The 72,089-nt window shown below is 40.9% G+C and overlaps 2 protein-coding genes and 1 pseudogene across 2 annotated transcripts; all 3 read right to left on the bottom strand.

Annotated features, from left to right (window-relative positions):
• Window positions 1–21,019: 21,019 nt before the first annotated feature.
• Window positions 21,020–29,304, bottom strand: LOC128520395 (uncharacterized). The gene is made up of 5 exons (XM_053494624.1): window positions 29,241–29,304; window positions 26,635–26,955; window positions 24,610–24,867; window positions 21,160–21,261; window positions 21,020–21,063 (listed from the first exon to the last, which is right to left on the bottom strand). The coding sequence occupies exons 1-5, from the start codon at window positions 29,302–29,304 to the stop codon at window positions 21,020–21,022; spliced, it is 789 nt and encodes a 262-aa protein (XP_053350599.1).
• A 24,044-nt stretch (window positions 29,305–53,348) lies between these two features.
• LOC128522492 (uncharacterized) lies at window positions 53,349–55,619 on the bottom strand. The gene is made up of 5 exons (XM_053495611.1): window positions 55,497–55,619; window positions 54,602–54,916; window positions 54,210–54,476; window positions 53,886–53,987; window positions 53,349–53,788 (listed from the first exon to the last, which is right to left on the bottom strand). Exons 1-5 carry the CDS (start codon window positions 55,570–55,572, stop codon window positions 53,745–53,747), a joined length of 804 nt encoding a protein of 267 aa, XP_053351586.1. The 5' UTR covers window positions 55,573–55,619; the 3' UTR covers window positions 53,349–53,744.
• Window positions 55,620–65,579: 9,960 nt separating this feature from the next.
• Window positions 65,580–68,001, bottom strand: LOC128522460 (CD48 antigen-like; annotated as a pseudogene).
• Between the last annotated feature and the right edge of the window lie 4,088 nt (window positions 68,002–72,089).

The following is a 72,089-nucleotide window of genomic DNA, read 5'->3' on the forward strand; positions in this document are numbered from 1 at the left end:
GAATAAATACAGCTTACTCCATGAAAGGGTTAACTCATATGGAGATAGCTAAGAAAAAGGGAGAGAGCGTTGTTGAGGCTCCGCCCCCCGGCCACCCGACAGAACCTGCCATTTAATGTTGTTGTTTTTTTTTTTGTTTTTTTTAGTGCTTGGGTGGTATTTCCATCTCCGCGGAGCGAGAGAGAATGTTTATCCTTGCCCATTCACAAGGAGCGCAGCGCGCGCTTGCGAGCGGACAGAGGGATTTCCCGATCCAACAAGGAAGTGAGAGATAGGAGTTTTAAATCCGTCTCTCACAGTTCTGCTGGATACACGCGTTTTAAGCCCCAGAAATGCGCCGCGGCCTGGTGCTTCTCAAGGAATGCACGCGAGCACTTTATTCGAAGCAGTAAAGTGTAGAGATAAAGTGCCCTCCGATATGTATTTAGCAGACACGGAGGGATATCTCAATTAAACCTCTGCCATATCGGTGAGTTAAACACTTTCTTATTTTGCTGGTTTAAACACAGAAGCATACACAACAAGGTCAGTGAAGACAAAAGATCTGGGGAATGTTTCCGGTTCACTCCTATTTATAACCTAAATTTGGCGTGTTTGGTACACACATGCTTCACAACCGGCAACATGACAAGATGTTTCCCATAGTGTTTTCACGCAGCATCGAGTGTAGCCTTTAAAAGGGAACTGTTACTACTAGCTCAACAGTAAAAGACCTGGGCATAATATTAGACAGTAACTTGTCCTTTGAAAATCATATTTCCAATATCACAAAAACAGCCTTTTTCCATCTTAGAAATATCGCCAAACTTAGGAGCATCTTATCCGTATCTAATGCAGAAAAGCTAGTTCATGCATTCATGACCTCCAGACTGGACTATTGTAATGCATTACTAGGTGGTTGTCCTGCATCCTCAATAAACAAGCTTCAGTTAGTCCAAAATGCAGCAGCCAGGGTTCTCACTAGATCCAGAAAATATGATCATATAACCCCAATATTATCATCCCTGCACTGGCTACCTGTTCAGTTTAGAATTAATTACAAAATAGTATTACTTACATACAAGGCTTTAAATGGTTTAGCTCCCACATACCTAACCAGTCTTCTGATACGCTATAATCTACCACGCTTCTTAAGATCACAAAACTCTGGACTTCTTGTAATTCCCAGAATTTCAAAATCTACAAAAGGTGGTAGGGCTTTTTCATATTTAGCTCCAAAACTTTGGAATAGCCTTCCAGACAGTGTTCGGGGCTCAGACACAGTTTCCCAGTTTAAAAGTAGACTCAAGACACATCTCTTTAATCTGGCATGCGCGTAACTCATCCCATAACTTCATACTTCAGTACATCTATCCTGAATGGCAACTACGCTAATTCTCTCCATCTGTTCTGTACTTTTCTACCCATCCCGAGGAATCTGGAGATTGTACCAGCTTCAGTAGACAAAGGCCAACCCTGCGAGGATCCTGAGGCATCCAGAGAAGGACCAGCACCAGCTGAATTCTGCCTTATTATGGTTGGAGCTACACATCCTGCTCCTGTGCTACCAGTAATCCAGATCCCATCTGCCCTCTGCACCTACTGACTTATCCCAATGTTGAACTGGATTTCATGTTAATTTAAAGAATTTCTGTTATATTGTACTTATATTGTACTGTACAGCTGCATAACACACATGGTGTTATATCATCTCTATCTGTTATCACCCAAATAAGGATGGGTTCCCTGTTGAGTCTGGTTCCTCTCAAGGTTTCTTCCTATTGCCATCTCAGGGAGTTTTTCCTTGCCACTGTCAGAGAAATTTCAGAGAAATTTCATTCATTCATCTCATTATTATGTAGACACATTTTTCTCACACATACACAATTTACTTTTTTTATTATTATTATTATTATTTTATTATATATATATATATATATATATATATATATATATATATATATTTTTTTTTATTAATTATTATTTTTAATGAATTTTTTTTTTCATTTTTGTAAAGCTGCTTTGAGATAATGACCATTGTTATAAGCGCTATATAAATAAAATTGAATTGAATTGAATTGAATGCAAGTATGGAGCGATATCCCAGACAATATTCAAAAGGAATTGCAAATTACAAAGTGTGCCATAATTCAAATGCAATTGCAAACGTTGCATTACCGTTTGCTGTTTCGCCTTCGTGAATGCACAATGACTGCCAAATTTAAAATGAAAAAGGAAAGTCCATTTGCATTTGTATTTCCCATGTCCTACAAGTCATGAACCTGCCATATTTAAATAGCAAAATCAATGACCACGTTTGCTTTTTCACTTTCTCTGCGTCGCGTGTCAAGCTGGACAAAATTCAAATGCCACCGCTAATACATTTGCAATTGCATTTCCAACACGTTACACAGAAACCTGTCAATCAGCGTCAGGGGCGGGTCTATACTGTGGGGCGGGAGTGTGTGGGGAGTGACGTCACTCGCAGTCGCCGACCAAGAGGGGGAATTCGAGCAATGGAGGTAAACCGAGATTATCTCATTTGTTTATCAAGAAATAACCACACAAAAATAACAAATCGCATATTTTCTTACTCTGAAGTGGACATAGAAGCTATTACAAATATTTTTTTAGATCTTCTCCTGTTACAGCCTGCTGGAGCTAGATCTGTAAGAAACGCTGCTTCGGTGCTTTATAGCGATGGAGTCACTAAGGGACCGTCTAACAAGTGCATAACCAAGACTCAACCGTTTGTTTACAGAAGAATACACAAGATTACAGAGAAATACCTCACAGGACATTAAACATATTACACTGTTAGGCTACAGTATGGATTATTTGTTTATTAATTTGTTTGTTTAATTGATTCATAATTATTTCAATGTACATTTAAAAAAAAAATAATTACACAGACAATTATTGTGGCAATAAAACAGATAATTAGTTAAATAAGAGTAAGGGTGTTTTTTTAAATTAAAATAATAATTGTAAAGATATGTATGAAAATAAATGCACTTCGGTACAGTCTATTATAAGTTGCAAAAATGACAATTAAATCAACAAAATTCAATAACTTTTTTGCTATAGAAATTCAGCATTTAGAAAATGTAAAACCAACTGTACTATAATGCACTCTATCCTTGCTAATAACTACAACCCTTCTCTTTGCAATGTTCAGTTTGATATTAATTCAGTTAATCTTTTTATTCATTTTTTGAAAAAAAAAAAAAATGAAATCAAACTGAAACTTATAGAGTGGATTATAGTACAACTGGTTTTACATGTGTAATCCACATAACGGAAAAGCTATTGAACTTTATTTTTGTAATGTTATGCGCTAAAATGCCTCCACGGATTGCCCCTCCCATACATAACCTCTATTAAATATTATATTAGAACATAAATTAATACGTTTATGATTTACAAATTGCCTCAAACGAATTTGATTATAAAATAAGCAATATAAAAAAAGACGTGTTGTATTGGGAAAAATTATATAAATTATATACTTTTTTCATATATGTATATTTTAATATTGCTTATTTATAATAAAAATCACGTCGTGATAAATGAACAATATTTATTTAGTGTAAACATTTTTGTATTACATGACAAACCCCTGCAAAATAAATGTTCCACAAAATAAACATTATATGAGAATTTGTATTACGTGTCCTAATTTTCGTGTATTAATTTGTCACGTGCCTATAATATAATAGTAATAGTATAGTAGATTAGTAATACTATATTTGATAATAATAATAATATGAATTTTTGATTATGATGTCCTAATATATTTGATAGAGATTTTGTGGGAGGTGCAATCCGTGACAGGGGGCATTTTAGCGCATAACACAACTTTACTGCTGTTCACCTCCATTGCTCGAATTCCCCCCTCTTGGTCGGCGACTGCGAGTGACATCAATCCCGCCCCACAGTATAGACCCGCCCCTGATGCTGATTGACAGGTTTCTGTGTAACCTGCTGATTGACAGGTTTCTGTGTTTTTCACTGCTACGAAGGAACTTGGAGAGACGAGTGAGCTTCCTTGCTGCCCAATGCAAATGGCTGGGAGTATTTTATTTAACACGGCACGAAAGTCACACAAACAGCACATTCGACGTATTACACACAATCAACAAGACACACTTCTAACACACACACACAACCTGGCCAAAGCCACTAACCCAAACACCTTTCCCCAACAGGGTGAACACCTAACAACCCCTCGCAACCGCCCTGTCAACCTCACCCGGTAGACTACATCGGAGAGCTGGGCAATTACCGTACAGGGGCCCACCCAGTGAGACATAAGCTTAGGCGAGAGCCCCCTTTTCCTTCCGGGGAAATACACCCAAACCTGCTCCCCAGTAGCAAAGTCCCAACGCGACAACTCGTGGACACGGAACAGTTGGCCTTTTAGGGAACAAAAATAATCCAACCAAGGCTTCGTGGGTAAATCAGATTAAGGAGGTGGCCCGAACACAATGTCCACAGGCATCAGCTGGCGTCAGCTGTGATGACTCCTGCACTGCTGTACGATAGGCCTAAAGCACGAGAGGCAAATGTTCGTCCCAATCCTTCTGCCGGTCGCTGGTCAGCACGGTGAGTTGGGTGGTGAGCTTCCGATTAGAACATAAATTAATACGTTTATGATTTACAAATTGCCTCAAACGAATTTGATTATAAAATAAGCAATATAAAAAAAGACGCGTTGTATTGGGAAAAATTATATAAATTATATACTTTTTTTATATATGTATATTTTAATATTGCTTATTTATAATAAAAATCACGTCGTGATAAATGAACAATATTTATTTAGTGTAAACATTTTTGTATTACATGACAAACCCCTGCAAAATAAATGTTCCACAAAATAAACATTATATGAGAATTTGTATTACGTGTCCTAATTTTCGTGTATTAATTTGTCACGTGCCTATAATATAATAGTAATAGTATAGTATATTAGTAATCATATATTTGATAATAATAATAATATGAATTTTTGATTATGATGTCCTAATATATTTGATAGAGATTTTGTGGGGGGTGCAATCCGTGACAGGGGGCATTTTAGCGCATAACACAACTTTACTGCTGTTCACCTCCAATGCTCGAATTCCCCCCTCTTGGTCGGCGACTGCGAGTGACATCAATCCCGCCCCACAGTATAGACCCACCCCTGATGCTGATTGACAGGTTTCTGTGTAACGTGTTGGAAATGCAATTGCAAATGAATTAGCGATTGCATTTGAATTCTGGCCGGCTTGACGTGCGACGCAGAGAAAGTGAAAAAGCAAACGTGGTCATTGATTTTGCTATTTAAATATGGCAGGTTCATGACTTGTAAGACATGGGAAATACAAATGCAAATGGACTTTTCTTTTTCATTTGAAATTTGGCAGTCACTGTGCATTCACAACGGTAAAACAGCAAACAGTAATGCAAAGTTTGCAATTGCATTTGAATTATGGCACACTTTGTGCGTCCACATATGGGAAATGTAATTGTAAATGTAATTTGCAATTTCTTTTGAATATTGTCCGGGATATCGCTCCATATGCAAGTCCTGCATGCTGTGTTAGTAAATGACTGTTGACTCAATACTAGTTGAAGTCCAGGCCCCTAAAACACTTCCTCACTCACTAAGGGTCTGAGATATTTTCATCTATAAATGTTCTATAAATGAGTCGAGTTAAAGATGCTAGTGCTCTAGCCTATGAGGCGCGTGGCATACTTCGCCTCTAGTGATTAGGGCCGTTCGACCAGGAAGCTTGCCTCATCTATTGGTCCGGCAAGAGGGGCTTCCAAATATGGCATGCGGCAGGCTGCCTTTCCGCAAGACATCGGTCAGGCGTCATGGTTGGATGCCAGGCTCGCGGGGTCTAGGGCTCCTTGGGGGTACTGTGCGCACATGACACAACCCTGGGGGTCCAGACACTTGCAGTGCGGCGGAGTGGGTATTCTCGTTTCCATAGCGCTTTCGCGCAGCATCGAGTGTAGCTTTTGAAAGGGAACGTCTCGGGTTACTTTGCTGTAACCCTGTTTCCTGAAAAAGCGGGAACGAGATGCTGCGCTCCAATGCCGTACTGCATGCGTGACTGGACATCCTTCAGACAAAATTGACCTGAGGGTGTTTCCGGTTCATGCCTATTTATAACCTCCAGGTGCACCTCATCGGTTGACGTCACCTGCCTGAGGTTATACATGCCAAAATATTTGGCGTGTTTGACATACACGTGCTTCACAACTGGTCACAAGGAATTGTTTCCCATAGCGCTTTCGCGCAGCATCTCGTTCCCGCTTTTTCAGGGAACAGGGTTACAGCAAAGTAACCTGAGACGTTTTGTATTCCTAATACTCTTTAGTAGCAATCTCTATAAACTGAAATAAGTCCAGTGTTCAGTGTTTAAACCTTAAGTTAATTTTAGGACTCATCTTTTGTTAAGTAATTCATATTGATATACTGTGCAATTTTTTTTTTTATTACAAATCTAGTATTTTAACCTGCAAACCGTGAGGAACATTGACTTAAAACACTGCACTGCTAAGTATCTGGTGCAAAGAGAGATACGTCACTTTCTTGTAATGCCTGAAACTCATCTTTGAACATATAAAAATATAAACAACAGATCCACAAGAAATGTGTTGAACAGCACTAGTGTTCTCTTAATGTAGTGCTAAAAGTCGAATGCCAGCACATTTCTCATAGATGTCTAGGAGAGTTTTAAAATTTATATTAAAACCTATATTTCACAGTCCTGCATTGCTACACACACACATGCACACACACTCTCACGCACACACACACTCAGGCACATACACAGACAGTTCAAATATATTTTGCAGATTAATATATTTCATTTTTACTTGTTTGCTATAAGAAGCTGTAATGGTGAAAAAAGTGTATGAATTAAATTTTCTTTTCATGTATAATGTATTTTCTGAAAGTGGTTTATCTGCCTTTTCTGACAGACACACAATGTGTTTCTGCTAAAACAGCACCTGCGTAATAAAGTAGAGAGACATGCACTAAACCACATGTACATTATTTTTACTTGTGGGAAGTTGCTAAAAGGCCAGAGGAGAAAATAACTGACACAGACTGTGCTTAAAAAAAAAATGGTCATGTTTAGAAAAGAGATTAACATACAGAACAAAAAAAAATGCTTGTGCGCATTAAGTAATGCAATGCTGAACCATATAACTTTATCTACATTCACATCTTCAGTTGAAAGAAATACAAGGCCAGTAAAATAACTGCTTTACATTGACAGTCAATCAATAATTTTCCATGAATAAGCAAATGCACATTAGAGCAAGAAATCTTGGGAGGAACGTGAGTTACAAAGAGAGCCCATCCCAATCTGCACAAAAATTAGCCTTTATGCAGCTAAAGTGTGTTTTAAAAGCATAACAGATTTTCAGAATGTGTTCAAATGTAGGACATGTTTGTGTGTGGTCGTGAAGACTGCAGGGCAAAGGGAAATGACACACAGACACATACGCTAGCATGTGTGCCTGCACGCATGCATCTACAAAAATACAGCTCTTTAGTTATTAGTCGTTTCCTCTATCTAGTTTCTTTCTCACAAATTTTGCCTACTAAGCTTGTTTAGTTGGGCTTGGGGCAGTGGTGGCTCAAGGTTTGGGTTACTGATCAGAGGGAAAGGGGTTCAAGTCCAAGGGGTTCAAGTTCAAGTCTCATCAACACTGGATCACTCCTGTTGGATCCATGCAACCATACAACTACACAACCGAGCCACTGCATGCAGTGCTGATCCCAAGCCCAGTTATAATATAGGAAGGCTGTGACAGGAAGGGCATCAAAAATAAAACCTGTGACAGATCTTGGGGATCGAAGGTTAAAAAGGAAAAAGTTTATACTAGAAAAGATCACTACAAGGAACAGTGTAATTAATAGGTTTTGGTGCTAGAGCTCAGTGTCTCTGCAGAGTTTAAGTTGATGTCACTGGTACAGTGCAGTAAATGCAGTAGTAAAAGTGGAAGATACACTTAGATATTATGGCATTCTCTTCTCTACCAGAATGTTGCAATACATGATGCTCAATATAGGTTCCCTGGTGGAATATAAAACTGTTAATAGGAGGAAATTAACACTGATTATAGTGCCTGCAGGATGTTTTTATTATCATTATTATCATTATTATTATTATTATTATTATTTATTTATTTATTTTTTTAATGACATGAGGTCAAGGGTGTGGGCCTCTGCAATGTGGTGTGGTTTTCTAAGACTGCTGTGTAGCTATTCAGAGCCACAACTATCCTGTATATTCAAACTGTAATACTATTAGAAAACAATATTAAACCTATGTAACATGTCATGTAAGCAATGTCACTGGATACTTTTTTCTAAAAATGCTTAATTAACATCACTTCACAGACACTTTACCACATTAACAACAACACATGCTTTTAAATTAATTTATATGTAGTTTCAAGTATTGTAAGGCCTTGTTCACACGGGCGTTAAAATCGAGCATTTTATTATTATTTTTTGCATTCGTAGCATCAGGTGAGCATGGATCAAACGGTGAGTGTTTTCTATGCATAGGAGTCAATCAGAGTGTTCACACGGGCTTTGGTGACGTGCGTTTGTCCGGCTGTGCATTTATACGGCATTAAAAAAACGTTGCATGCAGCTTTTTCTTGCCATTTAAAACCCAACGAACGCTAGAAAACCGGTTCTATTTCGTTTTCTGCACGTTCATTTTACGCTTAGGAGGACCAGATATATCCCATGATCCTACACGCTATACATATGGAAATGCAGAAAAGGGCAAAATAAAAAAAATTAATTGTTGAAAAACTTACGCAGGAATTTTCATTTCTTCATAAACCACAAAAAAAGACTTCCTTTAATCCGACGTTGTGCAGTCAGAGAGTAAACCTGGTAGTGGCAGGCTTTCATATTGTAGTGTTTTTCACTGCTACGAAGGAACTTGGAGAGACGAGTGAGCTTCCTTGCTGCCCAATGCAAATGGCTGGGAGTATTTTATTTAACACGGCACGAAAGTCACACAAACAGCACATTCGACGTATCACACACAATCAACAAGACACACTTCTAACACACACACACAACCTGGCCAAAGCCACTAACCCAAACACCTTTCCCCAACAGGGTGAACACCTAACAACCCCTCGCGACCGCCCTGTCAACCTCACCCGGTAGACTACATCGGAGAGCTGGGCAATTACCGTACAGGGGCCCACCCAGTGAGACATAAGCTTAGGCGAGAGCCCCCTTTTCCTTCCGGGGAAATACACCCAAACCTGCTCCCCAGTAGCAAAGTCCCAACGCGACAACTCGTGGACACGGAACAGTTGGCCTTTTAGGGAACAAAAATAATCCAACCAAGGCTTCGTGGGTAAATCAGATTAAGGAGGTGGCCCGAACACAATGTCCACAGGCATGCGCAATTCGCGCCCGAACATTAACGCAGCTGGCGTCAGCTGTGATGACTCCTGCACTGCTGTATGATAGGCCTAAAGCACGAGAGGCAAATGTTCGTCCCAATCCTTCTGCCGGTCGCTGGTCAGCACGGTGAGTTGGGTGGTGAGCTTCCGATTAAAACGCTCCATGAGACCGTCGCTTTTTCCCAAAAATGGGAAACGGCCCGAGAATGTCCACGCCCATACGCTCCATAGGTGCCCGGCCAGTAGAAGCGAGCGTGCAACCGCTGCTGAAAAGATTTGCCAGCGGCGCACGGCCATTCCCAGTTGCGGTAGAGTAACCCCCCCGCCGCAACGCTAGTCGGTTAAACTGCAAGTGGAGAGCTTTTTCCTCTGGTCCCAGGTGAGCAACCCGCGGCATAATTTGGTCTCTGGCCCGCGTTAACCCAACCTCGTACCCGCTGCAGCGCCGGATCCTTTTCCTGCTTGACAATTAGCTGATCACAGTCCAGCTGTGGCACCGGCGAAACGACCACAGGCAATTGTTTAGGCGACGCAGTAACTCGGCTGCACGCCGGCTCGGACGGCTGATTACCGGAGGACTGCGCAGGGAGAATTTTCTGATTCACGGGGGTCGGAGAGCGCTCGATGTCGCAACCACGAACGCGCTCTTCAACCCGTTCGCAGAGCTGACAACGCTCTTTGCTGCATGGCCGGCAGAATAAAGCATCGGCGTTAGCATGCAGTTTTCCCGCTCGGTGCTAAACGGTAAAATTATAATCCTGCAACCGCTCGAGCCAGCGCGCTAAACTGCCCCTCGGGCTCTTTAAAACTAAGCAGCCACACCAGCGAAGCGTGATCGGTCCGCAGCAAGAAGGATTGCCTGTATAAATACGGCCTAAAATGTTTAAGGGCCGTGACGCAGTAATTCTTCTCCGGTCCAGACAACGCGCGGCTGAAGTAAGCAATAGCACGCTCTTTGCCCTCGGAAACCTGAGACAGGACGGCCCCCAGCCCTACATCGCTTGCGTCCATGTCGAGGATAAACATACGAGATGTATCAGGATATTCGAGAACGGGCGATGTGACCAGAGCTTCCCGTAACCGAGTGAAAGCACACGCGTGCACCCTGTCCCAGCATAATGGCTGATTCTTCCTCGTGAGCCCGTGCAGCGGACTGGCGATCGTGGCAAAATCCTTTACAAACTGGCGATAGTAAGAGACTAACCCGAGAAAGGTGCGTAGCTTTAACAAATTTAGCGGTTCAGGCCAATTCTGTACCGCCGCAATTTTGGCTGGATCGGTGGCAATCCCTCGAGCACTAATTACGTGTCCTAGAAAACCGGTCTCTCGCCGCAACAGCTGGCACTTTCTAGGACTTTCTCCATCAACCGTTCGAACGTAGCTGGAGCGTTACATAGGCCAAACGGCATGCGCCGGAATTGCTATAGCCCTTGCCCAATCGAGAACACGGTTTTAGGTTGTGCTTCCGGGGAAGCTCTACTTGCCAGTACCCACTACGCAGATCTAACGAGCTAAACCACGCCGAGCCCGCAACGTGTTCCAGCGCATCATCTATTCGCAACGTATAGGAATCTTTGCGCGTCACCTTGTTTAACCGCCGGTAATCAACACAAAACTGCCACGATTCGTGGATGAGAAAGACTGATTGCACCTACTTGTATTCGCACTGTGCGACAGGCCCGTATCTCCAAATAGCTCCCCGACACGGTGCGAATGTTTAAGGCTGGGGCCGGCAGCATACAACCGCGCTCGCCTTGTTCTAATAATCCCCAGCGCAGCAGCAAAACTGTAGAGCCAGTGTCCACGAGCGCCCGTAGCGAAACGTTGTCTAGGCCACAGGTCACATAGACCCTGCGCGATTACCTACACGTCCTGACCGGAAGTTGAACCCGGCCGTCGGGGAAACAAAAACGGCTGTGGGAGGCGGCTTCCCCTCGGCGCCCCCTGAAACAAGTTTAACAGCTGCTGGGGTATGTTGTCCTCAGGCCTGAGAAGGTTGCAGCGGTAGTCCGGCGGTCCCTGGCCTCGGGTTCGTCACAGAGTCTCGGAGGCTGAGTCGAGGCCTAGCCACGACAGGTAGCCCTGTCCCCGGCTAGGTTCACCTACCGAGCGGCCCCGTGATCCAAGACACAAAGAACACTTCCTCATTCGCTGTGTGTCTGAGATCTCCTAATCTATAAATGTTCACTGTTGGTGTTAGTAAAGGCAAAAAGTGCGCCTACAATGTACAACATAACCATTTTACAAAGAGTCTATTGGATGTGGTTAAGGAGCTTTTTCACTACTTATGGACTGTGTCCCAGGCCTTCCATGTTGTTCTGCTAAAACCAAGGGAGGCTGACAAAAAGAAACTCTCCCTCTAAATTTTCTGTTATGGGCACGTCATCACCTTTACTGCATAGGACTGATGAGTTGGATGAAATCTTCTTAAAGACTTTTAAAAGACTTCCACATCTACTTCTTCTTCCTCTCTAAATGCCTGTAACTCACTTCATCTCCAGATAATAAACAAGCATATGAAAAGAAATTTTGTAAAATTTAAAAACATAAGAATGTGGGCTGAATTGGTCCTGATCTTACACAAGTCCTGTTGTTTTCTTTGACAATTCTGTTGAACAGGACATCAAGCTTATGAAAATGACCAGAAGTTAATGAATTGACCACCAGCAGATGTCCTGTCTGATTTTCTGTTAATAGAAGTAGACAAGAGTCCCAGTGCCGGAGCAAGCTACAGCTCCATGCGCTGTCAGCCGGCGAGGCGAGTTGTGCCTTTCCTCCTATAACGGCGTCATAGAACCCTACGCATTCTTCCCGCAGGTAGAGCTAGCCGCCGACTTTGCGGGCTGGTTCCCGGTGGAAACCGCGGTCAGAGTAGCACTTTCGCTAGAAGGTGGAGCGTTGCGGGTGCTGGAAGACCTCAGGGCCGGTGAGCGGAAGGACTGGTCAAAGTTATGAGAGTCGCTCCACCTCCGGTTTGGCGCTGGTGACTGTAAAGAGGCAGCGCGCTCGAGGACTCCGACCGCTGCGGCTCCGCGAGCACATCAGGTTAGCCATAATAGTGAAACATCACGGCGAAAGAGCCAAGAGACCTCCCGCAGCTCGTGGGCGCTTGGTAAGTGAATCTAGCCGGAGACAGGGCTACTGTTCACGGTTAGACAACGAACAAGTCTCCGAGGTTTTGCTGCGATGCCGAGGCACGGGGTCTCGGGACTACCGTTGACATGATGCATCAAAATCTTTTATAATTAGGAATCATATCTACATTTAAAAATCTTTAACAAAGTTATAGGGAGGAAAAAGCTTTAAATGAACGATAAACATACTGAATTACAGACAGAATTCTATTACAAACCTGCTTGTAAAAAGTTTCATAAATTTCATGCAGTCTACACCTCGCGCTGCAACAGCTGTCTACAATGCAGGATTGTACTACAGACACATATTATTTAAATGTAGATATAATCACTAATTATAAAAGATTTTGATGCATCATGTCGCATACGACCGTTATGGATATAAAAGCCAATGGCAGTTGTTTTAGCCTTCAATAGTTAATTAAAATGCAACTGTGGTTTGTTATATTCACGTATAGATGTGCTTCTCGAGCTCCCGGAACAAAGCCTCTTGATAGCACACCAGATACAAGAGACATCGCTTTTTCAACGCTGAAAATGCGAGGAAAGTATTGCGTAACTGAACTGTTGTACATCAGAGACAGTTCGATTATTTCTTTTCCACCAGGACTAAAATCTGAACTCGGGAGACAGCGCCTCCTGAGAACATCGAAGTGGCGTAGCAGAGCGCGGGAGACAGCGGGCAATAGGAAATGTTGTGCTTGCAGACAGAAGAGAGGAAAGCGGGCGGGAGCGTCTGTACAGTTAAAGGCTAGCCGACCTCCGATTCCTACTCTCTTTTTGGCCAACGTCCACTCCCTGGATAATAAAATGGACCTGCTACATTTAAGGATTAATGCTCACTTTAAGATGAGGTATTGCGCTGTTCTCTGCCTAACGGAATCCTGGCTAAACCAAAACATCCCGGACTCAGTCTTTCAAATTGATGGCTTTCGGCTTTTCCGTGCGGACCGCGATTACCGGTCGGGGAAAAAAAGAGGAGGTGGACTCTGTGTGTATGTGAATGAAGTTTGGTGTACAAGCAGTAATTTAGTTAAAAGTCACTGCTCCGAGTCGATAGAGTTCATGACAACAAAGTGTCGGGCATTCTATCTGCCGCGGGAGTTTAATGTTGTGTACGTCACCATTGTTTACATCCCGCTGGGTGCTAATGCTAGCGTAGCGTTGCAGGAGCTTCATGATACCATCAGCTCGCTGCAGACTAAACACCCGGAGGCATTTTATGTGGTTGCGGGGGACTTTAATCACGTGAAACTGACGGACACTCTTCCCAAATTCCACCAGCATGTGGAAATTCCAAGACGGGGAGAAAATATTCTGGACTGTGTGTATACGAACATCCGCGGTGCATACAAAGCTCTCCCCCGCCCCCATCTTGGTGCTTCCGATCACATAGCCGTACTGCTGGCGCCAGCCTATCGCCCCCTGCTGAGGAGGACAATACACACAAAGAAAACGATCACTGTATGGCCCAGTGATGCAGACATTGTTCTCCAGGACTGCTTTCAGTGCACTGACTGGCAGATCTTTAAATAAGCAGCCACTTACGGGGATAAGCTGGACCTAGATGAATACACTTCTGATGATGTAACCACCACCAAGACAATTACCTGTTTTCCTAATCAGAAGCCCTGGCTGAATGCTGAAGTAAAGGCTCTGCTGAAAGCTAGGGATGCTGCATTTAGGGCAGGCATTGGGAGGGCTAAATCCACATACGCCCAAAAAATCCAGGGTCACCTTACGTCCAACGATCCGCAAAGTATGTGGAAGGGCATTAAATGCATCACAGACTACAACACCAAAGATGCACAATGCCCTAGGGACTCCTCCCTGCCTGATATACTAAACTCATTCTATGCCCGCTTCGAGGAACATGACAACCCTCCTCCCTGTACCAAGCTCCCATCACTTCCTAATGACATGCCCCTTAAAGTAACAACAGCCGATGTGGAGAGGATTCTAAAAAGAATTAACCCCCGCAAAGCTGCAGGCCCTGATAACATACCAGGAAGGGTACTTAAGGACTGTGCTCACGAGCTGTCAGAAGTGTTAACTGACATATTTAACACCTCTTTGTAAACTGCGACTGTTCCTACCTGCCTGAAGACTGCCACCATTGTTCCAGTCCCAAAGTGTTCAACAGTGACTTGTCTGAACGATTACCGCCCCATAGCTCTAACCCCGGTAGTCATGAAGTGCTTTGAGAGGCTGGTCATGACTCACATCAAAGCCTCCATTGATGCCACTGTAGACCCCCAACAGTATGCATACAAGACAAATGGCTCTGCAGATGACGCCATCTCATCAGTGATCCACACAGCCCTTACACACCTGGAGAATAAGAATTCCTACGTCCGCCTGCTTTTCCTAGACTTTTCCTCTGTCTTCAACACAATCTCTCCACAGACATTAATTCTAAAGCTTTCCTCTCTTGGCTTAAGCCCTTCAGTGGGGAACTGGGTCCTAGACTTCCTGACCAACAGATCTCAAACTGTCAGGATCCATGACACCATCTCCTCCACCATCACCATCAGCACAGGCTCCCCTCAAGGTTGTGTGCTGAGCCCCCTCCTGTTCACTCTGTTGACGTATGACTGCATAGTGAGACACTCCAGCTGTCATATAGTCAAATTCGCAGATGACACAGCAGTAGTGGGACGCATCACTGACAACGATGAATCCTATTACAGAGAGGAGGTAGAACAACTGGTACAGTGGTGTAGGGGAGTACAGTTCAGTGATAGCAGGCTCCCCTCTATCACTGAACTGTACACTGCAAGATGCAGAGGAAGAGCCCTCCGCATTATTAAAGACTCCACCCACCCTGCACATGCTCTATTTCAACCTCTTCCCTCAGGCAGAAGGCTGAGGAGCCTTCAGTGCAAGACCACCAGGCTCAAAAACAGCTTTTACCCTGAAGCAATGAGACTGCTGAACTCTAGCCATGCTCTGTGGGTCCTCTCCCATTAAACACAATCAAACTTTTAGTGTAATATATAACGCTATGGTGCAATACATATATATAACCCTATAAGTCGAATATACAATGTGTGCAATACAGCCTCTGAAAATGTGCAATACGCTATGTATAGTTTATGTCTAATTTCCTGCATAATATATCTCTCTTATTATATTGCTCTTATTATATTCATGTATATACATATTTACACCCTCATATGGGACATGAGGGTAAACCATATAAACACATTGTTTGAGGTCTCGGGAGAATATAGTAAATTGACTGATAGCGCCATCTGCTGTTTTGGAAGAAGAAGTTGCTCCATTGCATTTGTCAGAAAATACGTTGGGCGCATTTGTGAGAAAGTCGACTTTTTCTTTGCAAAGCAGATTGTGTTTGTTTGCAAAACGCTGCATGTGTGAGAAAGTCGAATTTCTTTCGAGATTGTGTTTGTTCGTTAAATTTTGGCACATAATTAACTCACAATGAGCGCGTTTGCAGACTGCCTGGTCCAGCCTTTAATGTTTGCACCGTTTTTGGGAGCTACGTGCAGATACAGGCGTGTCGCACGGTTCAAGTCAAAATAGGAGAGCGGACTCATTCTCATGAATTCTTTGTGGGAAACATCGAGGAGGATTGCATTTTGGGGTTGGACATTTTAGAAAGATGGGGTGCGGTGCTGGACTTAAATGATGGAATTCTGCGTGGTAACTTTGGGTTAGCCAGGTTGCTAATACCCAAACCACAGCCGGACATGTTAGTAGCACACACCCGGGGGACGGAACTTCCGGTAGTCGCGCCATGTAAACATCCGGTAGCAGACCGAGATGACCGAAAACTACACGCTAACGCCGGCGCTTTTCTGCCGACGGCCAGGCAGCGAAGCACGTGGTCGGTACTGCGAGTGAGTTGAAGAGCACGTGTGTGGTTGCGACATAGAACCCTCGACTCAGAACATTCTTCCCGTGCATTCCTCCGGGCGCTCCGGTGGTGATCAGTTGTCCAAGCCAGCGTGCAGCCAAGTTACTGCGTCGCCCTAGAGCACCAACCATAGTCGTTTTGCCTGAGGCCACAGCTAGACCATGATCAACTCATTGCCGAGCAGGAGGAGGATCCGGTCCTGCATAAGGTACTGGGTTGGGTTAAAGCGGGCCTGAGACGGGATTACACCGCAGTCGCTCATCTAGGGCGAGAGGTAAAAGCTCTTCGCTTCCAGTTTACTCACCTAGTGTTGCACGAAGGGTTACTCTACCGCCGCTGGGAACGGCCGTGCGGCGCGGGGGAATGCTTTCAGCTGCTGGTACCAAGGGCTTTGCGGACATGTGTACTGGGTTTGGTGCATGAACATTCCGGTTCGGGACACTTCAGGCCGACTAAAACTCTGCGGCATTTGCGCGCTCGTTTCTACTGGCCGAACTGTCATACTGACAGTGAACTCTTCTTCAAAGAAGGGCCCCACCCAGCGCTTGCGAGCACCGCTGCATGACTTTCGGGTGGGGGCACCTATGGAGTGTATGGGCGTGGACACTCACTGCCGGGGGCAGGTAAGGGTATATTTCCCCGGAAAGAAGAGGGGGCTCTGGCCCAGGCTTATGTCCCACTGGGTGGGCCCCTGTACAGTAATTGCTCAGCTCTCCGATGTCGTCTACCGGGTGCGGTTGGCGGGGCAGGCGCGAGTGGTTATTCTCCACCGAGACCGTCTTGCTCCCTACCAGCCGCACGCCGGCGAAACATCGAACTCTGCGGAGGCCGGACCGCCTCAGGAGAATGTTTGCGCTCCTCCCTTCCCCACAAAAGGACCCCGGCGGTCATGGTGACCAGGGACGGTGACACAGTGTGGCGTCGGTGGGGCGGCGGCTTGTGCCTATCAACTATTGCTAATTATCCCTGAGCTAATTCTTAGCTGCTCCTGTTATGGGTTAAATGTTACAGATGGTTAATGAATTGTTGTATGCAGTTTGTTGGAGCTCCTGGGTGCCTTACTGTATAATGTACACCGCTGTATAATGTAGTGGTTTTATCATACCTAGAGATCTTCTGAGTAGTTAGCTATGTGCTTACACAATGTATGTAACAGTCAAGAAAAGGGGCTTTTGTTCAGGTTCTATCTATTCTATTATAAAGTCATTAAATATGTGTTTATACTCCTTATAATATGTATGATTGTGTGTTCTCTTTTTTACAGTGAATTGTATGTAAATCATCAACTGCCTGTGTATTAGCTGATTTCTACACAAGCTTTACATCCTGAGCAGAAGGTGAGTGCTCAGAAGTATTTACCTCTCTTTTCAGAAACACCACTGAGCACATCTTAATCAGGGGACAGGGACACATTTCTCTTCGTGGACATGATGTGTGTGTTAATGAATGGTGTAGATAGGGCTAAATTTTGCTGCAATCCTTAATAGCAAAACCAAATAATTGTACACAGCATTACTAAAAGCTTGCATTCTATTAAATTTTGTGTGCGTGCCTGCCTGTGTGTGTGCGTGTGAGATGACATCATGCAGGACCTGACATGGTCCTGCCACATCAACAACGTGGTGAAAAAGGCCCGGCAGAGTCTCTACCACTTCAGATGCCTGAAAGACTTTAGACTGCCCTCCAAGGTGCTCAGGAACTTTTACTCCTGCACAATAGAAAGCATCCTGACAGGAAACATCTTAACCTAGTTCGGCAACAGCACCATGCAGGACAGACGAGCTCTACAGAGGATCGTGTGTTCAGCTGAGCGCACCATCCGCACGAGCTCCCTGATCTGAACATTCGATCTACAGCAAGCGGCGCTGGATCAGAGCCAGGAAGATCGTGAAGGACCTCAGCCATTCCAACAATGAACTGTTCTCTCTGTTGCGGTCAGGAAAGCGCTTCCCCTCCCTGAAGGCCAACACAGACAGACTGAGGAGGAGCTTTTTCCCGCAGGCAATACAGTCTCTCAACCAGATTAACACACAGGACTAATCATCTCCGCGTTTTTGCAGCATTCCACACAAATGGACACTCATGGACATTACATTTGTGCACACACGCCTACGCACTGTGGACCGGACAATCATGACATAGCACATTTGCACACACAATGCACATTTGCACACCCTTGCACACATATTGCACATTTGCACAAACAATGCTCAATTGCACACCTCAGGACAATTGCACACTTCATTCATTTTACATATTATCTGCATTTAAATTAATTTTGTCTGTACAGATAGGTTTATATTTCTTATATCTTGAAAAATTGTATATTCTGTTCAACTTTCTTATAGTTAAAATCTTTATTTATTTCTTGCCTCTTTTCTATTTTTATATTTCTCGTTATTATTTCTTGTAAATTATAATTATTATTTTTTTTAAGTCACGGGCGGTCATATAAGCATTTCACTGCATATCGTACTGTGTATGACACAAATATGTGTATGTGACATGTATGTGACAAATAAAATTTGAATTTTCTATTGAACTGAGATTGTGGGAAAGCATATTCAGCAAATGTTTTGTCATTGACCTTCCACTCAGTGAATGATACTGTCTCAATATTCTATCTAAAAATCCAAAAGCTCTCAGTAGCTCTGAGCAATGTCAGAGTCTTCTGGTCAGCCAAAACACATGCCTGCCATGAGATAAAAAAATAACACATTGCAGACTCTGTTCTATATGTTCTATACTCTGTTAATATCTATTGATATTAAGTTGAAATGAGGTGTGAAACTCCATAGGTTCCCAGGTCAAAGCCCTTAACAAAATTACTTTTACACTGACAATCCAAATTGCAATATTAAGTAATAGATTGAGTTATGTTATGGGTTATGGATGCTCACTGTGTTTCTGCTAAAACATACACAGCTTTGAGGCACAACATGTAAGATTAGAAGACTTCCACAGAAATATCTTTCATAAATAGGCAAGACCTCACAGTAAATGTCTGGATTATGGTGAGAATTAGTTTGAAATATGTTTATCCCAAGATATTTATTGGAAATTTAGTTGAGTTTTTTTCTCTCTCATGCAATGCAAATTTTGAATACTGACTTCTGAAATGTGAATAATGAATAAAGATTGTAAGTGATTGAAAGATTTTAGTTTGGACATTGAAATAATACACAGACACCAATTTTGACCTATATAAAATACTTTAAATTACTTTTATTTTAAGCATCCAATAAATGACAGAGCATTAATTTGACCATGTGGTCACAGGCAAGTGGCAAACAAAAAAATGCAGTTCCTTGAATTTCCACTCAGTTCTCACTCACTCACTTACTCACTCATTGTATATACTGCTTTATGCTGTATTTGAGGGTCACGGAGGTCCTGAAGCCTATCCTACTGTAGGAGACTTAGGGCACAAGGCGGGGTACATCCTAGACAGTTTGTTATATGCATTATCACACTGAATGTTATTTAGTATATTGTGAATATATTTGGATTAGAACACTTAATTTAATATATTGACAGTTAATATATAGAGAAATATATTTTCTTTTTGTAAGGGAGGTGCACGCTCCAAGTTTTTGACACAAAAATAATGCCATACTACTTTAAATCCACCAAGTAAACTGATTTAACTTGTTTAGGTCTTGCTATTGTTATATTTCACGTGAGGGACAGCGGAACACCGTAAATAAGAAAGCTGAAAATGAGTAAATGAGTAAATGAGATGAGAGAAATGATTTAGTTGTATGACTGAATAATTTGCTAATTACTGGCCTGATTGGTAAATTAATAGTGTTTTGTTTTACACTGTGTGTGTGTGTGTGTCTATGTGTGTGTGTGACTGATATAACATCTAGTATTGTAAATAAGTAAATAAGTGGACACAGAAATTGCAGCGTAATCTAAATGCAGGGAAATACATCCAAGTGAATCACCGTAATTCAAACATATGTATGAATCGCGATAGTGATTTTTTAAAATTAGATTAATTGTGTAGCTTTAGTGGTGACCTTGGTTGGTACAGTTGAAAGACCAGCACCAACAAGAACAAAAGCAGTAACAATTGCTGTGGGTGTAAAGGTAAAACATCGACCCACATTGTTGTCTACTTTTACATTGCAGAAAATTTCATTTAAAAATCGAGAAAATTGAATAATGCTGGATGGGTTGATATATTCTTGTTTTTGTTTTTTTCATACTGCATGTTTGTTCTGTGTTCATTTGTTCTTGATGTTTGATTCTGTTAAGCTTTACCATCACTGTGTGACAATGTTTAGTTTAATGTGTCACAGTTTTAATGTTTTTATTTTTTTTAAAGTAAACATAAAATAAATAAAAGTTGCAACCTTGATTAAAATTAATCGAGTACAAACATATACAATACAAACATACTGTTCAGCAGAAAAGATATTACAAAATCTAAAAAAAATTGAAGATATTTTGTAGCAGAATCATTACTTTCAGCTTCAACTGTGATTATTACGATTATAACTCGGGATTCTTCTTCTTCTTCAGCTTATAATTATTATTATTATTATTACTAACAAAGCAAGCAAATCACTCATTCCTCTATGACTGCCAGGGCATCTTGCCTGTTATTGTGACCTGTGGAAAAACAAAACCAACAAACAAAAGAAACTTAAACATACAACAAAAATGTAAACAGTATTTTATTGTGTATATATTTTTTGTAGGTCTTACCGTGAGCTCTCTTACATTTTACACCTAGAATGATGGTTACCAGCAAATATGGAAAAGCTGCCACAAGACTGCTGACCAGTTTGAGTTCTGACATTGTAGTTTCTACATGAGTGACAAACGCACGCACGCACGCACGCACACACACACACACACACACACACACACAAATTTAAATGCTATGTCCTTGTTGGCAAAAATCACAAATCACTATTTATAAAGTTAATATGTTTATATATTTGTTATTCTGGTAATGGGTTCTTATAGATAAGAGGTTCTCAAATGTAATATTTAAAGGTCAGAAACTGGTTTCTATTCAACATTAAACATCTGGAATGATTGGTGATAAGCAAATGCCTTTTATTAATCTTGCTTATAACTTACAAGCATTTTACATCTACGTTTAAAGCAGTCAGAAACAAAAGACATTAAAGCCTCGTGAAAAATGCCACTGTTTGCCTGCAGTCAGATACTTACACCAAAGCAACTTACTTGCATTTAAGTGCAATTAAGTGTCAGATTCCAAATATGTTCCATGTTATTGCAAAAGAAATTATACTGTTTGCCTTAAAATTGTTGGTTGTGAACCTTAACAACTTCATGTTTTAACATTACAAAGTTTACAGGTGTTTTAGCGAAATTTGAGCTACAAGAGAAAAATATTTATAGAATGATTTTCATGCTGAAACAAAGTAAATAGGCAAAGTGCATTTACTTTGATGCCTGAATAAACTGATTAATCAAACTGACCTTAAAGGACAATACAACAAGACACTGTATTACCAAAATGATTTTGAAGTTACATGGTACCCTAAGGGGCCATTGATGTCATGTCTAAACACGCATAGAACAAATGCTTTTTTTTTTTTTTTCAAGCAATGTGGTGTCTTTTATAGCTAAGCAATTATGAGCAACATGCTCTATAATAAAACAAGTGGCGGGATACAGTATAAATTGATTTCCACCCCTGAAAATCCCTTGCATTAACATGTGCTACTAAATTCATTTGTAGACAAGGGGGAAAAACAAAATATTGAAGGTGATTGGTTGGTTCTTGTTAAATAACCTGAGGTGCACTTGCAGTTGAGATTTGTTTATTTCACTCTGGCATAGACATACATGAAAAATGCATGAGCATTGTAACGATGCTGCTCTCTATTGTGAGCGCACTTATTGCGTGTTTCCATTTACAGTAAGATAACACAATTATCCTAGTCTGAGAAATGGCACTGTTTGACTTCAATTAGCTGCCTAAAAAGGTGTAGTCAGCAGAGATACTGACCTTTTCTTTGCATATATGAATCAGGATCCTCATGAAACAGAGGACGTAATGTATTATTTCGTTTCTCTATTATTCTCATTGGCAATGATTTTCTTCTCACATTTCTTCCTGAAAGAAGATGGTTCACCACTATCCTTCTACGTTGTAGTTTTAATTTTATTAGTTTTAGTTTCAGCAATCTCCTCAGTTGTTTTCTTTTCTGAATGCAGGCCAATAACTGAAACAGTTATCACTTTTTCCACAGACATAGGATACAGTATGTCTTCTTACAAGGTTGTTTAAGAAATGAGAAGCTACTCATTGTATCAGTTAGTGTTCAATGGTTCAGCTGGCAACAAGTTATCTTTGCAGTAATTATCCAATGGAATGCACTTAAACATTTGCTTTGTTAAATGGAGGTAGTTACTTTTTGGCCGGGCAATGTATTTATTGTAAACAGGTCTGTGAAAAAGTCTGAAACAGTGGATAAGGCAAAATGTGCTATAAAGCAAAGCTAAATTTAAATAATGAAGTTAGACATTTATAAAAAAAAAATTTAGAGAAATTACAGTATTAAACTATACATATTATTAAATTATATGTAACAAAAATGCATCACTGGTCTTTCAGCAGTTGTATGATTAAATTAGGTTGTAGGTACTGTAGTGGTCAAATTGTAAACAATTAATAAATAAATAAAATTCAAGGGAGATAGTGTGATCAAGTATTTTATTTATTTATCTATTTATTTATTAGTTTATTTGTGTAACGGATTCAATCCTATTTGCACGGGCAGCACCACGAAGCATGGACACGAGGCGAGGTCTTACGGGAAAAAGGGTCATTTATTTGGGTAAAATAGGGAAGGAAAGAAAGGGGAAGGGCTGAAGTGCACGTGCAGTTCCAGGGGCAGTGCCACGCAGGCATGCAGGCACACAGCTGGCGATGAGTGGCAGGACGGAGCATGCGGAGGCAGCGCTCCTGCACACACCCTCATGATGGCACACTCTCCTGCTCCACCGCATCATGTACTTCCCGGACCTTGCTTTTATAATGTGGAGCAAGCCCCAAATCCTATTAAGGTTAATTATCGCCAGCCGGCCTGAATAGGCGGCTCTGTTCCTTTGCATATCTGCAGAAGGATGTGCTGCCTATCTAGGGAGCCTACAGAGTGAGCAAGGAGCGATAATATATTTGGGCACACGCCCATCACAGGTGCACACTGTAACAGATTGTTTGCTTGTTTAGGATTGTTTGTTAATGATTGCAAAATGTTTCATTTGATCCTTTCTATGGCCATCATCTGGGAAAGACTATAAGCATAGAATAAAAATCTACACAAACATAAGTAATAAAATAATTTGATTTAATAGCACTCTAGTTTTGCATGACTACGTACCAGTCTCTCTATTTCTCTCTCTCTCTCTCTCTCTCTCTCTGTCTCACACACACACAATCATCGAATTACTATTATGTAATAAAAAATTAATTTTTTTACCCTTTTGCACCCAGGCATGTAGGCGAGGCCACAAAGTTTAAAAAAAATTAAAAAATCCTTTTCTTTAAATTGAGAATGAAATTAAACCAAAGGTTTTCATTGTGTCTCTGCTGAGTGGATTTATGCGTATGTTCATACCTTCAGTTTTCATGACAAATTTTACATAATACACAGCATTATTAATCTGCAGGGGATGGTGGTTTTACAGAGGAGATAGTTTTTGTAATTTTTTTCAACAGTGGGAATCCCATCCCCCCACATCCCTTCTCAAATCAAGCCTCAAATAGGTGTAAGTTTTCCTGAGAATTTTGGAGAATCTGTTACAGTATTTCTTCAGGAGACTCTGACTATCATAGTTGTTTGTTTGTGCAGATAAAACTAAATAGACTTTATTATTACTTTTTTTCAGTTTCAGTTGATGCTTTTATTGGAAAAGCCATGTTTTGAAACTATTTTTAACAGCCATATTAATGTAGAATTAATAAAATGAACATTTAAGACCAATTTTGTTTAAAAATACTAATTGCTGAAGTTAACTGTGGTTCTTCACTGGTTTCTTCAACAAATTTATACTTACTTTGAAAATGAACTTTAATATTCTGTCTATTATGTTGTCCATCAAGTCCAACTGCAACAATTGAGATTGTAACTGGGAGGATTGTAACTGAGATGAATTGGAAAACTTTAGTATTACCTGCATTTGTGCTACAGGTCAGTGTCACTGTAGCAGAACTGGAACTGATGTTGTTGGCTGCAGTGCAGTTCAGTATAATGGCTCTGTCAGCTGGTGGGAGACTGAACTGTAGCTGAGCTCCACTTGCATTTATATAGCCACCCCACAGGTAGGAAACACTCTCAGCTCCATGCACTGCACACTTCACATTTACAACACAGCTGTTTGTGGATACTTTCCATATTTGAGGCTGATCAATCTGCACAGCAGTTATGGGCCCTGACCATACGATAAAAAGCAGTTAAAAAAAGACAGATATCCATCTGCTCGCCACAAGAGAATTGGTCAGGATGTGGTTGTAGATGAGGTCTCTGTGCCTGATATTTAAGTTCTTCTACTAGAATCTTGGCACACAATATTACTTTGTGTGAGTAAACTCAATTTCATTGTCATGCTAGAACTGATTTGGGCCTTTTAGTTCCAGGGTTGGGAAATCTTAATGCTACAATCTACAAAGACACTCTATACATTCTATGTTTCTAACTCTGCAGCAACAGTTTCGGAAGACACATGTGGGTGTGATGGTTCATAATCTATGAACATTTGGTCATACAGTGTATCTACAAGTAAAATACTTGTCCTTGCTGGTGGAAATCACAGACCACTATTGACAAAGTTAATATGTTTATATTTTAGTTATTATATTTTAATGGGTTTTTATAGGTCAGGGGATCTCAATGTAATATTGAAAGGTCAGAAACTGATTTCCATTTGATGTCAAAGGTCTGGAATGATTGGTGTTAAGCAAATGCCTTTTTACATTACAAAGTTTACGGATGTTTTATAAGAAATTTTAACTACAAGAGAAAAATCTTTATAGATTTTTTTTTTTTTTTTGCTAAAACAAACTAAATAAGCAAAGTGCATTTGCTTTGATGCCTTAATAAACCGATTAAACAAACTGACCTTAAAGAACAAAACAAGACACTGTACTACCAAAATGATTTTATTATGAATTAAGTTATTAGTACCCTAAGGGGCTGTTCATGTCACATCTAAACATTAGTAAACATTAGTAATGAAACAATTTAATTTAATAGTATTGTAGTTTTGTATGACTATGCACCAGTATCTCTCTCTTTCTATCTCTCACACACACGCACATACACAAACAAATCATCTAATTACCAATATGGCATTTAAAAATCTATTTTTGACCCTTTCGTACCCAAGCATGTGAGTGAAGCCACAAAGTGAAAAAAACAAAACCTCTTCTTTAAAATGAGAATGAAATTACACAAATTGGGTAAAGAACTCATCTTTTATAGTCATTAAAGCTGTCAGTCATTTTGAAAACTCCAGTATAAAACTGCATATTAAATTCATCTCGTCTCCGCTGAGAGGATTTGTGTGTACCTCTAGTTCTCTTTTTTAAAATATGTCGACAGCTGTGCTTGAACTATGCTCTTGTGCATTGCAAAAATGCGAACAGACTCCCATGAGCTTGTGAGTAGCGCGTTACAATATTATATTCTGATCGGCTGATCGCCGTTATTTATAGTTTGTAGATTATCATACATATAAAGTTTTAATATTTCGTTTTCATGACAAATTTTACATAATACACAGCATTATTAATCTGAAGGGGATGGTTTTACAGAGGGGATGGTTTTGTCATTTTTTTAAATCAAGCCTCAAATGGGTGTAGGTTTTTCTGAGAATTTTGGATAATCGGTTACAGCTCTTCAGGAGACTCTATCATAGTTGTTTGTATCATTATGTTTGTGCAGATAAAACTGAATAGACTTCATTACAACTTTTGACATTTATTTTCAATTTCAGTTTTTTTTTTTTTTGAAAACGCAACATTGGAACAGCCACATTAATGTAGAATTCATAAAAAAACATTTAGGACCAATTTTGTTTAAAAATACAAAATGCTAAACCTAACTGTGATAACTCAATAGGTTTATATATATATATATATATATATATATATATATATATATATATATATATATATATATATATAAAATGTATACTCACTTTGAATATGAACTTTAATATTCTGTGTAGTAGACTGTCCATGAGGTCCAACTTCAATTATTGAAAATGTTCCAGCATCTTGGGGTTGGAGATCTTGTATAGTTATTCCAATAATACCATGGAGAGCTTTTAATCTTCCACTAAACTGAGATTCCTCAAATGTGTAGGTATGGTCTGGAAAGTAATCAGCAAACCTTATCTTATTAAAGTTCCATTCAACTAATGACACTGATTCATTTTGAGATTTCACTGTTAGACTCAGGGAGCTCCCAACTTTAAACACCATCGCTTCATTTGTATCAGCTAAAACAGCACACACACCTGTAGGATAGGAAACATATTCAGGTGACAATAACAATGACAACTACACAACTCTTTTATTTTAGCTATAGTACATTACCCAAGACCCAAGCAAACAGTTGTAGTACTCAAATGGTCATGAACAGTTTTGTACCTGAGCCTCTATCAGTAATAGTGGACTTCACATTAACTTAAATACCTTTTCTGTAATGTAATTGACCATTCAGCCTCATAGCATGCATATACAGCAAGAATTGATTTATGGTCACACATTTCATCACCCTTATGAGGATAAGTTCACTTTTAAGTCAGGTTCCTCTAAAGGTTTGTGCTTTAGGGTATTTGAAGGCCATGTCAGTTAAACAAAAGAGTTAAAATGCTAGTGCTAAAATGATAACTCTTAATTAAATTGTCTCTGTTGCCCACAACTACATTACAACTACACATTTATATTTGTACATTCTTATTTGCAGTAACAAAATAGCTGTAAACATGTACTTCACAGACACCCACAATGTTTAACAGATAAGGCCTGAGGTTTCCTGAACCTGTCCTAATCTTTTTCTGTAGATATAAAATGATAAAACTAGACGGTTTAATGTAATATAAGCTGAACAGCAGTGGTGAGCAGTTAGTGTAGTGAAGCACTTTATAGTTTTATGACTTAGGTTTCCAGTTTCTAAAAATGAACAGCTGTTAAATTTAACAAAGTGGACTTCATGTTAACTAAAATGCATTTTCTGCTGTACAGTGGCACTTTAACCGTATACAGGAGTTACAGTTACATTATTTTTTTATGCTCTCACTGTAGCACATAGTAGGCAGAAAGCACAAAAAGGAGAGGGGCTGAAAGAAAAGGCTTTTGTTTTCTGATGTGAATGAAAATGAAGGAGGTGGTGGTTGACTTTAGGAAAAGTGGATCCCTTGTGACTCCTATATCTGTACCAGTACCATTTGTGCAATTTCTTCCTTCATTTACATTCCAAGTGCAATATCTGTATATGAATTATGTTTAGTGCAATATGTAACTTATACTGGAACTTACTATGTGCTATATTAAATTCTATTTTCTATTTATTTTATTATTTTTTAAAATTATTTTATTTCTTTAGTTTGTATTTTTTCCTTGTCTAATCTAATTTTTTCCCTTTCTTCCCGATAAATTAATTAAAGCAACTATAACTTGAATCTTTTTACTTCCTGAAAGCTTGTGCAAATTATGTTACATTTGGTTGATAGTTGAAGTAAACGGATGTTTGTTACATAAAGATTGTTCTAGAAATGCACCCTATCATGTGATGGTGCTTAGTGCAATATGTGCAGTGTGAAACATATCTAAATTTTAATTGTCAGTTGTTTTGTGTTTACAGTTTGACCGCGCAAATAGATGTACATTAATTTTAATTACAAGTAAACTGCAAAAACTACTAAATGGTGTGAGTTCTGCACTAGTGGAATAAACACAAAATCAAGTTCCAAATTAATGTTATCATTTCACGGTAACAATAATTTTCATGGACAAATGTAAAGTTTCAAATACAGTACTCAATGTTAATGTCTCTGTACAGTATGTAACAGGAGGAGTAACAGTACACCATATACTGGACTAGTTATACGTTTCAAATGACAGTTTCAAAATACTTCACTTTCTCATGTTCAGAACCATATTAGCAGAATATAAATGATATAAAAAAGAAAAGACAGTGTGGTTTAATGTGATGGGAAGTGAAGGCTAGCCTATCTGGTCTGATCACACAGAAGAGCAAATTACAAAAAAAAAAAAAAAAGAGTTAGAACTGGCTATGAGAGAATAGTGTCAGAACATAGAACGTCTCAGTTAGCTGGATATAAGGCTGCAACATCATTTCAGACTGGTCAGATTACCCATGCATCAATAAGTAAAGGCTGGGGACCTACACATTATTTGTATGGTGGTACAGTATAAAATACAGTCAATTTCCGTCAGAAAATGCAAGCATCTGAGTCAAAATGTTGCAGACTTGGAAATATGTGTGTTGGTCTTATCTAGAGCTTGCCTCCCTGACATACTCACCCTTGACTCGGACTTTAATGAGTATGATCTTGATATTATTTCTGCTTGGCTAAAGTGGTCTTGAACAAAGCACTAAATAAACATTATACAGTAATCTAAGCCATGTTTTCTTTACATATTTAGAACCAAAGATCATGTAAAATTATTTGTCCCTGACAACTTTACTGAAAAGGAAGCTGTTTTAATTGAATCACACATTGAATACAGTTTATCTCTATGTGCATTACAAATAACTCTTTATCTCTGTACATACCCTGAAGAATCAAAACCTTTAGTGCTCCATAAATAGAAAACGAGCATCCATGATAGTTTTGCATTGCTGTATTAGTGAAAAACTGTTTCCTCTTGCTGCAACTTGACGGAGACTGTTGACTCAACACTAGATGAAGACTGAAATGAGGATACACTTCCTCATTCATTGTGTGTCTGACTTCTCTTAATCTATAAATGTTGGGAGGCAAGGAAAAAATGTGCACCTACACAGCTAAATAAACAAACAAATAAATAAAATGTATAATGCTACATTACATTGACTCAAAGAAAAGCCCTTTGTACTGTGTTGTTGTTACTCTTATGAATAATTTTCATGGGCATGCCATCACTTTTACTGAACAGGCTTAAATTCAGTGTCTTCTGATGGGTAGAGTAAAATTCCATGCAAGTCCTCCACATCTTCCTCTCTGAATGCCAGTAACTCATTTCATCTTTAGATAAGCAAGCAGATAAAGGGAAATGTTGCCAAATTTATAAATACAGAAGTGTTGCTATTTTGTGTGGGCGGAGGGGTCCTGATCTGACCAATCGTGTTGTGTTCTATGAAAATGCCCAAAACAGCAAAGTTCAAAGCGGATGTGCTCCATTTCTTTATGACCACAGAATAACTCATGTCACAAAGCTAAAATCATCCCAAACTGGCTTCTTAACCATGACAGTGACTTCACCTTACTCAAATAGTCTATACAGTCACCAGATCTCAATCCAATAAAGCATCTTTGGGATGTGGTATAAGGGAAAAGTCTGATCATGGATGTGTAGGAGACAAATCTGCAGCATTTGTGTGTTGCTATCATGTCAATATGGAACAAAATCTCTATGGAATGTTTCCAACAACTTGTTAAATATATGCCATCAATGCCTTCTATGCCTTCATTTTTGAAGGAGGAAGGGGGGGGGGGGGTGTTCTAACCTAGCAGGAGCAAGGTGTACCAAATGAAGTGGCCAGTGAGTGTATATTATTAGCCAAGAGACCAACACAAAATGTAGGATATGAAACACTCAATAATACACATGTTAAATGGCTTTAAATACAATAAATGTATATTAATGTTACTACTCATGTAACATGATTAGATTTTAATTATATGGCATTTATCTTTTTAAAATTTAAATGATATTTTTCTGTTCTTTTATTTGCCAGCTGCTAATAGGGAATAAAAATTTCAGAAAACATTTTAGTATATTTTTTAGAGGACAATTCCAAATGAAACTTGGATATATTTTAGAGTAGTCAATGTGGGGCTTGTATAACAGTTTAGATTTACTGTCCTCTGAAAATAACTCAACATACAACCATTATTGTTAAAATAACTGGCAACAAAAGTGAGTGTACTCTGTGATAACAGCTGTACATCTTTAACCATGCAAATGTCACATGTCCTATTTGTCATGCCCATATGTTTGTCACTGGCCAATGTCTCCAGACCTGGACCCTCAAACGGAAGGTGGCGAGGCACCATGTGTCTAACATCCAGCACCTCTGTGATATCATTATGGAGAAGTGGAAGAGGATCCCAGCAACAACATGTGTAGCTCTGGGGAATTCCAGGCTCAGGGGGATTAAGGCCGATAACAATGTAACACACAAAATATTGACACTTTGGACACAGTTTTGACATGTTCACTTAGGGTGTACTCTATTGCTGCCAGTTAATTGGAATTTAAAGTCTGCACGTTGAGTTATTTTTAGATGACAGTAACTGTAAGGGCCATGTTTCATTCTTGTGATTTGTTGTTATGTTTATCTTATTTCAGTTTATTAGTTAAGCATTTAGCATTAAGTATCATATTCATAATTTGTATTGTGACATCATTTCATGAGTTGTTCTGTGACATCATCCCATAGTTATGTAGTTTCATGTCTATCACGCACGTTAGTTGCTAGTTGTTGTTGTAGAGACACGGAAGGATACAGAAAGGTGTGGAGCACACAAGCTTTTGACCGTGAGACAGTAAGCTAGAAGGAATAAAGTAAAATATGTTGTTGTAACTGTAATCTATCGAAGCTACAGAACACAGCAAGCGACTTGTCGTGACTACAGTGGATTTATGCGAGAAACTGTAACAACCGTTGTACTTTGATGTTGAAAATAAACAAGAGACAAAGAAATCAACGAAACGTCTGAAGTCGTGAGTGACACTGTGTAACAAAAGACACGCGTCAGAACTTGTGAATAACATGCACGTACAGTAACTCTACTGTATACTGCTATACATGCGGCACATTGACTTCTCTAAGTATATCCAATTTTCTTTTCTATAGTATTGTCCCTTGAGAACATATAATAAAGTAGTTGCTAAAATGTGAGGGGTGTAATAACTTTTGTGATAGATTTTGTGAAAATACTGTATATGCTCTCGTGAACACACACACACACCCCTTATTCAGCCCAAAATGCTTTGCACAATAAACTCACAATTTTAATTACATTAAGTTGAAATACTAATTACTGTACCTACCTAAATACCTACAATAATGTTAATCCACATTCTTAAAAAAAATACATACAATAAAAATAATGAACTGCAATATTTACTCCTAATGGTTTTCTTTCAGATTATGTTCATAGTTTGAAACGGAAAGGTCTTCTCCCAAACAGAAACAGTACCAAGATGCTAGAAACAGAGGCACACCCCGTGTTTTATTCAAAGGAAAAACATCTGATCAAGTGTTTAAATCGATGCATCTTTTTGTACCTTACTAATGCCGCAGCATTGCCCTTTTTTTTTTTTTTTTTAAAAAACTGTGTTGCATTACTGTAGCTTTTCTGAGGGATCAGACCTGATGGGCTAGCCTTTGCTCCCCATAGGCATATGAGCCTTGGATGCTTATGACGCTGTTACCACATTACAGTAATGTTCAAAAGTTAGTATTTACTGTTTCTATTCTATGTTTTTTGTGTAAAAACATAATAAAAGTCTGATCTTAGCAAGTCCTAATACGTGCCTCATATTAGGTTTTGTACCACATTAAATGAAGAACAATATTTAACTTTTTTCACCATGCCAATATTTATGAGGGCAAAAAGAAAAAAGTTAACAATATTAAGTACCTCCTCATGCTTCCACAGGATTTAAGAGGGTAAATTTCTGGCAGGTACTGCTAATCTTAATCAGTCCTTGATTAACTGATCATCAGCACAGTATATACTGTAAAATGCAGAAGTTTTGGCAGTTTGCTGGTCTGGAGCATTCAGGTGTATTAAAGCAATGGCAGAAGGAAAAGTCTTAAGCAATGGTTTTAAAGAAGCAATTTTTGCTGCACATCAATTTGGAAAGGGCTATAAAACTATTTCCTTAAAAGTTGGAGTTCATAATTTTAAAGTGAGAGATTATTCAGTGAAAAGCATTCAAGACAGTTGCCAGTCTTACCAAGAATGGTGTAAAATTATTCAAATAAATATTCTCCCTGAGACCGTTAAATTTTATACGAATAAATAAATAAAATACGAATAAATGAATAAAATTATGCAAAATATTTTAATCAAAATAGATTTTTTTTTGTTGCTTTAATGAATTTCTAAAATGCCAACTACAGAAAGTCGAGCACTTATTCCTCAATAACAGTTACAGCGTACTGGCTCTTGTGATGACCTGTAAAATAATTAATTAATTGATTAAGTCAATAAATAAATTACTAACAAATATTCAGTACAATAATTCAGCACAGAACTAGTTATATTTAAACCTAGAAATCTAGATGACTCAAGTCATGGGCCAATCACTTGTGCATCTCGCAGCATAAAGGTTGTAGATTAGATTGAGATTGTGGTGTTAACTTACAACAACATACACTTAGGCGTGTTGTGGGCAGTTTATCCCTAGAGCACAATGTCTCTGTAGCAGAACCAGAGATGATGTTGTTTGTCTCACACTTTATGTCAAAATCAGATCAGTTTGCAGATCCTCTCCATGTCTGGGTCTTTTTAATCTACACAGCTGCTACAGGATATGAATGTGTGTTTAAAAAAAAGAGTAAAAAATAACAAAAACACAAACAAAAATAATTTGTTGAGTCTAGTGTGATTTGTTCTAACATTTATTGTTGGGTTCCTATGACTGGTGGTCATATGGACTTCTGACTGATTGACTAATCCTGCAGCAACTCCAAATTAAATAATATACAGTAAAGTCTTTGTTATGTTAGTGAACAGTTCAGGAATAAAAGGCTATACTGTATTCTTATTCAATAAGTCCAAGATCCAATAAGTATTCAAAATATTCATAGACGTTAAAATAACAAGTCAGTAAATTATGACTTGAGTTAATTATATTCAGAAAGGTAGGCTGGCCTAATTAATCAGTCAAATCGATTAATCAATCAATCTGTTTTCTAACTTTCTTTTCCTAAAAACATATAACAAAAACACAAAGCCTTTCATCACCTGCACAAGCAAAGTCTTCCTGTGGTTGTAGTAGAAAGAAAACGTCTCTAGGGTTACGTCTGTAACCCCAGTTCCCTGAAGGGGAACGAGACGCCGCGTCACGAAGTGACAGCTATGTGACAGCTATGGGGATTGCTTCCAGAAATCGCGTCTTTAAGACATATCTAATCAACTTCATATATACGACGTCATCGCCTTAGCGACGCAACCGCGTCTGACGTCGGCACGCAGAAAAGTATAAATAGGTGTCAGACAAACCTACTACAGCTTCCGAAAGCTCACAAGCGCCCAGGCGCATATAAGTATGGCAACGTGACGCGGCGTCTCGTTCCCCTTCAGGGAACTGGGGTTACGGACGTAACCCTAGAGACGTTCCCTTTCAGGGGAACTTCGAGCCGCGTCACGAAGTGACAGCTATGGGGACGAGAATGCCCACTCCGCCATGCTTATAGGTGCCTGGCCTGAGCCGAGAGCACCTGAGAGGACGGAGTTGGGTCGAGGTCGACAGCGTAAAATTTAACAAATGTGTGCGGGGTGGACCACCCGGCGGCGTCGCAGACCTCTTGAGGTGTCGCCCCCGCAGCCAGAGCCTTGGAGGCCGCCATACCTCTGGTGGAGTGCTTCTGGACTGAGAGCGGAGAGGCTTCACCAACTGCACCATAAGCCATGGAGATGGCCTCCACAATCCACCTACTGAGCGTATGCTTGGTCCCTGGTAAACCCCTCTTTTGGGGGCCGAAGCACACGAATAGCTGGTCAGACCGTCTCCACGCTGAGGAGACGTGGACATAGTGACGGAGAGCCCTAACCGGGCAGATAAGGTTTAGCCTCTCTTGTTCCGGCGTCAGGAAGGGTGGAGGACTGAAGGCCTTGAGCACCACTGGCCTGGTCACTCTAGTAGGGACCTTTATCCTGGGAATATATCCAGGTCTTGGATGTAGAAATGCCTTGACTAGCCCAGGGGCAAAGTCAAGACAGGATGGTGCTACTGAGAGCGCCTCCAGATCACCTACCCTCCGGAGAGACGAGATGGCCAGGAGGAGGAGGGTCTTCAGTGTTGCACACTTCTCATTACTGTCTGTGAGTGGTTCAAACGGAGCCCGAGACAGACCCTCCAACACCATGATGAGGTCCCACGAGGGTACCCTGGAGTGAACTGAAGGTCTTAACCTCCACGCGCCACGGAGAAAACGGTACACTAGTGGGTCACGGCCCAGAGATCTTTTCCCCGCAGGGGAGCGGAATGCGGAAATGGCGGCCACATAAACCTTTAAAGTGGATGGGGCTGACCCAGCAGAGAACCGCCTCTGCAGGAAGTCCAGTACGGTCCCAACAGGGCACTGAGCGGGATCCAACAGCCGGTTCCTGCACCATGAGGTGAAAACCCCCCATTTGGCAGTGTACAATTTTCTCGTGGACGGGGCTCTAGAGCTAAGTATGGTGCTGACTACTTCCTGGGAAAAGCCAGCGTCTATGAGGTGCGTCCCTTCAGAGGCCACGCCCATAGATTCCACAGCTCGTGTCTTGGATGGAGAATCGATCCGTGAGCTTGGGACAATAGATCCCTCCTGATCGGCAACTGGAGAGGCTGTCCGTCCAGGAGAGACACTATGTCTGAGAACCATATCCGGGTGGGCCAGCGAGGGGCCACTAGAAGGAGCCGAACTTTCCGCTGGCGGACCCGCTCTAGAACCGCCGGGAGCAGTGCGACAGGGGGAAAAGAATACAGGCATCTGCGTGGCCACTGATGCACTAGGGCATCCAGGCCTAGAGGCGCTGGGTGTATAAGGGAGAACCAGAGTGGACAATGGGTCGTGTCGCGAGACGCGAACAGATCGACCTCTGCTCGCCCGAATTCCCTCCAGATCATCTCGACCACCTCTGGATGCAGACGCCACTCCGTTGCTGACAACCTCTGTCTGGACAGAAGGTCTGCCCCCTGATTGAGGCACCCTGGGACGAACATTGCCCGTAACGAGAGGAGCTTGCCCTGGCCCCACAGGAGGATCTGGGACGCCAATTTGCACAGTGAGCGTGAACGCAGACCCCCCTGATGATTGATGTAGGCGACCACCGCTGTGTTGTCGGTGCGAACCAACACATGCTGGCCCCTGACATCTGGAAGGAAGTACTTCAACGCTAACCAGACTGCCATCACTTCGAGAGCATTTATGTGCCAGTCGCGCTGATGTTCCTTCCATAGGTCCTGTGCGGAGCGGCCCCTGTAGATCGCTCCCCATCCTGTTCGTAAGGCATCTGTTGTCAGGGTCACACGGTGGCACGTGGCGCCCAGAACAGGGCCTTGGGACAGAAACCCAGGCTTCTTCCATACCCTTAGCGCCCGAATACAACGGGATGAAGCCCGAATTACGCGGAACGGACTTTCTTTGGAGGAGAAACCCTTGGTTTTGAGCCACCATGTGCAGCAGGCCGAGCGGTATTATGCTTGATGCTGCTGCCATAAGGCCCAGCAGCCGCTGGAAGCTCCTCACAGTGACAGCACGGCCTAGTCTGATGTCCTTGACGGCTAGAAGGAGTGACTGAATGCGAGCCGGCGTGAGGCGGGCTGACATCCGAGTGGAGTCCCATATGACGCCCAGATAAGAGGTGACGCATGACGGGGTAAGCACACTCTTCTTGACGTTTAGCCGTAACCCCAGCACGCTGATGTGACCGAGAACTAAGTCTCGATGATGGGCCACCATTTCTGCAGAGTGGGCAAGAATCAGCCAATCATCGATGTAATTCGGGACCCTGATACCTGACAGACGAAGTGGGACTAAGGCCGCATCCACCACTTTTGTGAAAGTGTGGGGTGACAGAGCTAGGCCGAATGGAAGCACCCGATACTGGTACGCCTCGCTCCCCAAGGCGAACCTCAGGAACGTCTGATGTTGAGGAAAGATGGAGACGTGGAAGTACGCGTTCTTCAAGTCTATCGTGACGAACCAGTCGCCTGGTCGGATCTGGGTCACAACGTGCTTGAGCGTTAACATTTTGAACCTGTACTTCCTCAAACTGCGGTTCAGAACTCGGAGGTCCAGAATTGGCCGCAGTCCCCCACCTTTCTTGGGAACGATGAAGTAGCGTCTGTAAAAACCGCACTCTCTTTGGGACTGAGGGATCTTTTCGATAGCCCCCTTTGCCAGAAGAGCCTTCACCTCCTCTTCCATCACCTGGGACTGCTCCGGTTTCACTAGTGTACCTAGTACACCGTTGAACCATGGTGGGGGGCTTCTGAACTGAATCCTGTAGCCCTCTCCCACTGTACGCAGAACCCACTGAGACACACCTGGAAGAGCCTTCCACTCGTTCATGTGTTCTACTAGAGGAACCAGCCTGACGGGACTGTTTCCTGGTGATGGGGGCCCCGAAGAGCTGAGTGGAGCCAAGCTCGTGGCTCCTGGTTGCGGTCCCTGAGAAGAAGCAGTAACGGCCCCATGGGTCGATGAACGCTGAACCCCTCGGGGGAGCCGCCGCAACCTGGACCCATCATTGTAATGGGCCTTTGGTGGCAGCGCTCCTGGCCATGATAACTTGGCGTAGATCTTGGCCATAAGAGGGCTGCCAACCAGAGCGCCGCCTACTGCGCCTGCCTGAGCCTTTCTGCTTCTGTGGGGGCTGACGAGCAGCGACACTCTGTCTCTGAGTCAGACGATGGGAGGACCTTGAGCTGGTACTGGGCTGATCAGTGGCGGCATGCACATAATCAGCTCGGAGAGGGAATATGCTGGAGAACGCTGCCTCGTTCTTCTGAGATTTCCGGATAGTGGCGGCGACGTCGTGGACGGCACTGGCAAAAAGCCCGGAAGGCGAGATCGGCACGTCTAGCAGAAGCTTCCGATCCTTTTCCCCAAAGGACACCAGGTTGAGCCACAGATGCCTGTAGGCAACCACATTGGCCGCCATAGATCTACCCAGGCACCGTGCTGCCTCCTTAGCCGCCCTAATGGAGAGATCGGTGGCGCGGCGCAGCTGCTTAATTGCATCCGGGCCAACTCCCTCTCCTTCGTCCAGCTCCTGCAGAAGGTGAGCCTGGTATGCTTGCAGCAGACTCATAGTGTGCATGCAGGCTGCAGACTGACCCCCTGCCGTATAAGCTGTACTAATGATCTTAGCAGATGTACGGCATGGTCTGGACGGAAGCACTGGGGGCCTGAGTGACGACGCCGAAATCGGAGACAGATGTCTCGCGAGATCACCCTCGATCTCCGGCATCGCCCCATAACCTCTCTCCTGGCCCTGAATCAGGTTAGAATAATCATATGTGAAAGGGCCGAGAACGCAAGAAGAATATGGCTTTTTCCTGGAACGTGTTAGTTTATGATGCACTTCCTGTTAAAAAGGCAGACCCTTCCTTGAAGGTTTAATCCTAGGTTCTAGGATGCATTCGCCCCATTTTCCTCGAAATCGTGCATCCTGCTGAACTTGTGGCCAGGAAATATCTAATTTTTTCTGTAGCCTGAACTAAGCACTCAAGCAGATCTGTATCACCTATAGGGGGGTCATGTTTCACTGGCTTGCGCACTACATGCCGCGCTGGCCCCTCCCCCTCCTCCATGTCGGAGTCAGACACTCGGAGATGCCGAGGTGAGCTAGCGGCTCGCGCTAGCGGCACGCTAGCGGTGCAAGAAATAAACCCCACGGGATCTAAAACCTCTGAGGACCCGCTGTCCGAACCAGAGAAGGTGGAAACTAAACTATCGTTAGCCACCTCCTCCAGCTCGACGCTTTCAAGGTAAACAAACGCAGGCGTGCACGAAGGGCTCCGCCGGAGAGGGTAGCACAACTTTCGCATTCCTCCCCGGTCAAAGCCGCTTCAGCGTGCTCTGCGCCTAGGCACATCACTCACAGAGCGTGTGTATCACCTGGCTCGATGAGCCTGGAGCATGGATGAATGCAGCGCTTAGCCGCACACATAGTGCCTGTTTTAGTAAACATGAGTCTACGTGTTTTATTCTCTTTTTTTTTTTTTTTTTGAAGGATCAGTGTTCTGTCTCTGCTTGTGAAGCGAAGGAAGCTGTAGTAGGTTTGTCTGACACCTATTTATACTCTTCCGCGTGCCGACGTCAGACGCGGCTGCATCGCTAAGGCGATGACGTCGTATATATGAAGTTGATTAGATATGTCTTCAAGACGCGATTTCTGGAAGCAATCCCCATAGCTGTCACATAGCTGTCACTTCGTGACGCGGCTCGAAGTTCCCCTGAAAGGGAACTTGATTTCACACTTATAGAAAGACTATTGTCTAAAGTTTCCTGTTTCTCCTGCTTGTCCAAACTGAATTTCTATAGTCATTAATGAAGGACAAGGACTCACAGGTTTCTTCAAATCTCCCAACATTAGGCTCCAACACTGTGTTTGTATCAGCTAAAACAGCACACACACACACACACCTTCTGCAGATGGAACATAATGAAAATCAGGCTATACCGGGTGCACCAAAGTCTGGATCATCAGGAAAACAAGCAATTGAGAGCATAGCTCAAAAGTAATTTCTACATGTGATGAATCCTTTTGTTTATACATTCGAACATGGTCTACTGGTCTTCTGTTGTTAGTTTTGAAGCCATCTTGGGTCTTAAATAAGACAAAAATTATCAAACTTTATAAATATGGATCTGGACTTTTGGGCCTCCCATTATGTAAAAAAGGTACTGTATGTTGTTTACACACACTGAGAGTCAGGGGCAGTTGAGAAACAAAAAATATCTAAGGCTTTTATCTAAGAACATATAACAATAACAAGTAGAAATACAAAAACATTTATGGGTATATATTTATCAGTATTGTAAATTATCCAGAATCCAGGTCTTTTTAAGAACGTAGATTTTTGCTTTTAGAGAGTAAGAGAGTTTTAGAGAGAAATATTAGGTCCTTATGACAAGTATGTGTAACATTTAATAGTTTATTTTGGGACTTGTCTTTTTTCTCAGTAATACACAATGCTATACTGTGTTAAATTTACTCAAATATATTAATTTTAAAGATTAATCATGAGTAATGTTTACTTAAAACAAATGAATAGCTGTAACTTAAAGTCAAGATAAAGTACTGGTGCAAAGAGAGTACTTTCTTTTTAATGCCTGTGGTTTTCTAAACCTCATCTAGTATCTATAATGGTATTAGAGCAAACAGTTTCACACAAAATGTGTTAAATAGCACTAGTGTTCTCTTAATGTAATGCCTAAAGTCAAATTATAGCATATTTCTCATAGACGTCTAGGAGAGTTTTGAAATATACTGTACTGTATATTAAAACATCTTTGCTGTATGACATTTCATATTTATACCTTTTCAAGTTATAATTACTTATTATTCAGCTTGTACATATTATTATACTGTAATTAAAAGTAAAACTTTGCAGCTACCCAAGTTGTTGAAAAAACAAGTCATATAATTATCCCGTATAAATCCCTAAAGAATCCCATATCAGAATTCTAGAGATGGAAACAGAATATGTGACAGTCCGTGATCCCCCCAAAAAAAACACACACACACACACACACACACACACACACACACACACACACAGTACCTTTTTCCCACTCAATATATTTACAAATTCATATATTTCATCTTTAAATGTTTGCTATTTTAAGCTGTAATGTCCAAAAAATCTAATTTCTCTTTATATGAATTTTCTGAAAGTAGTTTATCTGCCTTTTATGACTAACACACAATGTAGTTCTGCTAAAACACCAACTGCTTTATAAAGTGGAAAGACATGCACTTAACCACATGTTTTTTCAGCTTACTTGTCGGAAGTTGCTGAAAGGCCAGAGGTGGAAATAATTAACACAGACTGCGCTATTTTTGTTTATAAATAAAAGAGAAGAGAAAAGAGATAAACATGACAGAACCAAAATTGGTTGTAGGCATTAAGTAATGCAATGTCTGTACATATATCTTTATCTATGTGCACAGCATCTACGGTGTAAAAATATCCAATGCCAATAAAATATGCTTAGAATGCTTACATTCAGAGACCATCAAGAGTTTTCACTAAGAAATGAGCAAATGCACGTTATTACAAGAAATCTTGGGAGGAACCTGAGTTAGAAAGGGAACCCATCCCAATCTGCATGAGACTGGCTAATGAAATTTTATTTAAAGTACTTAAATTGTATTTTTGTATTTGTATTATATGTATATAAATATTATTGTTTAAAAAACATACTTTATTGCACATAAATTAGAGTTTATGTAGTAGAAATTTGTATTAGCAGCAAATAGGATCTTGCAGAATCTGTCTAAATATAGGACTTTGTGTGTGGTCATAAAGACTGCAAGGTAAAGAGAAATGAAACACACAAGCATGCATGCCTGCACATATCCATGCACGCACACACAAATACAGCTACTTACATCATTAGTTATTTTCCTCTATCTAATTTCCTCTGTTTCCTTTAAAAGTGGAATTTGTTGCTACTACCAGAATGCAGCAATACTAAATGCTAAATATGGTTATTTTTAATAAATACAGTACCTATTTCAATCTGTGTATTCTGATGCGTTTTGTTTTTTTTTAATTATGAGAAACAGGGTTTTCTGTGAAATCACATGTCCTTTTTTTGAAGTTACAAGTAAGGAAGTGCATTTGCCATGTGTAGTTACAGTAAATGTATAACCTACATGAATAATCCAAAACGTCAGCACTCCAGAAAAGGACAAAAAAAAAACATAAGATTTGTCTATTGTATTGTTAAAGAACAAAACTTTACTTTTGCTGCAGCTCAAATGAGATAAAAAACAAGACAAAAAAAACCTTGTTAATTCTTGTGTCCGACATCCTTAATCTACAGATATGTGCAGACATATATTAGATAGATGTGTAGACAAAAAGTGTAGCTCTGCAAAGTAGTTGTAATGTGCAGAGTATTTTCTTATTATTAGTATTTTAAGTATACCTAAGTATTTTAGATTCTTTGCTATTTCAAATGAACAAAACCAACGCTGTAGTTTTGCTAAAACAAGCATAGCTAATAAAGCAGGCATACATGCACTAACCCACATGATCTCTGTTTACTTGTGGTCAGTTGCTAACAATAACCGGTAGAGGTAACAGCCCTACATTGACTGTGGCAGTTAACTGATTAACTCTTCATAGTACTGTAATTGCTGTATGTATGAGGAAATAAAATGCATGCACAGTAAATAGAAGAAGACCAATAAAATGTCTGATCTGCATTTAAAGATAATCAAAACCAAGAATTAAATTAAAGTTAATAAATACAAGGTAAATGCAACACATTTTGGCTTGTTTGATGAATGCAAAATATGGCAAAAAAGCGTTTACTTATTACTGTAGGTGCCAATGCCAAAACCCCCACACAAAACTAGTCACAGTAGCACTTTTAGCAAAACAACTACAAAAAAAAAAAAACAATTTCAATAACGTTATCATCTTATATAACAATCTGACTCTGAACTGTCTGTTTTATGTTTCTATGGCTAACTAGCTTTAAACACAATGCTGAATCTAAAATCCCTCATAGCATTGTCTATTTGAAGACGCACACTGTATGAGCTAGTAAATCCTAGCAAACCTCATCAAATTGAAGTGGAATTACATTTGGACACCATCTGAGTTATTTTTATGATAAATAAAACTTCTACAAATGAATATTATTATTAACTTTTTAATTCTATTTTCACATACTTATCTTTTGAAAACTGCATATATGCATTATGTAATCAGGTGATCCTCAGTTAATATTTCTCTTATTTCTTTGGCTAAAAAAAATACACCTTTGTCAGGGTTAACCCCTAGAGTCCGCCTGGTACCCAGAGACTTTTGTGTTTTTTGTTGATATTAGAACTACATGTCTCAGGATGCACCTTGGTCAGGTGATGGGAGCTCTCACCTGAACCGAGGTGACTCATTAGTTGAACTATTATAAATAGCTTGTTTATGTTGAGCTTTCTTGTCATGCATTTGTCCACGTAAACCTATTTGTTATGTTGGGTCCGTTGTTACAGAATGTTGTTACAGATGGTTTTTTTCACATTAGGCATGTTTTTGTTTCAGTTTTGCTTTATTATTGCTGTGTAGCCCTTTAGCCTGTGCATATCCCTTTAGCCTGTGCATAGCCCTTTAGCCTGTGCGTAGGCCTTAGAGCCCGTGCATAGCCCTTAGAGCCCGTGCGTAGCCCATAGAGCCCGTGCGTAGGCCATAGAGCCCGTGCGTAGGCCATAGAGCCTGTGTACCGCTATCGGGCTTGTTCTTCGCTCTATGTCTGTAGCTATAGTTTGAGTTTGCTGGTTGTTTCTTGGTTTGTTTTGTTTCTAAGTTGTTTGTTTTATTTAAGTGAGTTTTTGTTAATAAAAAGAACATCTAAAACCATCATTTCTGCCTCTGCATTTATGCCACGAAAGCACAAGACCCCCAAACGTGACAACCTTAAATGTAATTAACATTGAAACTGACCCCTGATAGTCACATGTCTCTAAAAAAGTATTACATGTCTGCAAAAGATCAATACTGCAAAACTTTTAATTGAAAAGACAGGAAAAAGTGCACTAAAATGCTGTACACATAGCCTTTCCAACCGTAACATCCGAATAGACCACATCATACACCAAACTCCAAAACATTTCACAACCATTTCAAATACAGATGCTTTTGCAAAGTAAGGCTTTTATAATCTATAATGAGGGTCATTAGCTTCTGAATCTAACTGCGAGATTGTTTGGGATACAAACTACTGTATGTAAGGCATTTTCCTTTATAATCAGTTTCAGATCTGACTGGGACATTACTGCCAAATCTCCAACCTTATGCAGAAGAGCTGGGAAGATGCAAATATTTTGTTATGCATTGTCCATTAATCTTTAAATTGCAACCCACTAAATTTCTTTGGAAAAGGCTAAAATTGCTTGAGTGGGCCATGGCCATCTCTATCAAAATAAAATTACTCAACATGTTACCATTCTGAGTAATTCGTACATATATCCATGTTTAATCACTTAAATGCAGGGTGGAAAGCATCCAGCTCGCTCCTCCAAGGTAGACCTGGTAATCAATTAGCAGCTGACCACATCTTTTAAACCCCTGTTGCTTATTCAGAAATTACCAAACCTTAATTGCTGCTTTCAGTCAGGTACTTTCAGGGGCACTGAAGGATGACCTGGCTACCTGGGGAATTTTTAAACAATGTATGCAATTTAGAAACAATGTACAATACACTCAGTGAACATCAGAGTGAATGCCCACACAATCAGGGTCCAGACAACACCAGCACATTTGTTCATCCTCTACCAAGGGTCATACTAGCTCTCTGGAGCCCATGCCAACTGGGGCAGCTGGGCTAGTGGTGCAGTAGCAAACATGTACAACAGAACACAACATGTGGGCATTGTGAACAAGTAGGGCGCAATGTCTTCGGCCATGACCAAAAGGGCAGGGTCTTCCCCAGGAAGGAAACCTGTAATGACCCAAATTTTTATTCTCTAAGGTCTAGTCTTTATCTTCCAGTGATCATCATGTATACATAGGCCTGTGAACACCATCTTCATTTACATAACAAGGCTTTTTCGACTATGGAGCAGCTATCAATTTTATTGCTGAAGGCATAGTCAGATGGTAAACCTTTTCACTGATATATCCTTTTGTCGTAGCAGCTCCAGATCGCCAGTTAATACGAGGTGGACCTACTGTATGTTGAATTATACAGTTATGTTACAATGTGACCAGCATATGAAGAAATAATTGTTTGTCACCAAGTATCTTAAGCTGCAATTGTTCCTATGGTTTCTGTGGCTAAAACAACATAATGTAATCTGCACATTGTACTTTTTTTGGATTATTTTAGGTGTGCTGTATTGATTTACAGTATTTATTATGATATGTAGTACACCCATAAGTTACAGTATTCATTCATGTGCTTTCTATTAAAATTGAATATTATTGCAGTGGTATTTCATTATCATTGACAGCATGTTATTATTTTGTCTGCATCCTTGTATGGGTGACATTTGATTTGCTCGTTGTGTTCTGTTCTGTTGAGTGGAACTAACAATTTATGTGTCCTAGTTTCATGGGGATAGTTTTGAGTGTAACACAGATGAGAGGGCAGAAGTAATATGCAAAAGTATTCAAGGAAGTGCATGTAAAAGTTTGTGTAATGTCTTGCAGGTTGATTAAATAAAATAAGTTGTTGCAAAGTAAACTGTAGCCTGCTTATAACCACAAAATTATAGACTAGTGGAAGTGGCATTTTTATTTTCTGTTGGCATGCATGCAACTCAGTTTTCACCATAAAAATGGCTGCAGTCTGCATGTGTGCTCCATTAGTTTTTTTTTTTTTGTGTGTGTGTGTGTGTTTTTGGACACACAATTACTTGGGCAGTTTCTGAAGTAGTAATCCAGACTAGATATATCATTCATGAAACATGTTGCTGCAGTCTTCAATGGACAGCGTTGAAGACAGCAATGTTCCTGCTGATGATGGTGCATGTGGCATGAATCAATAAGACACAAAAACATGTAGTGTGGTGTATAACAGAGTGTAATTTCTCCCATGTTTCCACAGTGATGGTAAGGACAAGGAAAGTTTCACTTTGTGGAAAACTAGATCTAGCAGTTAAAATGTATGCGGGCTGACAACAACTAGAGCTAGACACAATACTTCCCAAACCCCCATCGTTGAAGACGCTCTAGTTTACTGGGTGTCTTTGCCTCACAAGGTACAGTACAACAGAATTATCAGGACTGTGCAGCAAAGCTAAATGAGGCCAGAATTTTTTTTTGCAATACTTTCAGACTTTTGTGCAACCAGTTATTACAGATTCAGCAGGTCACAAAATCATCTCAATGCAAGATACTCCCCTGGTCAGTGCAACAGCCACTATTCACCTACCTCTCCATTTTTTCCACATCATCAAAAAAAGTATCATTCTGCCTGCAGTCACGATCATTTTAAACACCACAGCCCAGACCGGTGGCACTCTCCTGACTACTCCAGGGACAGATGTGCACATCATCATGATTCCTCCAGATACACCTCTTCCTCTCATCCCTGTAATAGAAGCTATGATTCAGCTATGAATTACACCAAGCCCACTCAGCCAAGGAAAGACATCTAATCCCCAGCCATCATGTGAGTTTTACTGAAGACTCCACTAATCAAGGAAAATTCAATTCAATTTAATTTTATTTGTTTAGCGCTTTTAATGATTTACATCATCACAAAGCAGCTTTACACAATCAAAATAATTGATTAAAAAGAGCAGTAGCAGATGCTGCAGGCCAAATGTCTGCAACCAAAGTCTACCTAGTCACAGATTCAGACATATCCATGATTAGTGAGGCTTTTAGAATGTCTATTTCATCTTTAAAAACTAGAACTATGCGATGTTCTTAGCTCTTCCCTTGGCCAATGACTGGTGACTATCTAGATAATTTGGGCACACTTCCCAAAACCATCAGATATTAGTTCAAGTAGTCAGATACATTACACAACCAGTGATCCTAGATTGGGACGTTTTGCTCTCGCATCACATTTTAGTCTAATTGTGGGAAGGTATTTTAAGGTAGGGAATCTTACTAGTGTTCCCTCCTAAAACAGTTCCCCTGAGCTGCAGCGCTCAGCTTAGATAATGTAGCTCCAGTTAAAAGAAAAATTATTAGATATAAGAAACTCGCTCTCTGATATAACGACCACACACGCACTTTAAAACAAACTGCTCGAAAATTAGAACGCAAATGGCGTCAAACTAAATTGTTAGTATTCCAAACAGCATGGAAGGAAAGCATCCTGAACTATAGAAAAGCTCTTAGTGCTGCTAGATCAACATATCTCTACACTCTTATAGAAAATAACAAAAATAATCCCAGATTTTTATTTAATACCATAGCTAAATTAACTAATAACAAGACCACTGCAGAAATCTCAACAACAACAACATACAGTAGTGAGGATTTCATAAACTTTTTTAATAACAAATATAATAAATATTAGACAAAAAATTTAGGCTTTGAAACCAGACAATTTAAGTGATATAGAAGATAAATTAATCACATCACATCAGAACCTAGAATACTTTACTCCCCTTGAAACTCAACCTGTAAATTGGATCCTTTACCGACACATTTTCTCAAGCAGATAGTTCCAGCAATAACAGAACCCCTGTTGAAAGTATTTAAGTGGAAACTATAACAGTGTGTATGTTATTAAACCACTGATCAAGAAACGTAACCTTGACCCCTATCAGCTTTCCAATTACAGGCCGATATCAAACCTCCCCTTTATCACTAAAATTCTGGAAAAGGTAGTATCACAGCAGCTATGTTCATATCTACATAGAAATAGCATAAACAAACTGTATCTGTACTTGGACTAACCCCCCCCACCCCCCCCCCCCCCCCCAAAAATAAAAAACCACAACAAAAAAACTAAACAAAAAAAAAAACACTTCTTAGTTGTGTTGGACTAATGGCACTTACTTATTAACCTAGTTAACCCAGTGTAAGTATGTATCCAATTATGTAAACATTAAAGCACTTTTTGTAAGTCGCTCTGGATAAGAGCGTCTGCCAAATGCCTAAATGTAAATGTAAATGTATCAGTCAGGATTTAGGCCTCATCACAGCACAGAGACAGCACTCGTTAAAGTAGTAAATGACCTCCTAGTGGCCTCTGATCAGGGTTGCGTCACCATACTTGTGTTACTCGACCTCAGTGCAGCTTTTGACACTGTTGATCATAGTATTCTTCTTCACAGATTAGAAAATGTAATAGGAATTAAGGGAACGGCCCTCTTACGGCTCATATCCTATTTGACAGATCGTTATCAGTTTGTAGATTTAGATTGTGACAATTCCTCTTGTTCTCAAGTTGAGTTTGGTGTTCCACAGGGTTTTGTTTTAGGCCCACTGCTTTTTTCCCTTTACATGATCCCTCTGGGGAACATAATTCATAAACATGGTATTAGTTTTCATTGTTATGTTGATGACACACAAGTATACGTTTCAGCAAAACCAGATAAGAAAAAAACTGTTTACTAAAGTTGAGCAATGTGTGCCGGACATAAGAGATTGGATGTTAATTAATTTCCTTTTGCTTAATCCTGATAAGACAGAAGTTCTAGTCATAGGACCACAAGCAGCTAGAAGTAAGCTTTCTGATCACACTGTGATTTTAAATGGCCCTTCTGTTCCATCAAGTGCAACAGTAAAAGACCTTGGTGTGATTATAGATTCCAGTCTTTAATTTAAAGCACATGTAAATAATATTACCAGGATAGCATTCTTTCACCTCAGAAATATTGCCAACATAAGAAATATATTGTCACCAAATGATGCAGAAAAACTAGTTCATGCTTTTATCACGTCTAAGTTGGATTATTGTAACGCCTTACTGTCTGGTTGTTCAAAATGGTGCTTAAACAAGCTTCAATTAGTCCAGAATGAAGCAGCGAGAGTCCTCACTCAAACCAAAAGAGAACATCACTCTTATTTTATCCACAATGCATTGGCTTCCTGTAAAATTCCGCATCAATTTTAAAATACTACTCTTGACGTATAAAGCATTAAATGGTCTCGCGCCTCTCGTGCTAGTGTCATATGATCCGCCATGCCTACTTCGATTAAAGGATGCAGGCTGCTTGTCAGTATTACGTATTATTAAAACTATAACAGGGGACAGAGCTTTTCTTACAAAGCCCCAAAGTTATGGAATAGTCTTCCAATTAATGTTCGGGACTCAGACACAGTCTCAGTGTTTAAGTCCAGGCTAAAAACCTATCTATTTAGCCAAAAATTTTTGTATATAGATTAGCCTTACGTAAAGGAGCAGATCTGGGGGACTCATGGACGTAGAGTATTAGGTGAACTGGTATGTTTAGATGCTGTCTTCCCCACTGTCATTGATCAATCAGGTTTGCTGAATTTTGACTGACATGACATAAGCAAATGATAATGTTATAAAACGGCAGAGAATTGTATGAAAGCAACTGATACATGTTCAAGGGCATTTCTAATTTGTTCAGAGGAAGGAGAAATTGCTACTATGATGTGCACAAATAAGTAAATGTTGTGGAGGTTGCACTAATGGTTTTGAGAATTTTCATTCTTATCTGAAAAAAGCACCAAAGCAACTGAGAAAAACTGTAACTGATTTTTATTTAATACCATAACTAAATTAACTAAAAACAAGACCACTGCAGAAATCTCCTCTTATACTGAACTTTCAGTCTCGCATAATATTATGCACATCAATTCCGGCTATCTGTTTTCACCCAGATGAGGATGGGTTTCCTGTTGAGTCTGGTTCCTCTCAAGGTTTCTTCCTATTACCATCTCAGGAAGTTTTTCCTTGCCACTGTCGCCGTCATCCTTAGCTTGCTCATCAGGGACAATCATATTACCTTTGGGAATAAGATGGCGCCGGTGAGGTCGGCTGCCGTCACGACTGCTCCGACCACCTTTTCTTTGTTTTTGTTTTTTAAATTAGGTTTCAGCGTTTTTAAATCGGCAAAGTTACCACCATGGAGTACATTAGTTATGATAGAGACACTCTATTGGTATACGATGTACTCACAATTCGAAGTTTTTAACTCCGGATCCGAGCTGGCCGAGTGAGATCCTGAGGAAGAACAATGGATGCGACGCGAAGCGGCGGCCTCGAGAGAAATGAGCCGGCATTAGGAACAGGCTGAGAGCCCGTGCACACCCCACACATAGCATCCTGCTTGCCAACGTCCAGTCAATGAAGAACAAGCTTGATGACCTCAGGGCCAGGATAAAGTTCCAGAGAGACATTCGGGACTGCAATCTCCTCTGCTTCACCGAGACATGGCTAAACCCAGCGGTGCCGAGCCACGCCATCCAGCTGGCCAAGTTCTTCTCGGTTTACCGCATGGACAGGACACGGGACTCGGGGAAGTCAAGGGGATTAACCAAGTGTTTAATGGTGAACAGCAGCTGGTGAACAGCAGCTGGTGAACAGCAGCTGGTGAACAGCAGCTGGTGCAACAGCGCGAGCGCTGTTCCTTTTACACGCTCCTGCACACCAAATCTGGAACTACTGTCCATCATGTGTCGTCCTTTTTATCCACCTTGGGAGTTTACATCGGTCATAATCAGTGCCGTTTATATTCCACCACAAGTGGACACGGACACTGCCTTATGCGAGCTGCATGAGGCACTCACACAACAACAATGACAACACCGGGATGCTGCGCTTATTGTGGCGGGGGACTTTAACAGTGCCAACCTCAAACGCGCAGCGCCAAACTTTTATCAGCACATTAGATTTATCAGATGATGACGTCAGCATGTTTACGGAAGCAGTTGTGGGATTCATTGGGAAACTAGCGGATGATACCGTGGAGAAAAAGACTATTAGAACGTTTCCCAATCAGAAGCCGTGGGTGAATAAAACCATCCGCGACGCTCTGAGATCTCGCACTGCTGCCTACAACACGGGACTTGCGTCGGGGGACATGGACTCGTACAAGACTGCGTCATACAACGTCCGGAAGGCGGTAAGAGGCGAAGCAGCGCTATGGGAGAAAACTAGAGTCACAGCTCCAACAGAGTGACTCTAGGAGCCTGTGGCAGGGACTAAGGACAATTACGGATTATAAAACACCAACATCCGGTATGACGAACGCGGACGCGACTCTGGCAGACGAGCTGAACACTTTCTATTCTTGCTTCGAGGCTGCAGATAAAGACGCTAGCAATGCTAATGCTAGCAGCGCTAACGGCTGCAGACAGGAAGTCACTGCCAGCACCGGAAGTGCGTTCATCATCACCGAGCATGACGTGAGGAGATCCTTCAAGAGAGTGAACACCAGGAAAGCAGCAGCACCAGACGGCATCTCAGGTCGTATTCTCATAGCCTGCGCAGACCAGCTAGCACCTGTGTTCACTGAGATATTCAACATCTCTTTATCTCAGTCGGTGATCCCCACATGCTTCAAAGAGTCCAATATTGGTCCTGTCCTGAAGAAACCTTAACCTGCTTCTCTCAATGACTATCGCCCTGTAGCCAGTGAGGGTGGTGGGTCAGTGGTGATGAAGTCACCACTGGTCAGAAAGTTCATCATTTCTTCACTACCGAACGCACTGGACCCACTACAGTTTGCTTACCGTGCAAAAAGCTCTGCATTCAATACCATAATTTCCTTCACACTCACCACCAAGCTGGAGCACCTGGGACTCAGCTCATCTACGTGTCAGTGGATCTCCAACTTCCTAACTGGCAGACCACAGGCAGTAAGGATGGGCAGACATGTCTCAGCCTCCATCACTCTCAGCACTGGAGCCCCCCAGGAGTGTGTTCTGAGCCACCTGCTGTACTCTTTGTACACATTTGACTGTGTGGCCACTACCAGCTCCACCACCATCATTAAGTTTGCTGTCGTGGTGGGCCTGATCTCTGATAACAACGAGACGGCCTACCTGAAGGAGATTAGGAATCTGGAAAACTGGTGCCAGAGGAACAACCTCCTTCTAAACGTCAGTAAGACAAAGGAGTTGATAGTGGACTTTTAGCACTAAGCAGGAGAGGAACTACCAGACCCCCGTCATCAACGAGACCCCAGTAGAGAGAGTGGACAGCTTCAAATACCTCGGTGTTCACATCACGCCGGACCTGTCATGGTCCTGTCACATCAACACCGTGGTGTAAAAGGCCCGACAGCGTATCTCTACCACCTCAGACGCTTGAGAGACTTCCGACTGCCCTCCAAGGTACTCAAGAACTTTTATTCCTGCACCATAGAGAGCATCCTGACGGGAAACATCTTAACCTGGTTTGGGAACAGCACCATGCAGTACAGACGAGCTCTACAGACGGTGGTGCGATCAGCTGAGCGCACCATCCGCACCAAGCTCCCTGACCTGCACTCAATCTACAGCAGGCGGTGCTGGACCAAGGCCAGAAAGATTGTAAAGGACTTCAGCCATCCCAACAATGGACTGTTCACTCTGTTGAGGTCAGGAAATTGATTCTGCTCCCTGAAGGCCAACACAGAGAGACCGAGGAGAAGCTTCTTCCCACAGGTGATACGGTCTCTCAATCACACCACCACACAGTACTGACCCACACATATGGTTTTTACACACACACTGGACATTCTGGACATTCGTTTACACTAGTGGCCACTGCACAACTACACCTTGTGGTCATTATATCATCTGTCACAAGTCACTTTAAACAAATCACTTTTTAAGCATATTTTGCACTGCACTAGACACTTTAAATATGTGGATTGCACAAACGTTGTACATTACCATTCTTTCATTACTATTTATTCTAACTCCATTCCACACAAAAATTACATAAATATATACCTACCCGTTTAGCTGCTCTTATTGTTTTATATTTTTTCATACATTCTTCAAATATTTTCTATATAGTGTATTTCTGTCGTACATTTTTTTTTTTACTTATTTATAGTTTTTATTTTTTATTTTATTCCTTCCTAGTTTTATTTACCCTATATTTTAATTTTCATATTTATTTCCTATTACTATTCATAGTCTTCTATTTTAGGTCACGAGCAGTTGTCTAAGCATTTCACTGCATATCGTACTGTGTATGACTGTATGTGACAAACTAATTTTGAATTTGAATTTAAATTATTTTGATTCATACACATTCACATTTCATACAAACTTAATTCTTTTAATTGTGTAAAACTGCTTTGTGACAATGTAAATTGTTAAAAGCCTACAAATAAATTTGAATTTAATTGAATTGAAGTTACTTTAGGTCCTGTCTTAGTTCTTGCTTTGTCACAGATGACTGTTTTAGCTAAGGTTTAGCCTACTATTGATTCACCTGATCTTAAAGTTGACTACACAGTTGTCTTAGAGCTGTATCTACCTAGTTATCAAGGTCTCTTAGTTGCATGCACAGTTGCCCCGTACAGGCAGGCTTGAGTTACATCAGTGTAATAAACCCAACCACTACTGTCTTGCAGCTTCCATGTGACACTTGCTTAGGAATTTTTATTCACCAAGCAGAGACACTGATTATGACCAGTGTTTAGTGTAAGCTGGTGTAGCTACCGGAGCTTACTGTAATGTTTTTAGTGCTCATAACCAAGACTATGAACACAATTGTATTTCAGCATCCAATACCCATGGTCTGTTATTTCACCTAGACTTGGACTCGGGACATAAAAGGAAAGATGTGATACCTGGGAATTTTTCTATTTAAGACCCTAAAACATTTTTTATTCAGCAGACAGACATTAGCCCAAGAAGGAGTACACAATGAAACTAGGAAAAATCAAAAGAGCAGTGATTCATTAAACTAACCAAACAAGAACTAAGGTAACCGGCATGACACGAAAACAAGGGTTATACACAACAACCATTTAACTAAACAGAACAAAACAGAACAGCAAGTTAACAAAACAGTTTAACCAAACAGAACAGAACTTTTATCTAACAAAAACAGAACAGGAACTTTTACCAAACTGGAGCTTAACAAAACAGAACAAGACAGGAGCTACAATACTGAACATGACGCAGAGAACGTTGGTCAAACACAAATATTCACAACACTTTACTTAACTGAACAGGAGCTAAAGAGACCAGCAGAAGGGTATTCCAGAAAGCAGGTTATGTGACATACCCAGGTAAGTTTAAGAGTAAGTTGGTGGATAACCTCAACTTTCGGTTCCAAAAACGGCGGTAACGGTCTGGGTATGTACTTACTCTCTAAAGATAAAGATGTTCTAGAAGGTTATTAAGCATGGCTCGCCCTTTTGATGATGATCCTGTGGACGTGGAGGCAAAAATTATACGATTACATGGAAGAGAGATATAAGACCTGAAATGAAAAGACATATTGATGTCTTTTCATTTTCTAATGATTATTTGAAAGAGCGTTATGGATTTTTAAGAGAATCTGTAATTTACCGCCTATTGCAAATGTCACAAACAGCAGGTCTGCGCTTAGGATAGAAAACATTCTGTGCATAGCACTTCGTTTTTTTGGCGTCAGGGCATTTTTTGTACAATGTGGGTGATGCAAAGCACGTGGAAAAGGCACCTGTGCAGTGGTCTCATTGTTTAAAACATTACCAAATAAAAGTTACTACAACATTTTGAGAACCGAAAAATTCCTGCTGTGTCATTCGTCAATCACTGTTACAGCATGCCTGCTTTTTTGATGGCCTGTGAATAAATGAATATGGTATAAATGGATAATAATTAACAGGAAATTATTGAATAGTTTATTGCTAATTATAGATTATATTTATATAGTTCTTACCATGAGCTCTGTGACATTTCACACCCAGAATGATGGACACCAGCAGATAGGGAGAGGCCGCTACTAGACTACTGATCAGTTTAAGCACCGACAATGAAGCTTCTACATGGGAGACAAAGCACAAACATGCGCACACACGCACGCACGCACACACACACACGCACGCACGCACGCACACACACACCACACTTCAGTGTACAATTATTTTTGTAATCTTTTCAGCATAACAAATTTTTTTGATCAATAAAATCTATCTATCTATCTATCTATCTATCTATCTATCTATCTATCTATCTATCTTTCTTTCTTTCTTTCTTTCTTTACCTGTTTCTATGTGTTTAGCTCTACACCTTAGTGTCTCTGTAGCAGTCATGTTGCTGACGTTGTTAGTTGCAGTGCAGTTCAGTGTCACGTCTCCATCTGCTGGTGAGAGACTAAACTGCAGCTGAGCTCCACTCCCAGTCTTATAGCCGCTCCACAGGTAGGAGATTCTCTCAGCTCCGAGCGCTGCACACTTCACATCAACATCACAGCTGTTTGTAGACACTTTCCATGTCTGATTCTTCTCAATCTGCACATCTGTTATAGGATCTTAACGTGGATTTAAAAAAATAAATAAACAAAAATGAGGAATCTTAGTAACTGCTAACTGCTACTAGCTCAAATGTATATATATATATATATATATATATATATATACACACACACATACTCACCTTTAATATACACTTTAAATATTTTTGTTGGAAGCTGTACTTCATTAAAAGTTGCAACCATTAAGAATGTCGCAGAGTCTTGGGGTTGAAGATTTTGTATAGTTACTCCAACTTTATCATGGTTTTCTATTAATCTTCCACTGAATTGGGATTGTAGAAAGGTGTAATTACGAGTTGAACCATATTTAGCAAACGTTTTGCCATTGAACTTCCACTCAGCGGATGATATTTTCCTGTCTGGATATTTTAGCTCCAAGGAGCTCCCAGTAGCTCTGTTCAGTGTCTCAGTGTTCTGATCAGCCCAAACACACACACCTGCCACAAGACAAAGGATAACACATTGCAGACTATATTCCAGAAATATAAGTTTGTGTCCAACAGCTACAGAAAAGCCCTCTATCATTGCATCTTCTTAAAACATGCATTAAATAAAAAAGCCTGTACACAAAACATATATTTCATTCATCAATGCATTTTTTTTTTAGATAAGGCCCGAGGAACATTTTTTTTCTATAGATAGAAAATGATAAGAAAAAATAGTTACATGTAAAACATGCTCAACAAAAGTAGTCACAGTTTGTCTAGTTGACAAATACTAATTATTTTTTTACAATAAGAAAATTATAAATTTTTGAAATATACCATAAAATCTAATCCATTTCATGATATCTTAGCAGCATCATTTTTAAAGAACAACCTTTTGTAAATATACAGTAATGCCCATATCCGAACACCTCACTATAATTTAATGTGCACCTTTAACAAAAGCTTTAAAGATTTACTCAAGTTGTCAAAAAAATTTAATATTAAAACATTTTTCAAAACCATATAAAAGCCCCTGACTTATATAAAAGCTTTTTTACTGTAAAGGTTCCATCTTTATCTCCATACATACCTTGAAGAATCCTGAACATTAGCAATCCAAAGATAAAAGCGTTATATCCATGATAGTCCTGCATTGCTGTGTCCATAAATGACGGTTTTGTTTCACTCTAGCTCGACTCACTGTTGACTCAACACTAGATGAATTTCAAGACACCAAAAGCACTTCCTCATTTGCTGAGTGTCTGAGATCACCTAATATATGAATGCTTGATGTGTGTGGCAGAAAAAGCAAAAAATGGCTGGTAAAATTTTATGCAAGTCTTCCACATCTGCTAGGCAGATAAGGAGAAACTTTGTCAAAATTATACATATGGAAGTGTTGCTGTTTCATGTGGACTAAATAGGAAGATATGCTTTTGAAAATTAACTGATGTCAGTGGAGTGGCTCACAACAGAACTGCATTTCTTAAAACTACTCGTTCCACCGTCAGATCCTGTTGTCAGTTTTTCACATCATCTCAGCAATGTCTTTTTTTTTTTTTTTTTATCAAATTGCAATTTCTTTTGGACAACAGGCAAATAGATCTGTATATCTGTCAGCTGTTTTGGACAATTCTTGTTGCTTTTGTCCTGCTATGCAAAATAACTTGTCCTGGTTCTCAGCTGAAATGTCACAACCACCAAACCAATTAGTCTTTTTTTCAGGTTGGAAGTCTGTATCAAAATGAGTGAACATGTTGTCAGAATTGGATGTCTGTACAGATTTACTACAAAATGTGAGTACATGTTTGCTAAAAAATATGTCCAGAATTGAGAGATTAACAGAGTGAAAGAGCTACGACTGCAGTTTGTACATGTATGTTATATACCCACTATGTGTATAACCCCACTATGTGGCTGTGCTACACCCACTATACGGTAAGAGTAACTTCTACAGATTTGATATTGGTGGAACTTCATAGATCTTTACCTTTGATGTAGCTGTAAACAATGAAGACAAATAGGGTAATTTATGTACACTGTGTTTTTTTCTGGTATATAGTGCAAAATGGAAATGGAATCAAGAGAACCACCTCACAACTTTATATACGTGAATGAGGCTGGCTTCAAACTGGCCAAAGGCAGAAGGTGTGGTAGAAATCTAATCAGCCATAGAGCTACTGTTAATGTCCCAGGCCAACGGGGAGGAAACATTACTATGTGTGCTGCTAATTCAGACCAAGGTGTGCTAGCTCATATTCTTATTATGGAACCGTACACACACAGGATCTCCTTACATTCTTAGACAATCTCTATAGAAATGTCATTCCTGAAGATGAGAGGAACTTCTATCGAGATGATCTACCAAAGTACATAGTAATTTGTGATGATTTCAGTTTCCATCACTCTAACAGCATCAAGCACTGGTTTGTCAGTTTGTGTGTTCTCCCCGTGCTCAGTGAGTTTCCTCTAGGTACTATGGTTTCCTCCCACAGTCCAAAAATATGCAGGTTAGGCTAACTGGTGTTCCCAAATTGCCATGAGTGTGTGAGATAATACATAGACCTTGTCTGAGAAAAGAGAAGTAAACATATGCAGTAGAATGGCAGCCCACAACACCTACATGTCTTAATTGACAAGAGGACTGACTAACTGCTGCTGTTTTTTTAAAGTATTGAAATGTGTGAATAATGCAACTCTCTTATGCACAGTTAAAGAAAACTGTGGAACATAAAAATTCTGCTGAATGCACAGCACAGCAAAGTTTGAGGAAGATGTGCTAAAGCAGCAGAAGGCCACATGGGGTGTCATTCCTTTTAGCTAAAAACTTAAACTTAAATATGATGCCTCGTCTGATTGCTGTCTGAGTGGTGTGATTTCTGCTGATATATTCAGACGGTAGGGTCAGATTACAGAAAAACTTAATAAACAGAAGAGTGAACACTGCTTCTGGTGTTAGGAAAAGTTTTCCTTGCAATACTTTGGGCCTCTTAGTACCAATTGAGAATGGTTTAATGCCACCGTCTACCTGAGTATTGCTGTTGACCATGTCCATTCCTTCATGATCACATAAATACCATGCCATGTCACAAAGATAAAATCATCTCAAACTGTTTTCTTGAACATGACAATGAGTTTACTGTACTCAAATAGTCTCTACAGTCACCAGATCTCAATCCAATAGAGCTCCTTTGGGATCTGTGAAAGATTCCTATCATGGTTGTGTAGAAGACAAATCTGCAGAAACTATGATAACATTATATAAATATGGAACAAAATCTCTATAGAATGTTTCTATCAATATGTTGAATCTACAGTATGCCATCAAGAATTAATGCAGTTCTGAAAGCAAAAGTTGGTCCAACTTAGCAGTGGTAAGGTGGACCTAATGAAGTGGCCAATGAGTGTATTACTAGCCAACAAGATGTATGATATGCAATACACAATAATATGCACGCTAAATCCCAGGCCTGTGTTTAAACAAAAAACTTTTTTTTACGATGTTAACTTATTTTACATTACTTTATTATGTAGTATATATATATATATATATATATATATATATATATATATATATATATATATATATATATATATATATTTGTTATTTTATTTGCCAGATATTAACAGGGTATAGAATCCACAAGCAAATGCGATGACCAGGCACATTATCATAACAATATGGTTTTCTTTAAAAAGTTGTCAAAAAAAAAAAATGAACAGCAAAAAACAAAACAAACAAACAAAAAAACCTTTGTCATATGACTAGGAACTGTTACAGTAGACACAGTATATAACATTCATATTTTAGCTTATGTGTAAAAATTTTGTATAGGCTTTTATGAATACACACACATACACACAACCCCTACTTAACCCAGGGTTAGGATTTGCACAATAAACTCACAATGATGAAAAATCAGCAACATAAATTTTATGCCACATTCTTTAAAAAAAAATCATAGTATAAAGATCATGAACTGCAGTATTTACTCTTAAGTTGCTTGCAGATTACGTTTATTATAATTTTCAGTTCTCATTTTTATGTGGATGGTTTGACCAAAATGCTGGAAGTTTAAAGCTATTTCCTAATAATAGAACGTGTGTTATGACTGCTTTGCTACAGCAATTATGTCACTTGTTAAATTATGGTTGTGCTTTATCTGTGCTATAACGGGTGTTCTTAACCTCCACTTTTTCCACTCCAGTCCGAGCCATTTTTTTTTAAACAAGGTGAATCTTTAGGAAATGAAAAAAGGAACTTAAAGTTGTGAGAGTATGAAAGGCTTCCAGAATCATATTATATGAAACTTACATGCATTAACTGTAAAACTGTTTGTGATATCATGAAAACACTAATGTATAAACATAATACACGCATGTACCAGTAAATTTTGCTCAGTTCATCTTATGTTTCATACAGTAGTTCAATTCTCAAATTTAAACACGTTTAAACTATGGTTAAAATTTTATTTGCATACCACTTTACAAAACTTTGCCTCTATTTATGTTACAGTATGGGGTAGTTCACAAATTTTATTGCATTAGTTTTTCTGAGGGATCAGACCTGATTGGCTAGCCTTTTCTACCCACAGGAATACATGAGCCTTGGGTGTCCATGGTCCTGTCACTAGATTACAGTCAGGTTTAAAAGTTAGTACCCCCCCTTTTAATTCTATAGGTTTAAAAAAAACGCAATGAAATTTAACATCAGACAAACAGTATTTTTTCAACTGTGCTATTATTAAAAATTTAAGCCAAAAATAAAAATAAATTTGGGCAATACTAGGTATGCCATTTTTATACGCTAGGTACGACGGGTACGGGTCATCTGCTCTTCAAGAACTCTCAACAAGACTTTGTGCCAGACCTTGTCCTGCAACAAACCCGCAGGAGAAGTTCCAAAGCGCCGCTATCAGTAACCAGACAACCAACGCCTCACCGAAGGGCTGTCCCAAAACACGTCATCTCTACAACAGCGCACCAACCAATCAGCTACGCCGTGATTCCCTTCGCTGGAGGCGAACCAACGGATAAGAACGGTTTGTTCTAGCACATATTGTTGAGTTTCTATGACTAGTGGTCATGTGGACTCTTGACTGGCTGGCTGCTCCTTTAGCAACTCCAAAATAAATAACCCATGTTTTTAACCTTAAGTTTATTTTGGGACTCACTCTTACTAATTTTTGCTACTTCCTGCTCCACAACAGTCCCGTCTCCTACTTTTCGTTCCCTTTTATTTTCCTAAATCATTAACTGTTCAAATTACTCCTTTCATCTTCCCATCACCCTCCTGCCACCTGTCAGTACATTTCCATCTCTATTTTTAATCACTCTTACGTGCTGCACATCTTTCCCATCTCTATCTCTTTGCCTTGCGAACCTGTAGAGATCCACCTCTCCCTCCTTACTGTCCAGCTAGCATACAAGTTCTCATATGTTCTTTGTTTGGCCTACATTCCTGTCTTGAAGACAAAACCTGCCCATCACATTCTCATCACCTCTGTTCCCTTCCCCAACATATCCATTGAAGTCTGCACCAATCACCACTCTCACCTCTGGGGTTTCTCTGCATCACTTCATCTAACTCACTCCAGAATTTCTCCTTCTCTTCTAACTCACATCCTACCTGTGGGGCATAACCACTAACAACATTAAACATCACACCTTTAATTTCCAGCTTCAGACTCATCACCCTATCTGATACTCTCTTCACCTCTAGAACATTTCTTACAAACTCCTCTTTGATAAAAACTCCTACTCCATTTCTTTTCCTATCCAAATTATGGTAAAACAATTTGAATCCTGATCCTAAGCTTCTAGCCTTGCTACCCTTCCACCTGGTCTCCTGGACACACAGTATATCCACCTTCCTTCTTTGCATCATATCAATCAACTCTCTTCCCTTCCCTGTCATAGTCCCAACATTCAAAGTCCCTATATACAAAAAAAGTACACAAAGTATATATGTGTGTGTTACTTATTAGAAAACAAATACATAATTGTACATAAATTAGCCTTTAATGCAGCTGAAGTGTGTATAAAAAACAAAGGGGATTTTTCTGAATCTGTTCAAATATAGGACATGTTTGTGTGTGGTCATGAAGACTGCAAGGCAAAGGAAAATGACACAGACCCACACGCTAGCATGCATGCCTGCACGCATGCATGGTACAGTGCTAGTACTTTTTGTAAGTCGCTCTGGATAAGAGCGTCTGCCAAATGCCTAAATGTAAATGCATGAGGCACTCACACAACAACAAACACCGGGACGCTGCGCTTATTGTGGCGGGGGACTTTAACAGTGCCAACCTCAAACGCGCAGCGCCAAACTTTTATCAGCACATCACCTGCCCCACCAGGGGCGAAAGGACACTGGATCATTGCTACACCACAGTCAAGGACGGTTACAAGGCACAATCTCGCCCTCCGTTTGGTAAATCCGACCACGCCGCCATCTTCCTCACGCCAAAATACAAACAAAGGCTGAAACAGGAAGTTCCGGTTCAGAGGGAGGTCGCGCGCTGGACGGACCAATCGGTGGCCGCGTTACAGGACGCACTCGATGACGCAGACTGGGACATGTTCAGAAACAGCTCCGATGGTGACGTCAGCGTGTTTACGGAAGCAGTTGTGGGATTCATCGGGAAACTAGCGGATGATACCGTGGAGAAAAAGACTATTAAAACGTTTCCCAACCAGAAGCCGTGGGTGGATAAAACCATCCGCGACGCTCTGAAATCTCGCACGGCTGCCTACAACACGGGACTCGCGTCGGGGGACATGGAACCGTACAAGGCTGCGTCATACAAGGCATGTACAACCGTACAAGGCATGCGTCCGGAAGGCGGTGAAAGAGGCGAAGCAGCGCTACGGGAGGAAACTAGAGTCACAGCTCCAACAGAGTGACTCTAGGAGCCTGTGGCAGAGATTAAGGACAATAACTGATTATAAAGCACCAACATCCGGTATGATAAACGCAGACGTGACTCTGGCAGATGAGCTGAACACTTTCTATGCTCGCTTCGAGGCTGCAGCTAAAGACGCTAGCGATGCTAATGCTAGCGGCGCTAATGGCTGCAGACAGGAAGTCACTGCCAGCACCGGAAGTGCGTTCATCATCACCGAGCACGACGTGAGGAGAGCCTTCAAGAGAGTGAACACCAGGAAAGCAGCAGGACCAGACGGCATCTCAGGCCGTATCCTCAGAGCCTGCGCAGACCAGCTAGCACCTGTGTTCACTGAGATATTCAACATCTCTTTATCTCAATCGGTGATCCCCACATGCTTCAAAGAGTCCATTATTGTTCCTGTCCCAAAGAAACCTCATCCTGCTTCCCTCAATGATTATCGCCCTGTAGCCCTCACTTCAGTAGTGATGAAGTGCTTTGAACGCCTGGTCAGAGACTTCATCATTTCTTCACTACCAGACACACTGGACCCACTACAGTTTGCATACCGTCCAAACCGTTCCACGGACGATGCAATCTCACATCTCCTCCATACATCTCTCACTCACCTGGACACTCGGAGGGGGAATTATGTGAAAATGCTCTTCATCGACTACAGCTCTGCATTTAATACCATAATTCCCTCCACACTCACCACCAAGCTGGAGCACCTGGGACTCAGCTCATCCATGTGTCAGTGGATCTCCAATTTTCTGACTGGCAGACCACAGGCAGTAAGGATGGGCGGCCATGTCTCAGCCTCCATCACTCTCAGAACTGGAGCCCCCCAGGGTTGTGTTCTGAGCCCCCTGCTGTACTCTCTGTACACCTCTGACTGCGTGGCCACTACCAACTCCACCACCGTCATCAAGTTTGCTGACGACACTGTCGTGGTGGGCCTGATCACCAACAACGATGAGACGGCCTACCTGGAGGAGGTTGGAAATCTGGAGAACTGGTGCCAGAGAAACAATCTCCTCCTGAACGTCAGCAAGACAAAGGAGCTGATAGTGGACTTCAGTACAAAGCAGGTGAGGAACTACCAGACCCCCATCATCAACAGGAGCCCAGTGGAGAAAGTGGACAGCTTCAGATACCTCGGTGTTCACATCACGCAGGACCTGACATGGTCCTGTCACATCAACACCGTGGTAAAAAAGGCCCGGCAGCATCTGTACCACCTCAGACGCTTGAGAGACTTTAGACTGCCCTCCAAGGTGCTCAGGAATTTCTACTTCTGCACCATAGAGAGCATCCTGACGGGAAACATCACGACCTGGTTCGGGAACAGCACCATGCAGGACAGACAAGCTCTACAGAGGGTGGTGCGATCAGCTGAGCGCATCATCCGCATCGAGCTCCCTGATCTGCACTCAATCTACACCAAGCGGTGCTGGACCAAGGCCAGGAAGGTCGTGAAGGACCTCAGCCACCCCAACAATGGACTGTTTACTCTGTTGCGGTCTGGGAAGCGATTCCGCTCCCTGAGGGCCAACACAGAGAGACTGAGGAGGAGCTTCTTCCCGCAGGCGATAAGGTCTCTCAACCACACCACTAGGCAAAACTAACAATATTTTCACAATTCTCACAATCAATCAATCTTTATACATCCATGGACACTATGGACAACTCCACGCACATCACATCTACACTACATGTTTACGTTTACATTCCGGACCATTGCACAAACACACTTTAATAACCATTGCACAAAGTCACTTTTTCTATGCATACTTGCACACCATTATAGTTCCATGTGTACAGTATATTTCTATTTTCAGGTTCTATTTTTTCTAGTTAAATTTTTATTTAAATTTATCATATTTCTTCTATTGATATTTATTACTTATAAGTTTTAATTCTCTTTTTAAGGTCACTGGCGGTCGTGTAAGCATTTCACTACATTTTGTACTGTGTATGACTGTGTATGTGACAAAATTTGAATTGAATTTGAAATGCATATAAAAATATACAGCTTTTTCAACCAATAGTCGTTTTTTCTATCTACAGTAATTTCTTCCCCACACATTCTGCTTTGTAAGCTTGTTGAGTTAGGCTTAGGGGAGTGATGACTCAAGCTCTGGGTTACTGAGCAAAGGGGAAGAGGTTCAAGTCGAAGGGGTGTGTATGTGTGTGGCAATACAGGTTCAAGTTCAATTCTCATCAACCTTGGGTCACTCCTGTTGGTCCATGCTACCATACAACCCCCACAACACAGCCACCGCTAATCCCAAGCCCAGTTATAAAATAGGAAGGCTGTGACAGGAAGGGCATCCAGCATAAAACCTGTGACAGATTTTGGGGATCGAAGGTTAAAAAAGAACAAAGTTTATACTAGAAAAGCTCACTACAAGGAACAGTGTAATTAATACTGTAGGTTTTGGTGCTAGAGCTCAGTGTCTCTGCAGAGTTTAAGTTGATGTCACTGGTACAGTGCTAGTAACTTCGTAAATGTGTTGGTTAAAGTGGAAGAGAAACTTAGATATTATGATATTCTCTTGTGTAATGATTTGTTGCTTCTACCAGAATGTAGTAATACAGGATGCTCAATATAGTTTTCCTGGTTGAATATAAAGATGGTAGTAGGAGGAAGAGGTCAAGGGTGTAGGCCTCTGCAATGTGGTGTGGTTTTCTAAGACGTGGACTGTGTAGCTATTCAGAACCACACATTATCCTGTATATTCAAACTGTAGTGCTTAAATGACATGTTTTCCATCAATATTACATCTATGTAACATGTCATGTTTAAGCACTGTCACTGGATGCTTTCTTCTAAAAATGCTTAATTAACATCACTTCACAGACACTTCACCACATTAACAACAACACATTATTTTAAATAAATTTATATGTAGTATCAAGTATTGTAAGTCCCTGTCTCAATTGTTACAATGTAACAATATATTAGAACAAACCTGTGATTTGAATTAGGGATGACATCATAGTTCAATATATTTTTAGTACATAGGATTTGTAGATTTCAGAGCAAAGTAATAGTTTATTAGTTTTTTCGTGTTTTTTTTTTTTTTGACATTAACAAAGAAATAAATAGTTAGGATATTAGTGGTTTTTCACCTGCCATGCAGGTTTGATTCCAAGCCACTGGCTGCAGGGCATCCTTAGTGCAAGTCTCAATAAATTTAAATTAGCAGATTGGCTGGTTCACTGCTGCAGTAACAACACTGCCAATAAGTCTTTAATGGTGCTGTGGTGTAATTTTAAACCAGATTGGAGGGAATTCAAGCTTGAGTGGCCTCTTCAGGGTTGTGTCATAGGATTTAAGTCGGGACTTTGACTAGACCACTCCAAAACTTTATTTCAGTAAAAAAAAAAATAATAAATAAAAAACTTGCAGGGGTGTTTCGGATCATTGTGTTGCATAACCCAAGTGCTCTTAAGATTAAGGTCATGAACTAATTCTCCTTTTGGTAGAGTGCAGAATTTATGGGTCCACCAGCATTTACATTTAGGCATTAGGCAAATGCCCTTATCCAGAGCGTCCAGGTCCTGAAGCTGATCACACTTCCATCACACTACCACCATGATGTTTGACTATTGGTATTATTTTCTTTGTATAAAATGCTTTGTTAGATTTATGCCAGATCTAACAAGCCCCTCACTTTTCAAAAAGTTGAACTTTTGTCTTATCAGTGAACAGAATATTTGCCTAAAAGTCCTTGGAATAAATCAACCTTTTGCTTTGGAACTCCCACATGGATGCAATTTTTGCCAAGTCTCTTTCTTATTGTTGAATTATGAACACTGATCTTAACTGAGGCAAGTAAGGCCTGCATTTCATTTGATGTTATTCTAAGTTCTTTAATGGGCTCCTGGATGAATCGTCATTGAATTTAACTCAGCCTTTCAAAAATCAAAGATGATTTAGCAAGGGAGGCAATTACTTTTTCACATAGGACCAGGTAAGTTTGGACAGCTTTTCTCCCTTAATAAATGAAATCATGCATTTTGTATTTACTCTTGACATATTTGTACTCTGAGTATCTTTGCATGAATTTGTTTGATGATTTTAATCATTTGTAGAAAATCTGCAAAAAATAATACTTAAGCAAGGGCCAAATACTTTTTCATGTTACTGTATAATATTAGTATTATATTAATTATACTTAATTATAATTTTCTGTACTCTGACTGAATATAAATACAATGAATGTAAATGATATTAAAAAGTACAATATTTTAAAGCAGAGTATTTTTTTTTCCTTCTTTAATAAACTGTAGCGTTGTAGAGACTGATGCACTGGGAGCTTATTCCTCAATAACAGTTTCAGCATATCGACTGTTATGATGACCTGAATAAAATAATAAACAAATCAGTAAATTAATTGTTAAGAAATAACACTATCATGGAACATTTGTTTTCAGACTACTGCTTATTATTTTATTAGTTATTTTATTTACCTCGAGCTCTGTAACATTTCACACCCAGGATGATGGTCACCAGCAGATATGGAGACGCCGTCACTAGACTACCGATCAGTAGCAATAGCGATTCTACATTTAAGATTGAAACTACACACACACACACACACACACACATTGGACTCAGTGAACAGACATTTTTGTAAAAGTTGTAAAAGAAGAAGGGAATTATTTAATTGTACTGTACCTGTGTCCAGCTGTTCAGCTCTACACCTCAGTGTCTCTGTAGCAGTCATGTTGCTAACGTTATTAGTTGCAGTGCAGTTCAGTGTCACGTCTCCATCTGCTGGTGAGAGACTGAACTGCAGCTGAGCTCCACTCCCAGTCTTATAGCCGCTCCACAGGTAGGAGACTCTCTCAGCTCCGAGCGCTGCACACTTCATATAAACATCACAGCTGTTTGTAGACACTTTCCATGTCTGATTCTTCTCAATCTGCACAGCTGTTATGGGGCCTGAGCATGTGATAAAATGCATAGTTGTAAGGATAACTTTGGTATATGAACACAATTAATTTTTCAATTTATATTATTTCTGTAAAAGAATTATACTCACTTTGAATATAAACTGTAAATTCCTCTGTAGGCAGCTGTTTTTCAGTTCCATCTATAATCATTAAGAATGTCCCAGAGTCTTGGAGTTGAAGGTCTTGTACAGTTATTCCAACTTTATTATTGTCGTCTTTTATCCGTCCAGTGAACTGTGAATTCAGGGAATGTGAGTAAGCTCCGCTTTTAGAATACTCAGCAAACAGTTTCCCATTGAAGAACCACTCAACACAGAGTCTTTTGGATATTTCACTGTTAGATCCAGGGAGCTGCCAGTAGCTTTGTACATCACTTTGTTTGTATCGGCCAAGACAACACATAGACCTACATCAGGTAAAAACACAACACACCAGAAACATTTTGATTATGTCAGAAAAAATATTAATTTAACAATTGGTCCGGGTTCTAAAGTATATCTTTTTAATTTGGATTGATCTGTTGGAAATCTTACACATTTTCAAATATAGTGACCATGGTGTTATAAATCAAATATTTTACTAGGCATTTTCACTTTTTAAATGACAGTCACATGTAAATGTTAGTGCCCCCTCTTTTTTATTCTGTGTTTTTTTTTTGTGTGTGTGCAAAAGCAAAAAAAGGAAAAAAAATCACCTGATCTGTTCAGGTCTTAGTATAAGTCAAAGACAACCACAGATGTACAACACCATATAAATGTACCCCCTACTTCATTGGTCAGTTTTTATACACACACACACACACACACACACACACACACACAAAACAAACAAAACAAACAAAATAAAGTAAAAAAAAAAACATAGAAGCGGGAGCATTGGCTTTTTCACATTAATGTAATAAATTAATAAATAAATACATAAATTGATTGAATGATTGACTAATTGATTAATTATTATTTTTGTATTTTTATTTATTTCATTTTTAAAGAAAGTATCCATGCATTTGTGCTTTAAACTTTAAATGTACAATTTAAAGTTTCATAATGTTAAATTCATAATTAGAGACGTATCTACCTTTGTATAATTTGAATTGTTATTGGCTGGTACTGTACTGTATGTGTGTACACTATCAGTAGTACTGTGTTTTGATATCCATTTAATAAGCAACACACACACACACACACACACACACACACACACACACACACACACGCATGCGCGCACAAACACACACACACACACACACACACACACACATACACACTCACAAAAGGCATGGGTTAGGCACATAATTCATAAATGAATAAAGCTAATAAGTGAAATGAAGTGCAGTGCAATGTAACCTTGATGTGCAACTTTATGTGTGACAAAATGACAACAGTGCATATAGCATGAAAGTGACACTGACTGAGTTTGTGGCATACTGTATGTGTGTCAGCGCACTTAAGTGCCACTATAAGAAATTTTATATTTTGCTTATATTATATTATATTATACTTATACAGCAAAACCAATTTACAAAATAACAGGAATAAACTTTCCTTAAACAAACAAAAAAAAAAACTAAACTAATCCCTGCTATTTGTAGACAAGACTGAATACATAAATCCATCTTATAAAGGTACAATTAAGAAAGTTCATTTGCCGTGGGCATTCAAATCTATCGCCATACATACCCTAAAGAATTACAAACAACATCACTCCAGAAAAGGAATAAAAATAACCACGCGAGTCCTCCATTGATGTGTTAAAGAATGAAACTTCACTCCAGCCACACCTTGATTGAGACATTCAACACTAGACAAGGACCGAGGCACCAAAAAGCACTTCCTCACTGTGTCTCTGATAGGTTTAATCAAAATATATTTGCTGTGCTGGGTGTAGCACTACAAAGTTGTTGAAATGTGTGTGTAAATTTATATATTTTTTAAATGGTTTAGAGCCTGTCCGTCTTCTTATGAACTAATGCTACACTAAAGTTCTACAAAAACAAGCATAGCTAAAAAAGCAGACAAACTTGCACTAACCCACATGTGATCTCTGTTTACTTGTGGTCAGTTGCTAATACCAACCGATAGAGGAACAGCTCTACCTATACTGTGGCTATATATATATATATATATATATATATATATATATATATATATATATGTGTGTGTGTGTGTTAGTGCATGTTTGTCTGCTTTGTTAGCTATGCTTGTTTTTGTAGAACTTCAGTGTAGCATTAGTTTAATATATATATATATATATATATATATATATATATATATATATATATATGACATTAAATGGTATCATGGAAACATAATTGCACCACCTAGTGGCTGAAATGGATTATTGTTTTTTTTTTATTAGATAGAATGGCCCTAAACACAGAAGATTCTCATACAACAAAAATGTCTACAGAATGTAACATTTATACTGTTGTTAATGAAAGTTTTCCTGATATTTCAACCTGTAGCAATTTATTACTTGGGAGTCATATTTGAGCCTGTCACACACATCCACTCTGCGACCGGCACTAGGACCCAGAAGTAGTACGGTCGCGAAACAGGAAGCATAAAAGGAGACAAGATGGCGCTTCACATTGCTCAGTCATTGAGTTTCACCCATGTCGGTTCAGATCATCCGTCTGCCATTTCGTGAGTACTCACTTTCTTGGGTTTACTTTCTTATTCGAATGTGTGTTTATAGGGCGCGGTTTGAATTTGTGTTCTTCCCCTGTTCTCCTTCCGAGAGAGTCCTTAGACTAATTTGCGTGGTTATCCTGCCTACTCGCTAGCTTCCGCATTTGGGTTTACCATCCACGCTACAAAGGGCTAACCGCTATCGCTAAGTCTTCTGTTCACTCCGGGTTAGTTCATGACAGAATGACTGAGCCACGAGCGGTAAACCCAGCGGATCACTCTCACCTCTACGATGTGGTGAACCGGCACGCTGAGCTAATCGACAAGCTAACCGGGGAGCTTGCTACTCTTTGCCGGAGCGTCCGAGAGGTCGCGGCCTTGCGCCACGAGGTGGCGGAGCTTCGGCAGGAGAACACAGCTCTCCACGAAGCTGTTACTAGCGCGGCTAGCCGGCCTCCCATCGCAGTGGTTGCAGCTTCGCCCCCCTCCTCTTCTCCTTCAACCTCTGATGTGTTTATCTCCCTTTCGGATAAATGGGACGGCACGGACGGGAGGTGTAGTGTTTTTCTAACTGCACTAGATCTGGTGTTCGAGTTTAATTCCACCAAATACTCCACAGATCGATTGCGCATTGCACTTCTCGTTTCGTTGCTATCGGGGCAGGCAGCTGAGTGGGCCACGGCAGTCCTTCGCTCTGATTCAGACACCGCCCACTCATATAAGAAATTTACACGCCAGCTAAAGTTAACTTTCGAACATCCTGCGAGCGAGGTGGAGACCGACACCAAGCTGTACCACCTGCGGCAGGGGGGATCGTCCGTGAGCCGCTATACAGCTGATTTCTGCACCCTGATGTAGTAGGACATCCTACTATGAGGGACTGGCTTCTAGGATCAAAGATGAACTAGCCGGGCGAGAACTTCCTGCCACGCTGGAGGGGCTGATTCAGCTCGCTCTCCAAATCGACCAGCGCCTTCTCTCTCGTCCGAAGCCAGCCCCGAGCACCCTGCCGCCAGCACCCACCTTCGCCTCCACCACTCAACGAACATCGAACCCAGCCACTTCCATCACATCTGAACACACCGGTTCTCAACCTCCTGCCGTGGTTAACACCGGAGCCGGGGAACCCATGCAACTAGGACGCGCCTCCCTGACCGCCGCAGAACGAGAACGGCGCTTCAGAGAGGCGCTCTGTGCGTATTGCGGATCAGCTGAGCACCACAGAGCCATATGTCCTGGTCGCCCGGGAAACGCCCAGGCCCGGTGAGCGATGGGAGCAGCTCGCCGGGCCATCTTCACCTCTCTGCCACGACATCCAGCGTCTCTCGTCTCACGGTCCAGGTACACCTCCAACTTGGTCACAAACGGGTCCGAAGTACTGCGTTCATCGATTCTGGTGCCGCAGGTAACTTCATTGACTCTACCTACCCAAGAATTGGGGGTAAAAATCGAGGGGTTATCCCAGCCTGTTCGGATTACGTCTGTAGACGGTCGTCCCCTTTCCTCCAGCCCCATTACTACTCAGACTCATCCCATCACCCACCTCATCGACCGGCATCAAGAACAAATCGGGTTTCACCTCACCTCCATTTCATCACCTCCCATCATCCTTGGACATCCGTGGCTCCTTCAACACGACCCCCTCATCTCCTGGACACAGAACAGGATATTACAGTGGGGGCTGACCTGCACCGAACTTTGTCTACGGGCACCGGCTGGGATATGTTCTAGGGATTCCGAGGCCCCCGACGTCGACACCAATGCCATCCCCACCGCATAAAGAATCGACACCCTCTGCCTCTTACTAACTTAGCCCTGGACGTCCTCTCTGGTGCCAACATTTTTACTAAGTTGGACCTTCGGAGCGCCTACAACTTGGTGCGCATCAGGGAGGGTGATGAGTGGAAGACGGCTTTCATTACACCTACAGGACACTACGAGAGTTTGGTTATTCCCTTCGGTCTCTGCAATGCACCCGCCGCCTTTCAACAATTCATCAATGATGTCCTCCGAGACATGCTAGGGCGGTGGGTGTTTGTTTATCTAGACGACATACTAATTTATTCACGCACAGTTAAAGAACATGTCCAACATGTCAGGGCGGTCCTAAAGAGATTGCTCGTCCATCAACTGTACTGTAAGTTGGAGAAGTGCGCCTTTCACGAGCGCTCCACCACGTTTCTGGCTTTTGTCATCTCGCCCCAGGGTGTGGCCATGGACCCTCAGAAACTGGAAGCTGTGCGTCATTGGCCCCTACCCAAGACCCTCAAGCAGCTTCAACGGTTTCTCAGTTTGCGAACTTCTACCGTCGCTTTATCCGGGACTACAGTACGGTTGCAGCACCCCTAACCGCCCTGACTCGCCCATCATCCCATCATTTCACCCTAAGTCCTGCCGCCATCTCTGCCTTCCACGAACTGTGTCACCGATTCACCACAGCACCCATCCTTCTTCACCCAGATGCAAACCAACCTTTCGTTGTGGAGGTGGATGCCTCGGATGTGGGTGCCGGGGCCGTCCTCCCCCAACGAGGTCCAGACCAGAAACTACACCTGAGTAGTTTCTTCTCCAAAAAATTTGACCCCACTCAGCAGCAATACGGGGTAGGGGACCGCGAGCTGTTGGCCATAAAGTGGGCTTTGGAGGAATGGCGTCACTGGCTCCAGAGCGTCAGGGAGCCGTTCATCGTCTGGACCGACCACCAGAACCTCATTACCATCCGGAACATGAAACAACTCAACCCCAGACAGGCGCGGTGGACATTATTTTTTGAACATTACAATTTTCATCTTTCCAAGAACACCAAGGCAGACGCCCTCTCCCGACAACACGAGGAAGACGTCCCCCGGGCGGACCCCGCGCCTGTCCTCCCTGCATCAAAAATTATCGCACTACTCCACTGGGATTTGGAGATGAGAGTTCGCCAGGCGCAGGCTGAGTAGACCGAACCGGCAGGTGTGCCACCTGGACGACTCTACGTGCCACCCCCCATGCGAGTTGAGGTTCATCAGTGGGGGCACTCATCTCCACTCTCCGGACACCCGGGCACTCGTCGCACCCTCCAATTTATTCAGCGCGCCTTCTGGTGGCCATCAATGAAGAAGGACGTCGGCGAGTTCGTCCAGGCATGCCCTGTGTGTGCCAGGGCCAAGGACAACAACCAGCCAACGCCAGGGGAACTCCAACCACTACCCGTCCCGC

The sequence above is a fragment of the Clarias gariepinus genome, chromosome 1, assembly GCF_024256425.1.
Source record: "Clarias gariepinus isolate MV-2021 ecotype Netherlands chromosome 1, CGAR_prim_01v2, whole genome shotgun sequence".
NCBI classification, from domain to species: Eukaryota; Metazoa; Chordata; class Actinopteri; order Siluriformes; family Clariidae; genus Clarias; species Clarias gariepinus.

Coding starts and splice junctions, on each gene's coding strand:
- LOC128520395 (XM_053494624.1), bottom strand. CDS start 29,304: ATGCAAAACTATCATGGATGCTCGTTTTCTATTTATGGAGCACTAAAG. Junction 21,262..24,609: donor GACCTGTAGCACAAATGCAG/GTAATACTAAAG, acceptor TCACTCATGTAG/AAACTACAATGTCAGAACTC. Junction 21,064..21,159: donor AAAATGTAAGAGAGCTCACG/GTAAGACCTACA, acceptor GTTTTTCCACAG/GTCACAATAACAGGCAAGAT.
- LOC128522492 (XM_053495611.1), bottom strand. CDS start 55,572: ATGGACACAGCAATGCAGGACTATCATGGATATAACGCTTTTATCTTT. Junction 53,988..54,209: donor AGCTAAACACATAGAAACAG/GTAAAGAAAGAA, acceptor TCTCCCATGTAG/AAGCTTCATTGTCGGTGCTT. Junction 53,789..53,885: donor GAAATGTCACAGAGCTCATG/GTAAGAACTATA, acceptor ATTTATTCACAG/GCCATCAAAAAAGCAGGCAT.